General features: G+C 43.9%; 1 protein-coding gene across 2 annotated transcripts; it reads right to left on the minus strand.

Moving 5' to 3' along the window:
* Window positions 1-24197: 24197 nt before the first annotated feature.
* CTXN3 (cortexin 3) lies at window positions 24198-43697 on the minus strand. Of its 2 annotated transcripts, XM_083151558.1 has the most exons (3): window positions 42950-43697; window positions 40774-40925; window positions 24198-24919 (listed from the first exon to the last, which is right to left on the minus strand). In XM_083151558.1, exon 3 carries the CDS (start codon window positions 24870-24872, stop codon window positions 24579-24581), a length of 294 nt encoding a protein of 97 aa, XP_083007684.1. In that variant the 5' UTR covers window positions 24873-24919; window positions 40774-40925; window positions 42950-43697; the 3' UTR covers window positions 24198-24578. The 2 variants fall into 2 exon arrangements, with proteins under 2 accessions (XP_083007684.1, XP_083007683.1); XM_083151557.1 differs by lacking the exon at window positions 40774-40925 and having other exon boundaries at window positions 42950-43695.
* Between the last annotated feature and the right edge of the window lie 28392 nt (window positions 43698-72089).

Raw genomic sequence — 72089 nt, forward strand, 5'->3', positions numbered from 1 at the left:
CTCGCCACTATGAGGATTGGTGGTATTAACCCCAGCACCTCTTACATAGTCTTATTTCATGTTTTTTTTCAAACGTATTTTTTGTCTAATTAAGCAGTGTTAACGAGGGGGGCGGCACCTCAGACCCTATCCCTGTTATAAATACAGCCTCAGTCATTCTGTCCCTTACCCCTGACGAAGTCCTGTTGGACGAAACATGTTGGGATACTTCTGACTCCTGCTCTTCACTACACTGCCAATGAGTTAAGCTAACCTATATTTCTAACTACAAATATTTCGTGGTAGCAGCTTTTAACAGCAGTTCATTATATATATAATTTTTTTTTTTTTGTGTGTATTTTGTTTTACTTGGCTTTGCATACTTACCAGGTGGCACATTGACACTTTTTTTAATACAGTTTTTTAGTACACTTGCTGTGTTCTCGTAGTATAGTCAGTTTATTAAATTGACACCATCGCCATCCCATTCTTTTATTAATACATTTTGTCATTTTAGTATCCATTTTTTATCCTCCCCCCCTTTTTTTATTCGGTCTCTTTGGTTTAAATCTGATACATTTTATATTGCGGTTTTATAACATTGTGTGAATATCTATATGTATTTTTATACTTTTCTCTTCTGTATTTAAATAAATTACTTTTCTTCATACATTGTCCCATGTGAAATACGTGCACAGTAGTCGCTATCCAAAGTCCAAAACAAAAACTTCCTATACAGACTGTAGCCTGTATTCCTGGAATTACCAGAATTCTGGTCAGTATCACGTGTAGTAGTATGTGATACAGTGAATCGTCCGAATGTATTTCATCTCTCTCCTAAAACCCCTTGTCGCTAATCATTTTTGACACCTTGCCACCCTCCTTCAGTTATTCCAGTGAACTGTAAAATTAGGTAAAACAGATTTTGGACTCAGAATGTCTTGAGGTACAGTTTATTCTTGGTGGACTGGAAAGCATATGGTCCAGTTGAGCATTGTTGGGTCAAGGCGTCGGATATACTTGCACCTCCACTCTAGAAATATCACTAGAAGTTCTCTGACAAGATTTTTGAGGGCTGTTTGCTGTCTACCACCCCTTGAGGGGTAATGTCACAGTGTGATCAGACTCAGGTCCCACTTTCCAAGTCCTGCAGCACTGGGTTCCAGCCAGCAAAAGACAATGGGTGGGAAATTGCACATTGGCACTCAAAATCACGCTCCACTTATAAAGGGAAGTTCCTGGGAGCTCTCACCAGATTATAGGCTTAAACCTTGCTCCAGCATACCTGACCTTGTACTATTTTCTACCTGACCCTGACCTATTTCTAGTGACTTCACTCTGTTAGATGTTCTAGTTCTGCCTTTAGTGATCACTGGTATGAGGTTGGCTCCCTTTGCAACCTGATTTTGCCTTTCGAACGGCAGCACCTGTACAATTAAACTTATGCAGATAGCCAAGTTCTGCATGTTAAGTGCAGCTACTGTGAGTCCATACCTCTTTGCAAGTGTCCCTGATGAATACCACCGGTTGGTTAGATTACATGCCTCTATCTCTGTCTTTGCCGATACTGAATACAGGCAAGCATCCATCACCCATCCATGACTTGTGACAATGCATTTATATTGTGTCCAATCTTATACCTCTGCCTTGCATGGAATGTCATGAGCATGTCTAGGAAGAGGTGTCAGGAGGGGCAGTATTATGTACCACTTTAGTTAGTTATACGTAGTTAAGGAGGTCTTAACTTCTTAATAATAACCTTCCTTAGAAAAGCATGATCCCTCTGTACAGCAGAGTAGGTCTTTCTTTCTGCCAACCACAAGTTACAGTTCAGCATGATCTGCAGCTTTCACCACTGATGTACTATGGACTAGTTGAAGTGCTACAGAGTATTTGGTTGACTATGGGCAGTTGTAGAACCATGTAAGAAGAAAATATGAATACAGGATACTGACTGCGCCCAAGGAACTGCAGCCTGTGAGACACCCCGGATATAGCACATCCACAATCACAATATAAATACACAAATGGTGTGATCACTGGCGCTGTTCCTCCATCTATCAACAATATCAGAAATAGTAACAATCCACTATAGTGCAAACCATTTAGGGAAAACAGCTTTTTCTTTTTCTCTTTCTTTTTTCACTCCGGTCGCTAGAAGCACATTTTGACCACTGACCTTAGGTCTGGACCCTATATTCATATAGGGGTTTCTTTAGTACAGAGACTTTCTCCCGTATCACCCTCAGACCACTCTCCTCATTTAGCCTGTTAATTGGATTAAGTGAGTAATAGGATTACGCTGCTAATCCCCTACTGTATTGTTCTATGTATTGTATTGCTGCTGAGAACAATAAGATAGCTGTGGCTAGCCATGGTGAGCCACGACCTAAGGAACAAAGTTGACATGAGCTCCAACTGTATATCAACCTTTTCAGGAGATGACGTGCCAACAAACCACACTGACACCTTGGTAATGCCCTATAGACACATCAGGGTTTCTTTTTATCTTCTGTATATGCAACTTGGACCAATATCCCATTCACCCTTGGATCCCCCACAGTACATTCTTATGGTGTATAACTTACCAAGGGGAACTGCCAGGGGCTGGCTGGCAACGTTCAGCCTGGGGGGCAACACAAGCAAGTGGCCCACCACCATCACCATCGTTTCACCACCCTACCCTCTCCCCTCTATGTAGTATGCAGCAATTATTAAACAATCATTCCCCTACACACACACACACACACACACACACACCCCAGAAACAGGGACAGCGCGTGCCGGAGGCGCGCTGCAAAACTTTACACTGTAATGCCTATTACACCTAATGCCACACACCGTAATGCCCATTCCACATAAAGCCAACACCACAATGCCCATTAAACATAATGCCAATTAAACAATGCCCATTACACATAATGCCAACACCACAATGCCCATTACACATATTGGCGCACACCGTAATGCCAATTAAACAATGCCCATTAAACATAATGCCAATTAAACAATGACCATTACACATAATGCCAACAACGTAATGCCCATTCCACATAATGCCACACACCGTAATGCCCATTCCACATAAAGACAACACCGCAATGCCCATTAAGCATAATGCCAATTAAACAATGTCCATTACACATAATGCCAACACTGATATGCCCATTACACATATTGCCGCACACCGTAATGCCAATAAAACATTGCCCATTACACATAATGCCAACACCGCAATGCCCATTACACATATTGCCACACACCGTAATGCCCATTACACATAATGCCAACAACGTAATGCCCATTACACATAATGATACACAATGTAATGCCCATTCCACATAATGACACACAACGTAATGCCCATTCCACATAAAGACAACACGCAATGCCAATTAAGCATAATGCCAATTAATCAATGCCCATTACACATAATGCCAACACCATAATGCCCATTACACATAATGCCACACACCGTAATGCCCAATAAACATATTTGCCTGCTTAAACCCATTGAGTGGCACTGTTTGTTCATTACCGATAGATAGATAGATAGATAGATAGATAGATAGATAGATAGATAGATAGACACACACACATATATACACACACATATACACATACACACCATGTAAAAGTCTAGGCAGAACAATGTACTTACAGTACAGGCAGTTTTTCCTAGCAGGGTCAGCTTGAGCTCAGCCTCCATGAGCTCCTCCAGGGCCTCCTCACTACATGCAGCATCCATGATCCGCTCCCAGGCAGGAACAGTTCCTGGTACTTCATTCAGTCCTGGTGCAAGGCCACCCGTGCTCCTGCCGGTGGCCTCCGCAGGTAAACTGTACCTGCTCCCCCTCTCAGCAGCCCTGGATGCTCCTCGTCATGGGGTTCCTTTTAAACAGCGCACCAGTGCTACCAGAAGCTGCACTTCCGGGTAGCGCTGGCCGCGCTGTCAGACAGACACTCTCTGACGGACACTAGAGGTATAGCAGTACCTCTAGTGTCTGTCTCCTCCAAGGCGGAGGCCATTTTTGGAGGGGCCGTCGCCATACAGGGAGGACAGTGTGTGGCAGCAGGACCTGGAGACAGCTGCGGCAGCGGTGCTGTGCAACTTCAAGATGCACACAGCCGGCCCAGGCCCAGCCACTACATACCGACCCGGGGGGCATGTGGCACCCTGCCCCCCGGCCCAGCCCGCCCCTGGGAACTGCCCTATATTCCCTGAAAGGTATCTTTTGGGAATCCTCCCCTTAAGCGGTAAATGATGACAGCCAAACGATTCCACTCCTCCACATACACAAAGTATTTATTCAACACAGTCTTCAATTAAATCCATATTAAAATCCATGATACAACACAATAGATGAGGGGGAAACGCACTTGACCCTAGAGACTTTCAGATGGACCCTTTTTCGGACAAAAGATCCTCCAAACAGGCTTCAGATGGATAACAGCAGAGCCTGGCATTGAGCAAGAAACCCCTGGCTCTGAGCATGTAACCCCTGATGAACAAGAAACCTCTGGCACAGAGCATGTAACCCCTGGCATTAGTGTGTGTGTGTGGCATAATGTGTAATGGGAATTACGGTGTGCATAATCGCCTGTCCCACAAAGCCGTGTCCTAAATTTTTTGGCCATTTTGGGGAGAATTGGGTTGTTTTGCACTGTGGGGCATAATTTGCATTAAGGGTGGTATAATGTGGCCCGCATTATTCTTTTCATGGGTATGTGAGTTAGGCCATAAATTTAGAGCTTGTAGGGGGGCGCCGAACACCCTAGCACAAGTAGCACCTACCCTGGCTGTCACATATGGGGGGAGAGGCGTGGGGGAGGAGTAAGCTCCACCACCTCACCAGGACCACTTTAAGCACTACCAAGCACCCCTAGGGGTGAGGCAACCACAGAGTATTTCAGCATACAGCAGAACTCTGGAATGGCTGGAGCAATTTACAACAAACTTGGTACACATATGACTTACTATCTGGGAACAAACACTGTGGGAGTAAAACAATGCTGAGACAGGGCCGCCAAAAGGGGGGCGCTGTGGGTACAGCTGTCCTGGGCCCTGGCCTCTGGAAGGGCCCGGGCAGCTCATATTGCCCACCGCAACCCCCCCTCACCCCCCCCCCCCCGACTGCCTTCACTGTGCTGTGCGCAGTGCGCTGAACAAAGCAGGTCCCGGAGCCCAGGCTTATTCAACCCAGGACACCGGCGGCCAATTAAAATGCTGCACCGGCTTTTGAGCTCGCGTACCGGCAGCCAATCAGAGCAGCTGCCGGTACGCGAGCTCTGATTGGCTCACCAGCTGGTGCTGCATTTTAATTGGCCGCCGGCATCCTCAGTTGAAGAAGCCTGGGCTCCGGGACCTCCGGACTGCAGATCAGTGGAAGAGGAGATGGGGGAGCAGGACCCGGGTTACGGTCAAGTGGGGTGGGGGGGGCGTATTGGTAATGAGGCCCCAAAATTTCTGATGGCAGCCCTGGGCTGAGGCAGCAGCACAGATTATTTCAGCATACAGCATAACTCTGGAATGCCTGGAGATATTTACACCAAAAAGGTATACATATGACTTACAACCTGAGAACAAACACTGTGGGGGTAAGACACCCCTAACCCACCTAGGGGTGAGGCAGCGTCATAGAGTATTTCAGGAGACAGCATCTCTCTGGAATGACTGAAGCACTTTACACCAAAATGGTACACATATCACTTACAGTCTGTGAACAAATACGGTGGGTTTAACACACCCCTAGTACCTCTAGGGGTGGGGCAGTAGCACAGACTATATCAAGACATGCATGATATTTCAGTGATGGCAGGGCTTCATGTGACAGGGACAGTAACATGATGTGAGGAGGGGAATGGAGATAGGACCTTATTCAGGTCCGTTCGCTCGCAGGCGAATTAGAATGTGAGCTCAATGCACATGCAACCAGTCATATGTAACATACGGCCGGCATTTGACCCCAAAATATTGCTGGGAAATACTCTTCATTTTACAGCCGTATTTGGCTGAAGCCTGCACGGATCAGTTAGTGTTCCATGTAGGCTTCTAAGTGTAAAAATAGAAAAAATAATAAATAATTTAACATAAAAACATTGTGGGGTTCCCCCCACATCTATAACCAGCCCCAGGCTCAAAGAGCCAGTTCTGGTTTTAGAAATTCAGGGGATAAAGATGTTGGGGGTCTCCAGGATTTCTAAAACCAGCAGCAGGCTCAAGTGCCGGTCCTGGTTCCCAAAATACAGGGGACAAAATTAATAGGGTTCCACCATATTTTGACAACCAGCACCGGGCCGAAACAGCCAGCAGGGTAATGCCACAGCCGGGGGAAACTTCTTCTACAATTTCCCCCAGACAAAGCATTATCCCCTTGACTGGTCAGCCCGGGCCTCCAGGGAAACGCTGCTCCTGATTGACTGGGGGGTGAACAATCCCCCAGTTCGGGGGAGGACCATGAATGTAAACAAACATTCACAGTTTCTCCCCTAATATGGTTCCATGTACTGTGGTTTGTTTTATTAACGACATCGGAAAATACGAATCAGGTGAATATGGCAGATTAGTAAATTTGTCCTATTCACAAATACGACCGATGCAGGTCGTATTCATTCGTATCCCGGATTGGCTGTATCCGGGGATGATAGTAAATTTCCCCCAATGCATCTTAGATAAAAGCAGATTGTGATAAATATGTCCCCATATAGGATGGAAAAAGTTACCTTTATGAGACTTGTTTTTGGGAATTTATTGTTTGCTTGTGTCTTTGTATTCCTTCTTACGGTAACGATAATAAACTTCAATATCCTTGAAAAGATGCTGGTAGTTGATTTGAGGATTGCTAGACTGGACCATTTACTGGACATTGTATTTGTCCTTAGTGTTGTAGGTCTGAGCTGAATACGTAATATGCACCTTGGGAATGCTAAATGAATACGTTTCCTGTGGAAGGTGGAGTAGACCTCAGGGTCACAATGCTTCTGCTGTTTTACAACATCAGGCCCCAACAATACTTCCATGCACATTATGTTCAGCACATTATGAACATTGACTTTGTACCAGCTGCCAGCTATTCTATGAGACATATTGTTTTATTAGTTGGCTAAGAAAGGATCTCTTTCTCTAATCACATGCTGCACAGTTAAGACAAACACTGCTTAGATATTTTTGTTTCTGCTGTCATTTTTGGAACCACGGTCTTTATGCCTTTAGCAATGTAGACATCTAGTGGCAACTTAACAAATATACAGTATGCGTAAGGCAAATAAAAGACAGTCTACTGTGCCCATTAGTTACTAACAGCCTACAGGACATGTGTTAGAGGAAATATATTGCCCTGCATGATCTCAGCTGATTTTGCAAATGTCCTTGAAATAGTATGAAGCTCATTTAGATATGGATGTGCTTGGTGTTTGGTTGTTTTACTTAATATGTGTAATTTACAGTATATACATACTGCCGCCGTAGTAGTATTCAGACTTTTCTTAAAGGTCTGAAATGTGTCACGTGAATGAACTTTCTATTAATTCCGATAAGCGAAATCTTTTCTCCTCCAAAAGAGGCAAGTTTCCCTCCTAGATGTGTTGGGTTCAAGCTACAGTAGCTAGATAGTAAAGGTCAGTTAAAAAAAAATACAACTTTTTCAAACAACTTTAACTTTATTTCTGCAAAACCAAACAGTGGGCTCTGTGTCAGCAAAGCAAAGCGTCAGACCATGCAATACAGAAACAATGTTATCAATTACATGTTACAACAGTATTAACAAATGACATCTACTTTACAAGCTTTATACTACAGTATAAAAATTATACGGTAGTATACCCAATTACAGTATACCCAACTATTTTATCTTCACTCCACAAAGGCACACCACCTCTCCTGCCAACTGGTTACATCTTCCCAGTCCTACCTCCAAGATTTGGGCTTTTGTCTCTGGAATTCTCTTAATCTCTCTATCAGACTCTCCACATCTAAACAAAACTTTAAATGGGCTCTAAAGACCCAATTCTTTATTAAAAACAGCCATCTCTCTTCGTTACCTTCTGTTTATGCTTAATTCTCATTTTAACCCAGACTCATGTCTGTCTGCTCATCCCTTTTAGAATGCAAGCTCTAACAAGCAGGGCCCTCTCTTCTCATGTGCTATTTCTTCCCTTAGAATAAATATATAAAACAAAATATTTAAAAAGTATATATATATATATATATATATATATATATATAGAGAGAGAGAGAGAGAGAGAATTGTAAGATGGTGCCCAATGTTATAGTATTTATTTAGAACAGCCCTATAGGGTCAACAACAATAAGCAATCCAGAAAGTCCTTGTTTGTATTTATTTTCATAAAAGGTGATAAAATTCCACATGTAGAAGACTTTTTGACATAATATTATTCACACCTGTGGACATGGATGAAATGGAGTCAATGTAGACAATAACCCAAAGCGTTTCGTGACCGTCTACATTAGACTTCATCAGGGGTCATTTAAACACAGGAGCATGGTAATAAATTACAAAGAAAGCGCTTCACCGAAAATTGAAGTGTTTCAATGTTTGGTTTTCAACAATTCTTTATTCAATATTAGCTGCTTTTGATAGGGTCACTGATAACAAGTGCTTCAATGGGCCTTGCATGTGGATGAATGGCTTAAAACAATATTAGTAGTCCTATTTCAGAGTACCATCGGATAACCCAAGAATGGACTTATTTATGGATTAATACAGCATCAGTAAAACATCTAAAGTGGACAAGTCACATAAGTTTCCCCTTCAAAAGCATGAACACCCTGGCTGTTCAGGCCTGGCCAGGTCCATTGGGGAGTGGGTACCCACAATAAAGGGGTCCACAGCCTCCAGGGCACCCCTGGCATGGGAAGAAGCCCAGGGCTGTACCTCGCACCCCTGGGCGGTGGGCACCAGGCTGATGTGAATGAAATGTGTAAAAAAGAAATACAGTATTTGGATTTGTAGTAGAACTACAAGCCCCATCAAGCCTCCCCAACATGCTGGAACTTGGAGAACCACAAGTCGCAGCTTATGGGTCATTAATGGGCTCGCTGGTACCTGTAGTCCTATTACAGAACCAATACCCAAAGACCAATACCCAAAGAAATGACACACACACAAACACTTAGACAGTAATAAAGTAAAACTTTATAATTAATAAAGTATAAGTAATAAAGTAAAACTTTATTACACACTCCATACATACATTCTTACAGTAGAATCAAAAGGGGTACCTGTGAAATAAAATTATAGTCCCAATCCCTCCGGTGTAGATCACGTCCTCTTCAGTCCAAGAAAGAATTCAGGGGTTAAAAAAACACAAGTTGCAAATACCTGACATGGGCTAAGGAGCTGCAAGTGTGTTTACACCTGCAACTCCTCCCCCGAAAAGGAGGGAAACCAAAGTGATATCAGTCACTGGGGCTTTCCTCCGCTTATCTGGAGCGGGCTCCAGGGGAGCTCCACAACTGATAGGCTGTGCGTGGCTCCATAGAAGCGCATGTTATGAATTTAACATGCGTGTCAATGGCCAGTTCCCACCATCGACGCCTATGTTAAAGTTTTAACATTGAGCTTTTTACCGGCCATGTGATGAATTTGTTGTATTGCAGTTGTAATGATTAAAATGTGTCTGACAGACAGAAACTCTTGGTTATTGTTAGTTAGTTTTTATGTTTTGAAGAGTTCGGTTTTCCCTTCACTTAGATGCAGTATACTATCAGAAGCCAATCTTTTTACAGTCTAAGTCCAATTGGATTTGTTTTCTTGCTATTAGTCATGACTAGATTGGAACAATGAAAACCCAGTGTCACATAGGAATAAATTACTGCATGTAAATGACAAGAATTTTGTATGCATAAGCATAGTTATTGATACATTTGTTTCAATCACTTATTAAATATTATGTATGCAGTCTAGGTAGTCTGAGCTGAGCCAACCTTTTTAATCACATTTCCTACTGTCTCTGATCATTACTTTTTCTTGACGTGCAGAGGTCTTCTCTTGGACAGCAACCTTTTCATATGAAAGAAGTGTGAGCAGATTGTTGATACAGCTGGAACAGAATGGTACACACAGCTGGAATGGAAATGGCTCTGCTATTAAAACTTGCTAAATGTTTATATGTTAGCCACTAATTATTATTATTTTTTCTTCATAAAAATAAGTCAATTAATAATGAAAATATTCTTGTACGAAAATGTATTTTATGTAATAACAATTTGGAAATGTTATCACACAAGACAAAGAGATTATGTACAATAAAAAATAAAGAAAACAGATTTAATTGTATAAATATATAATCAAATCCACAAGCAATGCAAAAGATGGCATTCGGGATCGATTTAGCGAGGGTATGGGTAAAATCCGGAATCGGATAAGACACCGGAATGCCGGACTGGACATCAAACTCTGCATTCCGGAGCTTGTAGTATCCGGTCCGGGGGTGTCCTGTCCGGGGGTGCTCCATCTGATGAGGCTGCTCTCGCACCTGTCACCTGGGAGAGGAGAGGGGGGAGAATACAGCCTCACCGCATGGTCCGGGGGTGTAATAAAAACTGGAACGGTCCAGACCACACGGGGAGGCTGTAATCTCCCCTTCTCCATGTCCCTGGTGTGAGCAATCACAGGCATCCCCCCGGACAAGACACCCCCCGCATGGGACACCCCTCGGACCAGACACTATAAGCTCCGGAATGCAGAGTTTGATGTCTGGTCCGGCGTTCCGGTGTCTTATCCGGGTCCGGTTTTTACTTAGTCCCATTTAGCGAATGCTGAAGTTTTATTCCAAAAATCAGATCCACATGATGTTCATGCAGAGGTTCATACATGCCGACAATTTTAAAAGCAATATTTACATACAGGGCCGCTGACAGGAGGGTGCTGTGGGAACAGCTGTCCCGGACCCCGGGCTCTGGAGGGGCCCGGGCAGCTGCTCACAGTGACACCCCCTACCCTGGTACACCGCCTCCCCCAATTGGCAGCCCCCCAGCCAAGCATGCACGATATGTTATGCCCCTGAACATACCTGACTGACTGGTCCAGGGACAAGGAGCGGATGTGATGTGTGCTGGCGAGGAAGGTGTAGAGAGGAAGTAGCAGACACGTGAGGAGAGAGAAGAGCGGCGTCCAGGCAGCCAGCATGGCGGCAGCTGGAGGATGGAGCAGAGATTGACAGCAGCGGCTTCCGCATCCCCCGGCAGAGCAGCAGCTCCCTGGCAGCGGCACCTGGCTTCAGAGTCTGGCGGTGTCCAGGCGGCTGCAATATCACCTGACACCCAGCCGCACAGCTGCGCCAGCCACACAGCGCTGCACTACCAAGCAGGTCCCTGCGCACAATGGCGCAGGACAGCAGCATCCCGGCTCCAGCAGGTACCCGGCCACAGTACCCCAACTACCGCAAGGCAGGACCACCCAAGCCACCCTGGTACCTTTATGGTGGCCAGAGTGAGTGGCGAATGATGGCCGCGGAGAGAGGCAGTAGCTACAAGAAACAGGGACAGGAGAACCAAACCGGCCAAGAGCAGCAGTATCCAGGTTCCGCCTACCTGCACCCAGCCAGGGGCACGTGAGTCGGCCAGTGTGGCCATACACAATTTGGGTACCCTAACCGGCACCAGTGGGGAGAACAGCACTCCCCCTACACCTTCAGCCAACCCCTGGCCATCGGTTCAGTGGCCCACTTCCCCTCCAAAGACCCCCGTTGGCCTCCCCCTCAGTGCTGAGTAACAGCAGGGAAAAAGCTTCCCCACGTTGAGGGACTGAGAACTTTGGCATCCATGTACAGGATACACAGCCCCACAGTGGGAGGAGGGGGGTGCCAATGCGGGGGGGGGGGGGGGAGTGCGAGTGCAGGGGGGGGGGGCAGACTGAAGGTCAGTCCCGGGCCCCAAAATTACTAGTGGCGGCCCTGTTTACATAATGCATAAAACATTTTGGCTGTCTGAAATGAGCAATTACTCTAAAAGTAAAGGGTTATATTTAGTGGCGGATTTTCTCCAAGGAGCTACACAACAGCAGCCCCCCCAGGAAAATCCACTACCGCATTCCAATGCCAGGAAAATCCACCTCTGCAGTTAATTGTCCAGATGCGGTCTGTGACTGCACTGGCTTGTCTGTGACTGGCAGTGACTTCCTATTGGAATTTCTACGTATCATTCAAAGATACAACAGGCAGTTCCATTGGGAGGTGTTTCCTCCCTCTGGGACTGCCAGACCGCTCTGCTCTTGCATTTCCAGCTGTCGGGGGTTGATTTTGTACTACTCTCTGTGTAGGCAAAGGTAGCTGCAGCTCCCCTACGACAGGTACAGTAGGAGCCACCACTGCTTATAACAATATGTCTACATTCCTTTGTTAATTGTGTTTTTCTCATTATTTTTATATAGAGATTAGCAGTTTAGTTTTGATGAAAAACAAACACACAGGACTTTGTGAATTTGAGTACAACCAAGTTGGTCTTCCCTCGAGTTCGAAATTCAGATTTAAAAATGTAATCTTTTTTGGGGGGATTGCTTGTAAGTCCCTCCCTCATGGTTTTAGGCTACATTTCACTCAAGAAGTGTATGGTGAGGTGGGCAAAACTGATTGTAAATGAATGCCATTGGTGTTAATACTGCAAAAACCAAAACAGGCCCAAATTACATGATTTTAGTTGTTTTTATCAATTTCAGTGTTTTAAAAAAAAAACTCTGATCCAAAACATAACTTATAACACTTGTAAAAACCAAAGCTCAATGATAAATAAGAACCAAAGCCAAAAGATGGATACTGCACTTATCTCTATTTTTATAGTCCATATATCGCTCCAGAGGGTGTAATAACAGTCTGCTCCATCACTTCTTGTGACGGGGTGGAACAAATATATATTTATTTTAATTATAACACAGGTATCATAAGGTGAGCTCAGGGAGTACAGAATCCTCCCATGGAGATTGCCAGACCGGACTGGGGGAGGAGGTGTATACCACCTCTCGGACTGCCAGACCGGACTGGGGGAGAAGGTGTATACCACCTCTGGGACTGCCAGACCGGACTGGGGGAAGAGGTGTATACCACCTCTGGCACTGCCAGACCGGACTGAGGGAGGAGGTGTATACCACCTCTGGGACTGCCGGACAGGACAGGACTGGGGGGGAGGGGTATACCACCTCTGGGACTGCCAGACCGGACTGAGGGAGGAGGTGTATACCACCTCTGGGACTGCCAGACCGGACTGGGGAGGAGGTGTATACCACCTCTGGCACTGCCAGACCAGACTGAGGGAGGAGGTGTATACCACCTCTGGGACTGCCGGACCGGACTGGGGGAGGAGGTGTATACCACCTCTGGGACTGCCAGACCGGACTGAGGGAAGAGGTGTATACCACCTCTGGGACTGCCAGACTGCAATGAGCAGAGAGCTGACCTGTGGTGAGACAACATCAAATTACATGCCTACCCGATTCAACCTTAAAGAGTGCTTTAGCCCATCACTTATTTCCAGAAAAATACCTTTTTTCTTACAACTCTAAACTTTTTTTATACCTTCACTCATTGACCCTCTTTAGGTTATTCATTGCATTTGAATCACCTCAAAACATATACATGGGAGTAGTGGTGGATTTCCTGTGAGGCATGTGCCTATGGGTTATACTTGCTACCGGGGTGGCACTTGCATGACAACCCTGCTATGCCGATAGATAGATGACTCCTAGGCCTTCTTTTTTTGTCATTACAATTTTTATTTTGTAACTGTTGAAGGAGGGGGTTTATTGGTCAGTAAATTGTTGGGGTGGGCTTAAGTAAGTGTTGCTTTGACAGTAAAGAGGCCCTAACATGGGGCAGTAACATGATGGGGGCAATATATTGTTGTGCCTAGGGGGCAGCCTGCACCCTAAATTTGCCCTGTATGGTAGCCCCATATTACAATTACACTTGTGTAAATAATAGATGTTTCATGGACATTTGTTGAAATTTCTGTTCCCACTTATTTAAAATTATTTATCATTTGCTTTCATATCTAATACAGAATTTCTAGCAAATTCAGCAATATAAATACTGTTGTAACACCCAGGCTCAGATGAAATCAGAGCTGCAGGCCGAATTTGATTTGGTTTCCCCCAATTGGATACAATAACCACACAATGTATAATATTCAATGCTATTTCATTTAGTGGGCAAGAAAAGCGGAGTATGAAACTGCAATCAGATCAACATCAAACACGGTATAGCAGTTCAATAACATAACAAAGTTAGTAATACAGGTTCTACCTTCACATGGAACAATTCTTACAGTTTCACAGCAGCCTCGCTCAGTAAGCTTCGTCCAGCATTTACCCTAGGACATAAAATTAGTGCACAGCTCAAGGCAGCTCAACTCAATAAAAATAGTCCACTGTAGCAGAGCATAGGAAATTCACATAGTGTCCCAAGCGGCAGAACACATAAAGCATATTCTAACATGTATTACCCCTTTACAGACAGACAGCCAGCAGTAATAGCAAACACAGAACCCCATCTGGGGCAGTCAAAAACCTACCGGCAGCAATAGGTGAACACTGCTCCAGTGACAGACAGCACTGCACAGCCAGGGTCTTGACAGACGGCACTGCACCACCAAAGTCTTGACCGGCATCTATCGCCAGCTAAAATAATCTGGGATTTTCTTCACTGTGGCATCTTCCTATGCTACATCCATTGACACCTCATACCTACCATACAGACTGCCTACTCCTGCTGCTGGGTATACTCTCTGTTGGCACTGTGTTCCTTGAGGATACTACATAATGAACCAGCTGTACATGTACATTCCCATTTGTGTCCCCACTCTCTGAAAATACTTTTATCCACAGACTCCACTGTAGGACTACCTCACTATTTGAACTGTCTCATTCTACTGGCTTATTGGCCCCAGCAACAACCAGCCCCTAGGACCTTCTGCCCTGCAACCCCATTACCCAATTGGTCCCCAGAGATTTTCACAGGCTTAAGCTTCCCACACATGCGATGCGCACCATGCGTTTTGGCATAGATTGCATCGCATCTAGTACAAAATGCATGCAATGTGCTAAAGCAGCAAGTGTTTTGAAGTATAGAGATGATAGTAAGTAAGTTTCTAGCCATCATCCACACCTATACCACTGGAAAACTATATTCATCTGGACTATCTCCCGACATTTGCACCTTAAACCATCCGGAGGCTGTTCCAAGCCGACCACAGAACTGCTGTTCATCCAGGTTCACCATCCTTTTGCCCTTGCCAAGCCATTCCCTTGCCAAGCCATGGGACTTGCAACCCCCTCCAAAGATGGCTATGATGGCTACCTGGTAAATCACTATGTCGTTTTTTTTTGTACTGCAGAAAGACCTAATATACCATCTTATACTTCAAAATAATATATCCATTGGTTATGTGTTACATACAAGTTTATTAATTCATTAATATGATTTTAATTCATCCTATGGAATTCCATATGTTTCAAATATGTATCATTTTATCATTGTTTTTTTCTGTATAAATTAAATTATTTATATTATAGAAGAAACTGTTCACCTTTCCCCTTTATATTATACACAGCCGGCATTGGTACAACACTTCTGTTTTCCTTTGACATCATGCTTGGTTTGTGCTCTGACACGCACTGTCAAGCGTGGAACCCTATAAAGATAAGGGTGCACCTTTCCAAATCATGTCAGTCAGCTGAATTTACCACAGGTGGACTTAACTTGAACTTAATATTGAATGAGTACATGCGATTTCTTTGTTTTTTTTTATTTGTAATAAATTTGCAGAAATCTCCCAAAACTTTTTCACATTATCATTATGGGGTATTGTGTATAGCATTTTGAGGGAACAATGTATTTATTCCATTTTGGAGTGGAGCGCTGTGAGTACTTTCTGGATGCACTGTACCGTACACAGAATCATCCACGTGAACCAAATCCTACCCACAGAGGAACCATTTGTGGCAACCATCTGGGGTGTACTGCATAGGTCACTGCTGGCATGGTGTACAATCAGGGGATGTACACATTACAGGAATAGCACATGGTGGGGTAGAAGTACACTGATGGGGGGGAGTGGTAAACTTACACTCTTGTCCCTAGCCTCTATGCCCTTTTTTGCATTTGCTGCTGCGAGGTGCATTACTCCTTGGTAGTAGTCGTTTTGGGGTACCTGTTTTGGTTGTTGTATTTCCGGCATAGGTTTTGCTGGAGGTATGTCGGTTCTTTTGTTTGAGGTGTCTGCGACTAGGTCGTCTTCCCCGTCCTTGGCCTGGTGCCGTTAGGTAGGATGTTTCTCCCAGGCAGGCCCGGTGGTTAGATTTCCTTTTGACCATACCCTTAGAGAATTGCTGATTCCTTGTCCCTCCCTCACACCTAGATGCACCGGAGCTGGGGCAGGGTTAACTTACCCCATCATACGTGGCGACTAAAGGCGAAGCCTAGCGTTTGCAGGAATCAGCCATCTCCCTTTGGGGGTCAACAGAGTTAGTGTAGGTTTCGCCGTGGCCGTTCTAAACAGAGGTCCCGGCTGTGGGTTCACACCCAAAACCGTAACACAGAGAACTTTCATGTGAAACTCGACAGTCTATTCTTGTTCTTGTTCTTCGAAATTAAGGCTATTCCATGCAAGACATTGCTGTAATTGCTGCAAAAGGAGCATTCTTTGATGATAGCAAAGTTTTATTTCAAATAAAAATCATTATTTCTTGCCTTACCAATACATTAACCATATGTTCTATTCATTTTGCAACTCATTTAATAAACAGCAACCCAAAATGTATGTGTATATATATATATATACATATATGCAAATACAGAAAAAAAAAAACTGCGCACACAGAATAAGTAGCAGCACCTCTGAGGATCCCCTGTTAAACAGGACCCAGAAGAGTTTTAGAGATAGATATAAGGAATTCAGAGTGCACTATGAATAATTACACACAATTAAATAAAAAACTGAATTTAATAAAAATATGCCCCATGGGCAAGATAATAAGCACAATAAAACGTTAAATATGTGATCCTTCAAAGCTTTGGTCTTTTCAATGGAGTAACATTCCCAACGCGTTTCGTCAGATAGTTGACTTCATCAGCGGCTTAGAAAGCATTGAATTTAGTAAGACCATTGTGCACTTCATAAAAGGACAGAATTCATATACACTGCAATGGTGAAATCTGTATTCACAAATGTCGGTAATATTGGAATGGGTATGCCAAAAGTTTGATCAAGAGAATCATTAGGGTAGGGTTGGGCATTGCCCAGAGAACCCTCTACCACTGAGACTGGTTGAATTGGGGCATTATCAGCCCCAAAAATAGTGTATCATCAACATTAGAATGAAAGCCCATATATAACTGGACGACAGAATGTGTGCTAACAGGAATCCAAAAGCTGAAGCCATAAAATGACTGCACTAATATAATTATACTTACTTACAGTTTAGCTGGCATTGCTTACAGATGTGCAATGCAAAACTCTACAGTGCAGTCAAAGCTGAAGGGGCCTGCACAGATTCTGCACATGGGCCCCCTCCTTTTTAAACTGCCCCCTGGTGGGCTAAACGCGCAAGTACTGAGATGACAATTTCTGCATATGTACATGTAGTAATATAAATTAGTGCGTTCTTATAGTCCACAATCTTTCTATAGTGTTAAGTATTAAGACTACATTACATGAACTGTCCAGTGTATGCCCGGGCCCGGGCCAGTTCTGCAACACCCCCAGACTATCGTTTTTGGTTCAATGCACTTTGTATGCGGTATATTACAGCCTGTTACATGCTAATTAATCCCCCTTCATGGGATGGGAAACCTTCCTCTAAAAGTCCTGTATTTTCCCATGATGCTATGCTGTGTCTCATCATGTTATGGCAATCAAGTGTTAATTATTTTCTGGCCTCAATGGAGAGCCCTGAAAGGGTTGTCACTGAAACTTTGGACAAGGAAAGAAAATTTCAAATGCGCAGCAGCATAAGACATCCTAATTCTATTAGTTAAGACAGATGCAGAAGGATTATATTTGCAGCATTATAAATTGCACAGCCAGCATTGTCAGACATTTCTGGTAAATTTCTGCACATGCTTTGGTAGACATCCGTTGTGGGCTTTGTGAGTGCACAATCCAGTTAGCCATTGTCTTTTATAAACTTAGGGCCTGATTCAATGTAGATAAATGAAAGGTCATGCATCTTGGAGAAATAACCAGCGTGCAACCTACAATCTAGATGGGGTAGAGTTAGGAGAATCGCAATCAGAAAAGGACCTAGGAGTACAAATTGATAATACACTTGGCTGCAATGCTCAGTGCCAAAGAGCGGCAACTAAGGCCAATAGGATACTTAGCCTGATGACATCATAATTATGCCACCATAAAGCGCTAGTTAGGCCTCATCTAGAATTAGGTGTGCCGTTCTCGGCTCCACACTACAAAATGGATACCGTGAAAGGTTCAGCGAAGGGCAAACAGGGTAATTAAGAGGAGACATGCTTAACATATGCAAATATATCAGGGGCAATATAAGGAACTATCAGGCACCCTTTTTAACTTGAGGAAATTGAACAGGACATGTGGACATCCCCTTAGACTGGAGGAGAGGAGATTTTGTACCATCCAAAGGAAGGATTTTTTTATGGTCAGGACAGTAAAGGTAAGGGTTGCAACCCTCTACTAGAGTAGGTGGTGTTGACAGACACAATTAATACATTTGACCCTTTAAGTGCCAACGTTGCTGTACAAAATATCATGTAAAAAAGCTAGGGCCGTAGAATATGATTCACTTTAGTTATTGCAGGCAAATGATCTGAAGTCAATTAATTGAAGTTTAGTTAGATATTGCGCCCCTAAAAAAGCCTCGCCTGGAGTGAGGCTGGCATTTTTAGCTGATATTTTGCACATCTCACAACAACGTTGTCACTCAAAGGGTTAAGAAAGGGTTGAACAAATACCTAGTAGATAACAACATTCAGGGTTGCAACCATCTTGTTACGGTTTTGTAGGGAGAGCAGTGTACAACACAATAGTGACACAGGGTGAGATAAACAACCAACCAATCAGCTCCTGCCTGACATTTTTCAAACCCAGCCATGTAGGAGCTGATTGGCTGGTAGTTTATCACTCTCCATTTTATCACTTTTCAAGGCTTAGTACATCCGGCCCCCTATCACTAGTTAGCCTAATTTAGAAATAAAGAAATTAAACTTAGTTTGGGATATTACATCTTGACTTAACTTTTTTAATTAGTTATTAAAACAAATTGAACTTGGTGGATGAATGTCTTTAGTCAACTTTAATTACTATTTTACTTTGTTACCATGATTCCAATTTGTACACTAATGCAGTCACAAATGCAATCATGGACGCAGATATAGTACTGCATTATGCACATTATATTGAAGTAGTCTCTGCGTGTATGAGTATGAGATGGACTGTGTAAAAAGTTAAACACTCACTTTACTTATTTGAGTTTTATGCAAATCTGTCAAATGGACTGTGCAAAGTGTAAAACAGCCTGACCCATCAGTGGCTTATGTAGGTCCTGGGTCATGCAGATAGAACTCTAAACCTTTGAACAAATGTGACCACTATATACGCAGATCTGCATGAGAGAATACCCCAATTACATGCCCACAACAGTCAATTTGCATTTCATTTTGGGCAGAATCCAGTCTCCACCTACAGTATATAAGCAAAGGTCTTGCAATGGTCTTCACAGGTACAGTTCATACGATTTAGTATGCAACTGTGTGCACATTTGCAAACGTAGTTCATGCATATGCAGTAAGGGTTTCTGAGGATATTTGTTATTTGCGCAATAAGAAAACAGCCGTTTGCAAAAAAACATCAACATAGCGTGCAAATCGGATTCAGGCCATAAGGCCACTAGTTTCAGAGCTCCTTAGGGCACTCACATTTCAACACAAACAAAAGATTTGTCACTCTACTGAGATTTACAACTACATACTTCTACCCAAGTTATCTGAATTTAAACCATACCACTGCTATGACAAATGTTACACAACACTTCAGAGAATATTTTTTAATTCACACCCATAAACAGATCAACTGTTATACATAAAACAGTAATGCCGGAGTTTGTATATTCTCCCAATATTTGCATGTGTTTTCTGTGGATGCTATGGTTTCCTCCCACAATCCAAAGCACACTGCTAAATACACAGGGTTATGAAAAAAAAAAAAAAATATATATATTATATATATGTATTGCCTCTCATTGCCTGAGAGTGTCACTTTAAGATTTGCCACCTGTACCTGTAATTAACTACATGCTCCACAATCCGAGGTGATTGCTGGAAAGTTCATCTGCCCACTAACGACCAGTCGCTGTTAGTAATGCTGGCATTTTTAGCGGATATTTTGAGGATCTCTCAAAGCAATGTTGGCATTCAAAGGGTTAAAAGATGAGTCATTATTTTATTTACTAAACTTTGCTTTTACTGTGCCTGGGGTGGTAATCCTTGTCTTTCTGTTGTGGTGTGGAGAAGAGGAGGAGCAAGTGTCCTGCAGAAGATTGATGCCAAGGCAAAGAACAGATATTATTAATCCAGTCCCAACCAGATAATTTTGGACCTGTATTATCTGTCTCCATTTTAACATTTATAAATTTGGGGTACAATAGGTGTATTTGTGTGTAATTTTACTATAAACTCCATTGGGGACATAAACTGACATAAACAGAGCATAACAGAACGTATGTGGTCTATATAAACAACATATAATACATTCCTGTTAATAAATAATGATGTAAATGAAATCTCTGTTTAACAGAAATTGTCACTCGTTAACTAGCATAAATTAATATAATTGCTATATTAAAGTGGGTGAATAAAGAGGCTTTGATCTCATTTATCCATTCACGTGTCCATCTGAATTATGTAATCCCTCAACTTGCTTTTCACAAGATAGTGCATACATTTTGGGGAGACCCCAAGGATTGTCCTGACATGGGCCTCAGAATATATGATAATGCTTATTTTCTGAGAGTTTGAAAATAGCTAATTTATTTAAATAGGGCTTAAACTACATAAAAGCTTATTTATTGGTGTAATAAATTATTTTATTGAGGCTTTTCTTTTCGTCCATGTATCCTAAAATGGTATTAGCAAAATAGGTAGCTATCATGAACAATAAAAATGTTATTACAAGTGATATTATTATATGTATTTGATAAATTGTGCCCATAATATATATATATATATATAAATAAATAAATTGATATCACCATCATAAGTAGACAGAATGTACTGCAGTTTATTTATTAAAAAAAATTAAGATTCAGGTAATATGCATCAAGCAGTCCAAAGAGTGGAGCAGTGAAGACATAGGGGTATAATTAATTAATGTCAGGTCCATTCCGACATTGATTTGTTGGAATGGATCTGACATGCCATATTCATTCAGTGGACATCAGTCTGCTGCTAACCCGGCCCAAGACAAGTGTGGAGGCGGCGGGTATGCAAACGGGAGGTGGCAGGAGGCAGATGGGAAGCGGCATCTCTCTTTGGTGGGTGAGCTGCTGCTGCTCACCCCGGCCTGGCAGCGGGACTGGGTGAGCGACTGGGGGTGTGGCAGGAGATGGATAGAGGACGGTGGACGAGAGGACAGTGTGGGGTAAGCTGCTGCTGATTACCCGGCGCCATACTCCTTGCCTCAATCCAACTTTTTTAAATCGAATTGAGATTGTCGGAAGCAGGGTCAAAACCTGTCAGATTTGACAGTGTTTCCCACAAAAGCACCTGGATCCGCAGCTATTCCACCAACCCACATGGTTTCTAACAGGTTGGAGCATTCTGACCTATTAAAAAAAAAAACAGACCTTATTGAATAGGTCGGAACCCCTTCCGGCCTATTCAAGTTGGAAACTGATGTCTTTCCAACAAGATGGCAATTTCGACTACATTTGAATCTATCCCATAGTCTATAGTAACTAACATTTATCAAGTAGCAACGTCTCCACTCTTTGCATTGTTTTAATTTGCACATTTTGTTAATATTACCCAGTACCTTTATGCATGTTACTATATTTCCCTTTCACCAAAAAGTAGAAAAGTATCAACTGAATCTTAAGGCAATGACCTTTTTGCACTTTTGGTGAAGAATAGAAACATTGGGAAGCACCTGTAAGGATCACCCAGATGTCCCATTCTCTGGTCAAACCTAGGGTGGGAGGCTCTAACATCCACCACCCCACCCCCCACACCCCCAGCTACAGCATTCTTAATAATCACATATGCATTAACATATGTGATTATTAATGCAAAGGACAGCTCCTGTGATAAGAGCTGTCATTTGCAATGTGGCTTCAGCGCTGGGTATGGCGATGGTTGCGGGGCTGCTGGGAGGGATCCACGATGGATCCCTCACATTGCGCTTATATAATACTGTATACTGGAAATAAAGGTTTTCTCAAAATAATTTTAGTTTAATGAACCATTATTTTCATATAGTCTGAACCTAAAGTTTCTCAACAATGTAGGATATTTCTCCAAAGTTGCGTACAAACTAAGCGATATTACAAACAATATCACTCATTTTGCCGGATATCGTTTGCAATATTGTCTAGTTTGTATGCTCAATATCGTTAAGGATGGTGCTCCCACAGGTCGTTAACGATGTCCTCTGTATAGCAGCTCAATTTTCATTATATTGCCAATGACTGCATGTACGGAGCAGGGACAGGATGATGTCACTGAATAAGATTGTTAACATTGACCCTGTTGTCTGTACATGCAGCTCAATTTTGATTATACCGACCATGACTACATGTAGGGAGCGGGGACAGGATGATGTCACTGAAAAATATCATTAGCGATATCGCACTATAACTTAGTCCTTTTTGCAATTGATTTTGCACTGTTTTTAAAGCTAAGACCTATTTAATGCCATTAGTTTGCATCCCAGCTCCACCTAGTGGCTATGCCTATAAAGTGTAGCTGTAATTGCAGACATCCTCTCTGCCTTCTGCATTGTGTATCCCTCTGCTATTTTCTTGATTTTTTTTTATATTGCTTTGCAGACCTGTTTCAAAACACTAAAGACTTGTACACATGGTGTTATTTTTAATAGTGGACAATTTTGACTAAGTGATTTTGACTGGATGCACTCTCATGTTCACTATGATCTACTCAGCATTGCCTTGCCTATACAGTCTATTTTGCTATGTGATTCCAACTTAGCAGGGCTGCGCACTGGGATCGGCTGCATGTTTAAAACCATGCAATTTTGGCTAACCATTCCAGGCAATTTAAACTATCTAGTCAAAATCTCCTGCCAAAATCACACCCCCTTTAAGGTGTGATTCAGAGTTGCACACAACACTCATGCCTTAAGCGTAGTAGAACATTTAATTGGATGCCATCATAGCAGAACAGGTCAGGATCCCTGAAACCAGGATCACGACAGTCAGAATACTAACAGTACAAAGTTAAGTACATAGGCTAGGTCTAGGGAGAAGCTAAAGTGGGAGGTTAGGGATAGGTATGGTGGGGGAAGGTAAGGTTATACTGGAAGATTAGGCTGTGGTTGGGACAGTTAGGGTTAATATACTTACCACGATCCATTGCAATACTGACTGCAGAGATTCCGTACTCATCTCTTCTGTAGTACAGCTTAGTTTTAGTGATTTCTAGCCTCTTGTCTGAATATTCTTATTTCTCTCCTCATTGCCCAAAATGGTGATGTTTTGTGTATTTGACCATCTGACTATCTGCGTTATTAATTGGTTGAGTGAATTATATGTTTTGTGTCAATCTGTTTCCTCTTTTCCTGCTACCCTGTAGCATACTTTCTTTTTCTCCCAAAGTGGACATGAGGCTCCCAAAAACTAGGTGGCACTTCCGGAAAAGTACAAACGGCTCCCGCACCCCCCTTCAGGCATTCACAAGCACTCGGATGTAAGAAGTAGTGGGCGGGACGATGATGCCATTCACACTAAATTGCGACTGCATAGTGGTGATGTGGGCAATGAAAATCGGTGGGTGGAAATATGACGAAACGATTGTGTCTCCCCACTCTAGACAGCCTCCTCCAAAGCCCACTCCTGTGGAACATGGCTGCTCCCAGCCTTAAGTAGATAAGTTTGCACTATGGCATAATGCAAGTTATCTATTAAGCAAATTATATAATTTGTCCACATTTTATTAGTACAACAGCAAAGGAGACCCAACCATGTGTGGGGAATAGCTTAAAAATAAACAAAAACAAAAGAAAGCTCATTACAAAAATTATTTTTATTTTTCTATGTGTTTGTGTATTAACTATAGTGTGTGTCAGGCTCATTTTAATTCACATGTGTCTTAAAATCCTTTAACACATTACCATTGGGAAACAGCTGAAGTTACTATTAAACTTTGCTTTAAGATACAGTAAATTGTACTGAAATTAGTGTTTGTGTGTGTGTGTATTCTAACCAGTAGTCTAAACTGATTTAAACAAAATCCCTGCATCAGTGTGGGTTTGTATTTCCACTAGAACAAAAACTGCTTTGCCCTAAATCATTTGGATTATAGCCCTATACTCTATTTTTCTAGTTTATCATTCTTTATTAAGGATTATTTACCAGATCTAGAAAAGCAGTGTTTGGGTTTGGTCATTATGCCAGAGCATAGTCAAACTGCCCTTTTTCAAGTCCATCAACTCCATCTGCCCAGGTAGAAGTTGGCATACTCCGGTAAGGGTCAAGGAGAATCCTAAAACATCTAACAATGAGAACACCCAGAATAATGAACAATAAAATGACAAAGGCAAATGTTGTCTTCTGCTCCATTGTCATTGATGAGCCATAAGATGCATTAAGTGTGGGTAACATTGTAGAAGGTATAGTCTCTCCATCCATTGTCCAGGAAAATGGAAACAGACAATTCCACAAAGCCTTTTTTCTCCTCATCACTTCAATAAATTCATGATGTAAATATTTTGACTTGAACTGGGAGCCTAAAATATAAAAGATAATATTAAATCAAAATGGAGTCTTTAGAACACAGTATCAACATTTGCATTCTAGAGTCACGCTCTATTGAGCTCTTAACCTTTATCTGAGACATCATACCTGTTATGGGAAAGCATTTTGAAAAGGGCAGAAAAAATAATCAGATGTTCTCTTTCAACGAGCTGATTAGGCTTCAGCACTGTATGTCCACTCAAAATCATTTATACCTAGCAGAATTATTAGGGATATTAATACGGATATAAATCTGTGCCAGTTTGAGGGAGACTTCCTAAGAAAATAATATTTATGTTTATCATGTCTATTTGTAGATATAAAATATATATTATTACTTTTATTTTATACACTGAGCGATTTTGCCCAGCGTGTATGGACAGCGATGATCCTTTTCATCGCTGGGGGGAAAACCGCTTAGTGCATAAACACTGAGCTGCTTTCCCACAGCCTGGCGCCGACAGCAAGGGGCGGACGGCTTTGCAGCGCTATGCAAAGCCGTCCTCAATGCCGCTCATCTGCTGGTAATACCAGCAGATGAGCGGCTTTCCCGGCGATGTTGCGGGAGCGCGCAGCAGCACTCACTGCTCATCACTGGGCATGCACACTGGGCGGCTTTGCGCTTAAAGCCACTCAAACCTGCTGTTTTGAGCGACTCTCAGCTCAAAGTCGCCCAGTGTGTATCGGCCTTAAGTAATTATACTCTCATTACTATCCTCATTGAAGCAAATTTGTCTTTGAGATTTCACTAAAAGGATAACATAAAGGGACCGGTTCGGGTTTTGGGCCGTTGTCCAATGGTGGGGGGTTTGCGCATGAGCGTTTATGCGCATTTGAAAACCCAGGGTCCGCTCCAGAGGCAGCGGGCGGGGGCGGACATGATTGGACATGGCTCCCCCATGATTTATTTTTACACTGCAATCTAGATCTCACTTTTAAGTAAAACCCCACCCAAATCTAACTCTCTCTGCAGTGCGGGTGGTGGGAGGATAGAGGTGGTAGTTCAGCAGTGCGGCGATGACCTGTTCGCTAGGAAGCAAGTGTACTCAGCCTTGCGAACCGGTCTGAATCAGAATATAGACTTTTATGGGACTTCATCTGGCCAAAAATTTGCCAATCTATTCCAGTGATTACGTTTTTCCTTTGTATTAGCCAACTAGATACATGAGGTAATCCAATTATCCACAAACAGCCCCCAGTATTAGTAATTGAGGCTTTATACTGCACTTACGTTACTTCCAGACTAGTGGATGATTAAAGATGGAACCAAAAACTAGTTCACACAAACAGTGATGAAAAAGGAAACATATTACCTTCTTCAGCACTGATTTAAGATCTGCCTTGAGATAATTCACTGGACAAAAGAAACGTAATGTAGCTCAGGATACATTTTCCATTAAAAACAATAAAATACTAAAATACATGATCTGCCAGACTCTGGACTAAGCATGACCTCTTCCAGCCAGCAGACAATGTTCTCCTCCAAAACCTTCTACTTCATTTACTATAACAGTTTCCTGAGCTGAATCACTGATGACAAGAATGTTTATTTCTTTCGATTGGATAATTAATTTAGCACAGGCAACTGCAGCAGCAAATTGAATAAGAGCTTTGGAAGCAAAGCATTAGCAATGAACTGGAAAGAGACATGTTGGAGGATCTGCTGTATTGTATGTTTACCATGCTTTAGTACAGTACAGCAGAATGTATCGTGCTTCTCGAAAGCACATTTCTCCTTAGAAGGGCCCTTATTCTGGTTCATTTGCAAAGGCAAATTCCTTTCTCAAATGGCCAAAACCATGTGCACTGCAGGTGGGGCAGATGCAACTTGTGCAGAGAGAATTAGATTTGGGTGAGTTGTTTTATTTCTGTGCAGGGAAAATACTGACTGCTTTATTTTTACACTGCAATATAGATCTCACTATGAAGTAAAACCCCACCCAAATCTAACTCGGTACTGCTTTCCTAGCATGGCGTCCATCGCATTAATCGTGTATATTTTTATATGGCATACAATCTGTGCAATACGTGCGGTTTTTAAATCGCATGTATCATATGAAAAACAGTAGTATAGTAAGCTACGATGCGTGCGATGCGATGACTGCGATGTATGCATTTAAATCGCGATGCGTGCGATGATTGTATGTCGAGTCAATTGTATGGATTGTATGTAGTTTTATATGTACAATGAATGCGATGGGTGCGATGCAAAATACTAAAGTGCATATACTATGGTGTATGTATGCCCCCTATACGATTAAAAATGGTATAATCACCCTAAAGGGTGCTTTTAAGCATGGGTGCTTATGATGTTAAATGCAGCCCCACGCCAACCCCCCGGGTGCTTTTAAGCACTCAAATGGGTGCTTACGATGTTAAATGCAGCGCCATGCCAACCCCCCACTATAAACGTGAACCCGAAGCGTGGTGAGCGCAGCGAGCCCGCGAGGGGTGGCAGTACGCGTCCTACGACCTTTTCATACCCCCACTATCCACTTCGGCGTGGAGTTGAGAATAGAAAGTGTGGCGAGCACAGCGAGCCACCGAGCCCGAAGCGTGGCTAACCCCGCGAGGGGACGCGGATACCTTCACAGGTATCTGCTTCCCCTAGCGGGATTCACAGGTATCCGCCTGCGCTCGCCACGCTTCGGGCTCGGTGGCTCGCTGCGCTTGCCACACTTCCTAACTCCACGCCGACGTGGATAGTGGGGGTATGAAAAGGTCGTAGGACGCGTACTGCCGCCCATCGCCGGCTCGCTGCGCTCGCCACGCTTCGGGTTCACATTTATAGTGGGGGGTTGGCGTGGGGCTGCATTTAACATCGTAAGCACCCATTATGAATTTGCGTAAATCGCGTCCATCGCATACATTGTATGTATGTTTAAGAGTATACAATGCATGTGATTTACAATGCCCAAGATAAAAAAATACTTTCATCGCATCAATTGCAATCATCGCATGCATCTTAAGACATTAAAACAGTACGACCGATGCGATGCATGTGATAAAAATGGTTACGATGAAAAAATCACTGTAGTCGCATTAATCGCAAGCATCGCATGCATCTTATGGTGCAGAAACATATAAGATGCATGCGATGCTTGTGATTAATGCGATGCTAATCGTGGGCGCTGTGCTAGGAAAGCAGTACCTCTAACTCTCTCTGCACATGTTACATCTGCAGTGCACATGGTTTTGTCCATTTGAGAAGGAATTTGCCTTTGAGAGTCAACCAGAATAAGGGCCCTAGTATATATGCTACAAAACAACATCTACATTTTACTTATCTATTTGTTTCTCTTCCCATATTCCCCAGGAAAATGGCTGCATGCTCCAGGGAGGGGAATGAATAGCTTACTAAGACTTAAGCCCCAATACGCTAGTGCTATTTGGTCGCTTTGCAGCTGATTCTGTGCTCCTAGAACGCGGTATCGGAAGAAGAGTGGCCATATCACATGCATATTCCTCTGACTCCCGTGCAACTCCAATCAGAGTTGTAGACCTTACGGGCTGCCATGAATATTTATCGCAGTCCGTAGCCATGAATGGGATCATATATTATTTATTATTTATTTATTAACAGTTTCTTATATAGCGCACACATATTCCGCAGCGCTTTACAGAGATTATTTCAACATTCACATCAGTCCCTGCCCCAGTGGAGCTTACAATCTATATTCCCTACCACATGTACACACACACACAGACACAGACATTCTAGGGTTACCGGGTGGCTTTGTGGGAGGGTTGCCCCTCTTTCTGGCGGGGGGCCGGGAGGGGGACCCAATTTCCAGGACCCTCCCAGCCATTCCGGGAGGGTATGCAACCCTGCTCTGTACCCCATGCCCTTATTAATAGCAATGAAAAGAGTGGAAAAGTGAGTCAGTGGCAAAGTTTCCTATGGCAACCAAACAGCTATTAAGTATGATAGGGAATGCACTTTATAAATGTTACTTCACAGCTGACTGGTTGCCATGGGAAACTTCTCCACTTGCCACTCAACCCTTTTTACTTCTTCATGAATAGATCCCATAGCAAAGAGATCAAAATTGAAAGAGATAAAGTTAAAAAGCTGAACAGAGCAACTAATCAACAAACAATCAGCCTCTAACTTCCATCGCTTGGGTATGCCAGAGAAGTGATAACTATAAGTTGACTGGTTGCTATGGGCAACCTCTCCACATTTTTTGTCTTGAAGGTTTGATACATCTACTCTAATATGATGATGATGATGATAATCTGCAAGACGAGATAACCAACTCTAATTGGCTGATACTGGATTGCCATCTCCAGCTGATTGCACTTAAATCATTAGTGCAGCTGCTATATTATATGAAACTGCAGCCATCTATTTGCATTACTTAATAGAGATTTTCATTTGGACTGCAGCCAGGAGGATTCCCACGTGATAGAGACCATATCAGACTGATGCAGGAACATTGCGGTGTCAGGCATACATCATTTGCACATACCTTGTTTTAATTTTTTTATATATATTTTTGTACACAGCCATTGTGTCACATGCAGCCATGTGCTCTGACGTGAGCAGCGCCCTGCCGTAAGCTGAGCTATTGCCTGCTCATTAGCTAATTAAAGTGTAACCATAGGGATATGGATCATTGGATAGACAGCAACTAGGTCGACAAGCATTAGGTAGACACCACTAGGTCGACAGGGTCATTAGGTCAACATGGGGAAGGTCGACGGTCAAAAGGTTGACAGGTTTTTCACTTTTTTTGCACCGAACGTCGACACGGACACTAAAAAAGTACACCGCTTGGCACACTGTTTTATTCTCTCACCATGCCCTAGTGGATGGAAGGGCATGAAATACCACCTTCCCCATGTCGACCTAATGACCCTGTCGATCTAACCCGACCTTCAGTCATGTCAACCTTCATGTATGTCGATCTAATTGTTGTAGGCCTAGTGATCGTATACCAGCCATAGTGTTGACATCATGATAATGTCACTTATTGTATATGTGGTAGGAAAAAAACAACACTTTTTCATGTACGGGAGGAAACAATAACGCTAAAAGGACCGGACACATTTCTTCATAGAAGGCTATTTACAAAATTTGCTCAAAGTTGCAAATCTGAACTTAAATCACAATATCCGATCACCAATTTATATACTGTACAGTACATCTTCTTGATGCAGACAATGCAAGCAAATTGCTGTTGTTCGTTGGTATGATTTTATTTCAGATATGGGGCCTACAAATGGGGAGATGTGCTGAGCTTCCTGAGCGATGATCAGCATACAGGGATGTGTCAGCGCTGTGTGCTGAACGATCTGTCAGGGCCAGTGTTCTCTAGTGAGAACATTGGCCCGCCATTTATCTAGCATGCTGGATATTAATCGCCGAGGGATAGCGACACCGCACATTGCTATCGCTATGGCCCCAACACAAGGGATGTAATAAAGTCCATGTTCAGTGTCCGTGCGGGATGAGGAACTTGGATGTTTTTCGGCTTGTAGATGATCGCGACTTTAAAAAAATGTCTGAGTTTGGCTGCTTGCCGCACCGCCACTGAACTTGGACGCAATTACATTGTCGTGCATATGGCGTTAACCTATTGACTGTCAATCTATCATCTGCCACCCATTGTCAGGTGCAGTGGAAACCTTATGGTGACATTTACAAAAAGCATAATAATATTATCATCATCATCATCTTTACAGAAATACTAATCTAATACAGTACATTTGCCATACATTGTGTATTGAACTGTGTGAAAGTAAATAACATAGGCCCTTATTCTGATTGACGCGTACTTTTCCGCATACTTTCGGATCGCGTCTTTACGGCGTCTGCGCATGCGTGGAGAACGCAACGCGCATGTGCCACGCCTTGACTCCGTACCTGTTCGGGCAAATCCCGTACAAAACTGTTCACCGCAATCAGTCGGGAAATATGGGCGTATTATGGGCGTCATGCGGAATGACACATGGGCGTAGTTTCAAAGTGGGAAAAACTGGGAGGAAACATGGGCGGACACGGGGGAGTACACTTATGTTGGGGGGCGTACATTCGGATAGCACTCCGAATGCACGCGACCAAAACCGATAGAAATGTGCGGTGTCCAAAAGGCTACTATTGCTTTGCGGACACCACTCGTTCCTGCGGTAGGCGAACGGACCGCCTAATGACTACAAGCATTAACACCTGAACCCAATAGAATCGACTCCTTTACTCATTACTCACTAATAGGACGCTTGTCAGTGCTTTAATTGAAACCATTGCTGCTTCAAGGAAACCTTACTAATCACCCCCATATGCTGTACTTGTCACACACTTTAAACCTGCTAACAATGGACATGACTGAATATTAATAGTATCAATACACATGTGTATTCGACATGTACTAATGAAACCACACAATTTTAGTAAAGAAAAGAAATTTATTTATATACATTTCACAGTCAATGCCACTGTGATGCAATGACAAAAAAATAAAAAAAACAAAAAAAAAAAACCATGTTAGGAATGTACCAAAATAAATTATAATACAAAACAAATATAATTGCACACAGATGGACTCCAGCACCTCCTATGTGCCACTGCACATGCAGGCAGTGGGAAATGAGGAGGCTGCTGGCCCTTCTACAGCAGGGCTACCTGCACCTGACCATTCTACAGCAGGGCAACCTGCACCTGGCCCTTCTGCATCAGGGCAACCTGCAGCTGCCTCATATGCACCATCAGCAGAATCATTTGGAACACAACTGGGGACTTAGCAACATCACTTCAAGTACAGATGACAGTAATGGCAGGCAAAAGAGGGCAACAGGGGAACCAAAAAGGACATTTGAAGCAAGGGCTCATCTGGTTACCCTCAGCACGTGATTGGACACAAGAAGCTGACACACACAGCACAATGGAAGAGTTGGGATGACATAACGGTGGAGATTAATGCAGCCACAAGTTCATTTGCGACCACGTTTGGCCTTGGTAGGCTCCTTGGCCTGTGCAGCAGCTCTTCGGCCACGGCCAGATGCTGGGGCAGGTGGAGCAGATGCTGGTGAGGGGTTGGCTGGTCTACCCCTCCTGCCAGCAGGGAGTGTTGCTGGTGGTAATGCACCAGAAACGGATGACATTAGGACCCTGTTGCTGTTAACCAGCTCCACCATAAGCTCATTATGGTGGAGGAGGAGATCATTTTGGCGGGTGGCTTGCTCGGCCAGCACCTGAGCACTTGCAGCCATGGCCTGATGCGCCTCAGCCATGGCCTGCATGCTCCCAGCGATGGCCTGCTGGGTGCTGACCAAGCTCGCTATGATCTCCTCGGTCCTACGCATCCGTTCTGATGCCAACTCTCCCTGCTGGTTTATGTCCCCAAGCATCTGGGCCAAGGTGGCAAAATCGGCTTGGGCCGATGGCTGCTGCTGCACAGGCCTACCACTGGGGCCAGGTGGCACGGACTCCTCCACCTCCTGAGCAGAGTCGTCACCAAGCAGTGGGGTGTCTGTGGAAAATGATAAACACAATTAGGACACATTCTAAGATAATTACTTGCACAAGCTTATGGCATGACAAATATTTACCTTCAATAAAAGACGCAAACACTTCAGCTGGGGCCTCGCTATCCATCGTGCTCACCCCCCTGATCTCCTCAACTGATACACAGCTCTCGGCCATCAACTCCAGGGGGGTGAGCTCTAGCCCTGATGGCATGGGCCCGGCCCCAGATCTCTGGCTGTGTTCCCACCGCTTGGTCATCTTCCTCTTCAGGTTGGTTTTGAAGTCCTGCCACCTGCAATGTAAGTTGACATATTAATACATGTCACTCCAGATGTTTGATGTTGCAGCCATTGCTCTGTGCTACATATTACGACATGTGCTTAATGTCAAAAAGATAACATTACATGCAACTATGATATCAACCGTTACAAGACACATTCACAATCACCCTACTCTAACTCTCAACTAAATAACATGTAAATAATGTCTGTGTATCGTAACAACCTCACCGGCCATTTGCTAAATCCATCTAAGCATGAATTCAATCATTACTTGTCTATTACTGGGCACATGTATCACAAAACAACTTGCCTCTTTTTGACGTGCTCCGTCTCACGAACTTGTGGCGCAACTTCATTAATCTCTGCCGTTATGTCTTCCCAAATCTTCCATCTGCGTGTGTGTGTCAGCCTCTCCGATGGACACTCAATCCAATCACGTGCTCGGGGAACCAGGATGGCAAGCTCCTGTGCTTCATATGCCTTATTTCGGGAAGTTGGTTCCTCTGTTGCCCTATTTTTCCCCTTGCCACGGCCATGGCCACGCCCACTGGCACGTGGCGCTGTACTTGAAGTGCTGGCCATGGTACTATCTTGTGAAGTCCCCGGTTGTGTTCCAAATGATTCTGCTGATGGTGCATATGAGGCAGCTGCAGGTTGCCCTGCTGCAGAAGGGCCAGGTACAGGTTGCCCTGCTGTAGAATGGTCAGGTGCAGGTTGCCCTGCTGTAGAAGGGCCAGCAGCCTCCTCATTTCCCACTGCCTGCATGTGCAGTGGCACATAGGAGGTGCTGGAGTCCATCTGGTCAAATAGTTGCTGCAGCTCCTGGTCCACCTCTGGTTGTGATCCAGACATGTTAGCAACAACATTGTCACATTCTAATACACCTTTATATACTGTTTGTGTATCCTGTTTGGCGGACATCAGCGGCAGCTGCGTTCCGTGCGCGAGCGTACGTCGCTGTTTTTTCGCGCCGCATACGGTGGTGGAAATTCCATTGTGTAAAACCTGGTGAAACTTCGACATGAAATACTGGCCACCAATTCTAACATTGCATAGAATCTTCTGATACACCTGTGACTATCGCACAATACACATGCTATTTGCTAGCATGACATGACATTTGGTTCATGACTACTGTGGTATTGTGGAGTTTGATTGCAAGCTAAAAGTAGCCCAATCCCTTAGAAAATCCAGGCCACAAGTCATGCAATACTCATCACTACTGTTATAGACCACACATGTGAGAGGCCTATAAATAGTGAGTTGCTGCTATAATCATTTTTCTCCAGATCTGGACTTGTCAGGGTCTAAGGTAAGCTCTTCCATGGTCCTTGTAGATATGATATCCATTAAGCTAAGTGCATACACACTGTGTTTTATATATATCAGATTTGTTCATTCCCATACATCAGCACTACTGTTTTTAAGGCATGCGAATTTGTCACCATTTGTGTTGGCGCAGAGACGCTGTTCATGTAAAGATGAACAATAAAGTTATTAACACAAATAACTGTGATAAACCAATGCCACCACCTGATTGGTTGATTGATGCCATTGTTAACATGGCGGAGACACGCAGGGCAGAGCCTTTTTCGCCTGCGGAACTGAGGGCTCTGGTCTCCGTCATGGAGACAAGGCTGGGCCGTGCGGGGCCCTTTATCACTAATGGGCAGAAGCGGCGGGCCTATGCTGCGGCAGGGCGCAGGATTTTCGCACGCACTCGGGTGCGGAGGACCATCGGGCAGCTAGAGAGGCGGTGGTCGGACCTCCGCAGGCGCCAGCCCCAGCTTTTACAGCAGATTAGGGGCGAAATAGCTGATTGTGAGTATTTTAGCTAGGAAATTTCGCACTGACATCATAGCATATATAAACAATAAAATGTGTCTCATGATAAGTGGGTGTCCATGGGTTTAAAAGTCCATAAACTGTTATGTGTGCTTCTTCCTGGTTAACATGCAGTCATGTGGCTTTTATATGTAATGACATACCATTCATGATTCTGATGCATACAATGTGCCAGATCTAATATGTGTTCAACATTGATAAATGGCAGGGTTGTAATGATTGAACAAATTACTAACAATCACTTAATAACTTAAATGTCACATTTTGGAGTCCATTACCAGTAAGGAGCTACTTTCAAGCATCGTTTGCCAACATTATCACCCTTCCATGTATGGCTTGTTATGGATTAATACATGTGCCCCAATGACCCGACATTGACCATGATTTTTTTTTCTACCACACAGCACGAGCCCGAGCACGACAGGCACAGGAACAGGCCGAGGCAGCCCTGGCCGAGGAAGAGCTCCAAGAGCGTGATGAGGAGGTGGCGGCGAGGGTGGAGGAGGAGCAAGTGGAGGAGGAGGAGGAAATGGTGGAGGAGCAAGTGGAGGAGGTGGAGGAGATGGTGGAGGAGATGGTGGAGGAGGTGGAGGAGATGGTGGAGGAGGTGGTTGAGGAGGAGGAGGTGCCTGAGGAGGTGGTGGTGGAGGAGGTGGCAGAGGAGGAGGTGGAGGAGGTGTTGGTGGCGGAGGAGGAGGAGGTGGAGGAGGTGGTGGTGGTGGAGGAGGTGATTGTGGCGGAGGAGGAGGTGGAGGAGGTGATGGTGGCGGAGGAGCTGGCGGAGGAGGTGGCTGAGGAGGCCACGGTTGCCCCGGAGTTGGACGAATCCGAGGGGGAGGAGGCGTGTGAGGCACCGGAGTCCCATCAGATTGGTATGTTTACATAATGCATCATTCATGAAGTAGTTGTACTGGTATTTGTTATGTAGCAGTGGTGAAGAAAAAATTTGGTACAATACTATTAATACAGAACTCAAAGTGGGTAGCTACAGATACAGGTACGGGTTAGATGGGGTGTCCAAGGCATCCCTTTCATCCAGGACACCTCTGAATTACACAGGTTTGTGGGATGGCTTGGAGCTCCATTTTGACTGCCACATAACCGTTGTAGTTAAACAGGATCCTGGAGTAAAGGGATGAGTGGATCATTTGTGGATTAAATTCACCTGCTGCAAGGCTCGATTCTGACCCATCATATAGTGGAATCTATATTGTTGTTGAATGTTATTTATAAACTATAGGATGTATGCTATAAATGGAGTATGGGCCGGCCTACCTTGGAATGGAGTCACAAGTTGCCAGTGTCCCTGGAGCCTCCTCTACCTAAACACCCCCTGTAGTTCAGATTTTTTTTTGGCCCTCACAGAATTGTAGGTTGGTTTAGACTGAATTATGATTTTGAGGATGTGTACTGTGCATTCCTGACATTTGCATAACTCCCATGCCACGAACCATCACTGAACTTAGACTGAGGAGATTGTGACAAGTTCTTATTGACGGAGGCCATGACATGCTTGTCATTGGTTAGTCATGGGTGGGTTGTGAATGAGAAGAAACACTATAACTGTTATGTCTTCTGCAGAGTAAAGGGTAGAGGGGAAAAAACACAGTATGTAGTAAATAAGTTTGCATGTATGTATATACGTGTGTGTCATATCTATTTATCTATGTGTGTCTCTATCTCTCTACATATATATATATATATATATATATATATATATATACACATGTCACCTAGCATTTGTGCAATTTATGTCGCAGTATATGAAATGTATGCATGAATATCATGACTAATTTTTGCCCCTTTGACATGCCCACAGATGACACCACACCGGCAGATGAGGGGGTTCGTGGGGCCCTCCTGCGGGCGGAGCACCATTTGCGGCTATTACTAGCCGATCTCCAGGACCTGCGAGATCTACTTATCTAATTTATTATTTTATATTTTTTTATTTAAATGTTAATTTTGCATTCAAATAAATGGTTTATGCAAGTTCACAGTTGTTGGTTTTATTTGCACATTAAACAGTATATGTGTAGATTGTTTATAATCTTTTACACAGGGTCTAATACAAACCATTGCACTTCAATTGCTGTAAGGGTTAATGTGTGCAATGCATGTGTTAGGCATGCTTGTAAGGATATATTGGCATCTAATTGATTCCAATTCCAAATAAGCATTTTTGTATGAGGATAGGTAATTGAATAAGTGGGTCATGTGATGTATTGCAGAATAGACATAATAGTGGGTTTTTTGGCGTAAATACACCGCTTACGTGCGGTAGCACCGCTTGGCTCCCGTTCGGATGCGGTATTCCCGTGCATACTCTGTAATACTCTGTAATACCGTGCAGAATCGGAGTGTTTCTCCCGCACACGCATGGTTTGTATGTCGTCCGTAAACACGCCCTGTTCTTAAAGAGTGAGTCCGTCCGAATGCGGAGGACACGTGGGCGTTTCTACGGACGATGGCCGCACGCAGCAGAACACCGTGGCGTGCGGGCCGCACCGTAAGAATTCGGGAATATCCGCACCGATCAGAATAAGGGCCATAGAAAGGGACAATGACTATAACAGTAGACAGTAAGTGCCGGACGCTAAACTGGACATACAGATGGAGCCTTCTTCAGCTAGCCTTCTCTGGGTAGCCATGGAAAACCATGGCTGACCACGGCCTATTGTTCTCAGCTGCAATACAATACATAGAACAATACAGTAGGGGATAAGCAGAGGAATAATTCTGACAGCTCTGCCTCACTTAATCCTATTAAAGGACTGGATGAGGATGGCTCTATCTGTACACCTTTTTGCATAGCATAAAATCCTCAAATCTGTAGCCTCACACATATGCGGATTTAAGGCCTGATTCAGAACTGATCACTGATCTGCAAAGTTGCAGGTGACTGTGAGTGGTTAGCTGCCGGCCAGAAAGAGTGAAATCCTAAATCTGCAAGTGAAGTCTAAAAAATGTGCAATCCGGTATTCTCTGCAAATCCATATACAATTCTCTTACCATCTAATGATTTTCCCATCTGAGCAAATGTGATATGACTACTCTGCGACAGAGGCAGGCTGATCGAGAACGGTGCTGATGTCACAGACCCTCCCTAAAAACTACTGGGCACACCTGCGATTTTTTCATATACTCCCATAAAATGGCAGATTACCGCCTCCAAACGCCAACTTCCTGTTAGATTGCGAGGGGATTGTGATTAGATGTTTTCTCTATTTTTGTTGCTATTTGTCCTCAATCATGAGCACTGCGATCTGTACGCATGTGCATTCATTTGATAATTGATACAATAGGGATGAACGCAGCATAACCCCCATACTCCTACAGTATATGACTCTTGCTTGTGCCCGGAGAGGCGTACAGAGATGCTGCTATGCCTGTCACTAGCCATATTATTTGTGGACATCTGAGGGCTGTGGTAAATAGTCATTGCTCATGAGGACGATGGCTGTCAGCACTACCAAGCCACTAACCTTCTATTATGTAATGTGTGAACATCACTTTATATATAACTATAAAGTAATCATGAACATAACTGAGGGCATACAGGTATTGATTTGGCAGAGAAAATATGTTTATTTTTAATATATTAAAGCAGAGCAGAAAGAAAGGCATGGTGGCAGCATTAGTACAATCCAAGAAAGCAATAACCAAATGAAAATCTGATTCAACATCAGCCTTGGCCTGAAAATCAAATGACCAAGCGGTATAGCATCATTAACAGATTGCCCTGATCATTGCCGGTGGTAAGGTATTTAACGCCCCACTGCAAACTATAAATTTGTGCCCTCCTAGGTGGCTCTCCGGGATCTGGATGGCCATACACTGCTGCAAGAAATTGCAGTAGTGTAAGACAACCTTTATACTTCTGGCACAACTACCTGTCATACAGTTTTACAGGTGCACCGGCTGCCGGCTCTCCAGCCCAGCACCTCCCTTCTTTGCATACAATGCTGAGCAGGTAGCACCTGCTCTGCCTTGTATAGTCAATGAGCCTTTTGCCAGGATAATTTTTGGGAACAACACCCAGGAGAAAGCACTAATCCCTCCAAAGACGGTTCCATAAAAAGGATCAGCCATATGCCCCACATTCACCTCCGTTGCACTCTTTCACACATAATAACCAGGAGCTCTACTTCAAACCAAAGGTTCTGAGTAGAACCAATATGAACTAACAATGTTGAGCAAACTAACTAAACTGAAAACCAGAAAATAGAAATAGATCCTCTGTATCTGATAAATGCTATCCATTGCATAATGATCCAGCCAGATTGCAAAGGTTCTTGGTGGGCTGCATGATAGTCACACGGCAATGTTGGGCTGTGGTCAGGAGTATGTGAATGTAAGGTAAGAAAAACATGTGAGGATGTCGGTGGACTGTACAGAGGGGATGTCATTGTATATGAAAGCTTATGAAGCTTGGGCAGTACGGATGGTGTAATGGTTAGCATTACTGCCTCACAGCGCTGAGGTAATGGGTTCTATTCCCACCATGGTCCTAACTGTGCAGAGTTTGTATATTCTCCCCGTACTTGCGCGGGTTTCCTCCGGGTACTCCGGCTTCCTCCCACAATCCAAAAATATACTGGTAGGCTAATTGGCTCCCAACAAAATTAATTGACTCCCAAAAATATACTGGTAGGTTAATTGGCTCCCAACAAAATGTGAATGTTCAATTATTCTCTGTAAAAGCGCTGCAGAATATGTGTGCGCTATATAAGAAACTGTGAAAAAGTAAATACATTATGAAGGTTATACTGTATGTGCAGTTTTCATGGAATGCTTGAAGGTTTGGGGAGTTCTTATGGCGCATGGCAGAGCATTCCACAGAGTGCTTGCAGCCATAAGAAAGTCCTGGATTCGTGAATGGCATAGAGTAATGAGTGTGGATGAGAGATAGTGAAGGGATACTAGCACCCTCGGCAGCAGCCTAAAACTGCCTAATGGTTGAGTCCTGGTTGGGAGATATTTTGAGTTAAGTGAAGAGAATGTTTTTTTGTGTTCTTTGGTCAATAGCCTTGTATGTAGGCAAGTGTATTTTATATTGAATACAGTAGACGACAGTAGAATACAGGTAACCAGTAAAGGCACTGACAGAAGATATGGTAATTTTTGGGAAATGTTTTAAAGATGTATCTTGCATGATTTTGAGACAGATTGAATGTTGGGGACATAGGACAGTTCGAGGATGACACCTAGGCAGTGTACCTGTGAGATAGGCTTGATTGTTATAAACACGGATTTAGATATCAGGTTGGTAACTACAATTGGTTGGTGGAAATATGTTTTGGAAATATAAAGTTTGTCGTAGTGAGATGATATCCAAGACAAAATGTTAGAAAGGTATTCAGTGACACGGTCCAATACAGATGGTCACAGACCTGGGGAAGATACTTAGATTTAAGTACCATCCATGTACAGATGATACGAAAATCCAAAAGAGCTGATTTGTTTGCCCAGAGATGTAAAGATTAAGACATGCAGAGGTCCTTGTGGTACTCCAACTGAAAGGTATAAGTGAACACTGTGGTGTAGATTATTTACTAGTGTGGTCAGTGATGTGCAAGGTTAGGAATGAAAGCCAGACTGAAGTGGGACTAATAACTTATGTGTAAAAGCTGTGTGCGTGTGTGTGTGTGTGTGTGTGTGTGTGTGTGTGTGTGTGTGTGTGATGAATGTAGGCAAGTGTATCAAATAGCTTGGAGGGGCATACTGTAGGAGCTGAGAGATGGGACAGCAGTTTGAGCAGGGGTGGATTGGATTGTAAAGAAGCCCGAGAGATGCATGGAAGCAGCCCTAATGGGGAAGGGTCTTTTTTAGGGGCGAGGTCAGTAAAAGACGTCGATTTCACTCCTTGTATTGCCTGATTCTGAGTTGGACGTAGTTACGCCCTTTCTCGTGTCTTTTGCTACAGTTGCATACTGGACTTTATGTCAATGTCATTGCAATGCCAGCACTAATATCACTTGCACTACAACATTTGTATCCCTAAAATGCAAAAAGTCGAAATTGATTAACAACCTGCAAATATGTCCACCACACACACCATTTCTCTGCATGTATTTTTCATGTCTTTGTTTCACCTGCTAAATGGTTGTGCTGGCTTCCTTCTGTTTTTTTTTTTTTACATAAACCCTCATATGGCGCCTGGCACCCAACCCTCGCCACTGAGCTGTGAGTTGACTCACTTATTTTGAATATCTTATTTGTTGAGTTATATATTAATACAAGAAGTTCATACCTATCAATTTTTGGTGAATGGTAAGTGGCACAAATAATTAGGGTGTGTGGCCTTGTGGCTAGGGGGCATGGCCCACACTTGCGATACTTCACATGAGGACACGCCCCATTGTTGCCACTGTGGGGTAGGCAGTGTATTGATGTTGTGCGCATCTAGGGAGAGAAAAGAAAAGAGTGGATGTCAATGGAGAGGGAGAAAGAAAGGAAGAGAGAGTGTCACGGCCAGGAGAGAGAACGTGTGTGTCTGGGGGGGGAGAGAGAGAGACAGTGTCAGGGGGCCAGATGTATCAAGCTTCAAAAGTGATAAAATGGAGAGTGATAAACTGCCAACCATACAGTTCCTACCTGCCATGTCACAGGCTGGGTTTGAAAAATAACAGTCAGGAGCTGATTGGCTGGCTGTTTATCACTCTCCATTTTATCACTTTTGAAGATTGATACATCTGGCCCCACTGTACATAAGTTATTTAGTTATAGTAAGTTTACTTACTTTTCTATAAAACGAAGGGTACTGGGAGACTGACCTGCTGCAGCTGAGGGGGCGCCACCAGCAAGTGCATGCAGTTTACAGGTGCACGCTGCAGTCTCCACTCTCCTCAGGAGTCCTAAGTTTTTGGGACTCCTCATCAACCACTGTCCACAGCACACTGTCAGTGAAACCGCTCCAGCACTCGTACATACTGTAAGGGAAACTGCACCCCCCCCTCCTCCAAACACTTTAGGGCTGTGCAGGCCGCTGTGTCGCATTGACTTCATTTACACAACTTTTATTTCCCAACTAGATCACTTTGCCCACTGGTTGAATGTTAAGAATAGCAATAACACGTATTGCATTGATGGAAATCCAGATGTGAGATTTTAAAACTTGCCAAAAAAGCATGAGAGCTGTAAGCGCACTACAGAGCCCCAATGCTGCAATTGTAACTAAATGAACTTGCAGAAAGGTCACCATTGCCCAACCAAACTTAATTATATATCAATGCCATGGTTATTATATGTTAGAGAGGATCCCATCCTTGCATCATGAACAAGGGATCATATACAACAAAATGATAGTTCAACTAGAAATGATTTCCAGTCATTAAAACCTGGCAGTGTTTTTCCAATATACTCTAAGTACAGCATATCAATATATTCCTATAATGTTTCTGGCTACAATTAGGAAATAGCTCTGATGCTGATGCTGTGTGATTATAGCTAAGACATGGGGAAAACAGGAACTGCCTTTCTGGTCTCTTTAACCGCATCAGTAACAAAATGTTTTTAAGGACATAAAAGTCTTTCAAAGCTCTGACAAATCCAATTATTGCATGTTTTGGAAGTAATTACATTGTGGTGCAACTAATGCCAATCAGCATTAAGCCAATGCTTCTTGCTATTGATTCTTCCTATATTCCCCCAAAATGTGTATTTCCCTTCATACAAATTCTAATTCCTTATATTTTTTTACACAAATCATCCTTTCCAAGTGTTTTCACATTCCTGTCTGTCAAATATTGCGCTCATTCTCTGCGTATTAAATATGAGACTCGCTTTTGTGACACACCTGTCAAACAGACTTGTATAACAGAACATTCTGTAATCTGGGCTATGTCACAGGAGATAAACTTTCATCAGATGTGATAAATGGTCATTGTATTTTCTCCATGTGATCCATGTCGGTATTATATTTTGCTACAAAAATCTTGATATAGTATTGAATTTCTCCTTATATACTGGATTAATGTAATCAGTTTCAAACCCAGGGATAATGTTCAGCAATTAACTGGTAAAGTTTTCATGTAGAAAGAGGGCATCTTGTTTACCCCAAGGAATAAAATGATTGTTCACTGCAAAACTACATTTCAGGACACAACATGGATGAAAATGAGATTTAAATGATGTTAGTCTTAGTATGTTGATAAGATTGATTTTAATACAATGATACAAATTAATAATCCGCTTCTCTACATTTTTAATATTTTGGTTGTGTTATTCTTGCCATGACATATAAATGCCATGACGTATAAATACCATGGCGTATAAATGAATATATATCCCCAGTCGCATAGCTAAGTCAATAAGAGGTATAACAAGGAATAGAAGTTGTCTAATTGAAAGATAAACTGACATGCAAAGCAGCCAAACATAAAATATACAACACAAAAGAATAAAATACAATATAAGCTCTCAAGTACCTTGTTCTAGTCGATAGAAAACTTGATCCATTACCGGCAATGTCAGTTATTTACGTATCTCTTCAAGTTTCGTTCTTTCAAATTCATTGTCCACAAAGCCAAGAGAGGTCAGATTAATGCCCGACATTTTAGCCAGCGTATTGGAAAAGCAATAAAATGGAAGTAACTTTTAGGCAGGCTAGCTCCTTAATGTTAGATGTCAGGAGCTGATGTCGCTGCATGTTCTGAAAGGCAGAGCCTGATTTCAATTCTATCTTAGCAGCCCTGGTTCAATGTATTCCACAGATGAGAAGCAGTCGTGCAGCCTGTCTGAAATCCTCTTCAGAAGGACATTGAAATTCACAGGCAGTACAGACTTCGCAGGGTATTCCCACACCATACACAGCCATGCGTTTATAAAACGTACCTCTCCCACTTTATTGATTACTGTCAGCAATCAGCTTTTTTTCATTCCAATTAGCACACTTATGCCAGCCAGACTGCATGTTGTTCCCTATTTGTGTCCTTCAGACTTGTCCGCGAACATATCATTGAAAAAAACATATACGGCACATCACTTTCATTTGACTGTTTGACCCGCTATCAAATTAGATGGAAAGAACTTAAGGATTGATTGTACCAGTCAACTGATACCACTCACAAGCCTGCCGCCTCTGTGTGGATTGAATGGTAAGACACGCTGAAATTGCACTGACTCAGTGGGAAGTTCTGATATGCAGGGGTGTGACTGATAGAGATACAGCACGTGAATGTTACTGGGCCCTAGTGCATATAAACAAAGCATACTGTATGCAGTTTCCTCACATATTATAATACGTAGGATGTGTATTCCTTTAAAAACTGTTCTTGTTCAAGGTACCAAATGTCCTTTATGTTGTACTCAGCTTTACTGCTCTGTGTTATCATGCATTGCATACAAAATTATGGAAAGTCTGTAGCAAGTTTTGTGCTGTGTCAAATGAATAAGAGGTCATTTACAAAGCACGGCACAGAAGCTACTGTTGGAATATGTGTGATCTGTTAAAGGTAGTACGGCAAAGTAAACAAACTCACCAGCAGATGCCCTGAAGTCACTGAACAGTCCAGTACTTAACCCATACTTGCCTACCGTAAGTGTCTCATCTTCAGGAGAAGCCCAGAGAGGAGACTCTTTGCAGCTTTTCTGGGGGCGGGGCTTGCCCTCATTAAGCTTAGCCTCCATTCCTGTAAATGCCGTGATTCACGGCTCTTCCCCTTCCCTGCCCCCTCCCCAAAGAGCCATGAATGCTGGCATTTGACCAGCAGAGGGAGGGGGTTATATGGGGGCCCCGTAAAAAATGCGGGAGGCTTGCCCAACCTTCGGGGGGCCAGGATGGGGACTCAATTTTCTGGACCCTCCCGGCCATTCCAGGTGGGTACAGATGTAGCGGGATTCATCTTTGCAGGTGATGGCGATGGCGTCGCCATCGCCATCCACTGCCCCGCCGCCATCTGTATGCCGGAAGGGGACGCGCGCGCACGAGGTGCGCGCGCGTCCCCTTCCGACGGTGCTGCCCTCGGTCGCCCGGTGCCCACGAGCGGGAGGCGGACAGTATTGCATCCGCCTCGCCGCCCCGTCGGCCGGATACTGAGACGCGCGTGCGTGGGGGACGCACGCGCGTCTCAGTCAGATAGAGGCGCCGTGTTGCTGGCGATCCGCCAGCAGCATGCTGCTGGCAGATCGCCAGCAACAACAAGGCCCGATAAATCTGTATGTAACCGGTGGAGTGCTTTATTTACCAGTAACTTGAATACTTACAGTTATCCATGTAACCGACTCTCAGCATGAAGCAGAGCTTGAGTAGAGCATACAGACCACCAGATGGTGACAGTATGTTGGTAGCGGTGCTGGATGAAAATTCAGAAATTATTATTGTTAATTTATATGGTGCCACAAGGGTTCCATTGAGCAAAATAAAAACAAGAAAATAAGGATTTACAGAACAAATGAAAATTAGGACAAGCAAATGGTAAACATAAGAAGCTTAAAGCAGATACTGAGGCAATGCTTGTTGCCAGGGGGGAGATACATGCTCATTGCTAGAGGGGGGCGTTACTTTCTCGTTGCCAGGGGGGGGGTATATGTTCTTTGCCCTGGAGGATTTCTATGGGGAGGGGCTGTATGCTCATTGCCAAGGGGACTTACATGCTTATTGCCATGGGGACTTACATGCTTGTTGCTAGGGTGGGGATACATGCTTGTTGCCCAGGGAGTTTCTAGCATGCTGCGCTCCTCTGACCACCGTGTCATGCCTCCAACTGTCCGTGGGCCGCACACTCATTCTCTCGGCAACAGGCCCTCCTAAAGTGGCAGCCACCCCCGAAGGTGACAGACACTGGACGTCCGGCCGGACTGGTTGGAGGGGGCCATTTGTAGAGGGGCCGCCATCAACATAATGTGCGTGCGGCTGATGTGGTTTGGAGGCCGGATGCGGCAGCAGTGAGGGGCCGTGGGTGTGTTGGGCATTAGGTGGTGCCTGGGCACATCCGGCGCCCCCCCCCCTTCTGCACACGCCTATGATTGTCTCACTTAGCTTAGTGGAGTATGTGCATGTCACACTGTGGTGCTCGAACACAATGACAAGATGGTACTGAATCATACTTGCTTTGACACTGATAGCCACATGGGTGGAGAGGCAGACTGACATGTCATTAGGGCCTGCCACCACCACATTAAGAATGTTGCAATATGTAGGGAGTGGGGCTAATGAAACAATTCCCTATAGTGCCAAAATTACACTGCTTTCCTGCCCTCTTCACTAGGATGTGGGGTGAACTTTTGGTAGAATCGGTAGGTACAGTATGCACATGGGCTGGAGTACAGGAGCCAACATGGAGACAGTAGCCCTCCTTGGTTATGCATTGATCCTCTTTATGAGCTTGTGTGCCAATATTTAACACCAAAGAAAGGGATTTGCACAGCAAGGTTACAGCACATAGGGGGTAATTCAGACCTGATTGCACAGCTGCAAATTCGCAGTGCCTAGCATTCAGTTAAGACACCGCCTCGCTAATGTGTGAAGTCCCACCTTGCAAATGAATGTGCTCGCTGTGCGAATGAATGTATACGGCTACAAATCACCAATCACCATCAACTGATTATTACACTGGGCACAAGTCATTGCTGGCTCAGAATAGCCAGAGACTTACAATGGAAAAAGGCGTATCCGGCCTGAAGCTGACGTCACACAGCCTCCCATAAAATGCTCAGGCATGGCCAGAAAGTCCAGGTCCCGGTCTGTAACAGAGCCTATCCCCGTCATTGCTGCTGCTTCATTGAAGTTGAGAAAGGTGTGTTTTGAGAGTTGCTCCTACCTCCAATCACTGGGGGTTATTCGAGTTCATTCGGTCCCCTGTGCGAATGTCTTGCATGTCTTGTGCAGATGCAGGGTGCGAGCGGGCATGGCAGCAGGGGGCACAGCCCATTGGAACGCCCAGCATTTCATGGGTGTTCCCATAAAAAACTATGGGCGTTCCCATGGTAATCGCCCGGTAACGCAGGCGCGGGGGGAGGGTAGCTGGCGTCAGCAGAGGCTGACTTCCCACAGAGGACGCTCGCAGATCAGAGACACCACAGAGGTATCTCTGATCTGCGAGCGCTGGAGAAATTATTCGATGGTCGCCGACCATCGAATGATTTCTCCCCGGCTGTGAATAGATGATTATGCAAATCATCCATTCACAGCCATCCGGGGGATCGCGAAGAGGATCTCGGCGTGTGAGGGGGGGGGCGGGTCGGCTGTGCGACCATTGAATGACTTCTCCCCGGCTGTGAATGGATGATTATGCAAATCATCCATTCGCAGCCATGTGGAGAATTGCGGAGGATCTCGGCGTATGGGGGGGGGGGGGGGCGGGTGGCCTTCAGTGGACTCGCAAATCTGTGAAATTTGCATGCCTTGTGAGTCAACCAGAATAAGGTCCTCTGTCTTCACAGCGCCCTCTCTTCAAATTCAGCAAGGTTTCAACAGATAATTTTGCATTTACTTTCTGTGAAGGAATAATTTGGTCCATCGAGTGGCCTCTAGTGGTCACTGGCAGTACTTCACCTCAGAGGTGAGGATTATTTAGCTTACTATATACTGTATTTAGATATTAGACTGCATGCCTATAAGCTAGTTCATTGTTATACTAAAGGTCCTCTAGGCACTGTGTCCATTACAACCATTATGCATTGATTGATTTTCTTTTAACATTTTTGTTTATGCCTAAAGTAGTTGTATTCTATGTTCTGTGGACCTTTAAGTTTGTCTGATAGTTGCCCATGGCAACTGGAAGCATTAAAATGACAGAATGTTATGCCAGTTTTTAGTTACTTGGCAAGTGAATTATACAGTATTGTCCAAAATCCAAAGTCAATTGCTAAAATATATTTATCGCCAAATTACCTTTTGTCTGCTCTAGTTCTTATGATGTCTAGAAAAGCAGTTCTATGCTGCAGAACATGTCAGTGCTTGTTCAATGTGAGCTAAAAACACAGAATGCAGCCAAATGACTGGAAAGCCAGACACTATCAGATTCATCAATATTTAAAAAATCTTGATTTGTATTAGGATAATTGCTGAGACTGACGTGAAATTAGTGGAAATCTTATAAAAAAAATAACATCTTACACGTGAATCAAGTTTCAATTTAAATTTTAAATCACTACTGGTGCTAGATTACTATATTCAATCAATAGGTTTCCAAATAAAATAGGAATTTAAAAAAATCTCAATCTTATAGCTATATTGTTATTATAATTATTAATAATACAGGTTGAGTATCCCTTATCCAAAATGCTCGGCAGCAGGAGAATTTTGGATAAGGGATTATTCTGTTCTTCGGAATATTTTAATATTTCAATGATGTATTTTGAAGTATCTTGCATTTATGCTGTATAAACACATCAACCAGATGAATACACACAAATATATTTTATTTGTTCAAAAAACATGAAACAAAATTTCTGTACAATCTCAGACACTAAGGGGGAAATTTACTAATATGAAAAACCTAGTTTATCGTATTAGTATTTTCCCTACGACTGCATACGACTGTTTCAGTCGTATGCAAAGTCGTGTTCAGGAGGGGAATATATATATGACTGCTTTGTAACCCTCCGATGTCGTAGTAATTCGTATTAGCTGGCTGTATATACGGCCGCTAATACGAATTAGTAGAGGCAGTCTGCACGGATCAGTCAGATCCGTGCAGGCTGCAGAGTGTAAAAAAAATTGAAAAATAAATAAATAATAAAAAAAAAACAGCGTGGGGTCCCCCCCCCCCACAGCCATAACCAGCACCAGGCTGAAAGAGCCGGGCTGGTAATTAAAAATCAGGGAACCTGACAAATAGGGGTTCCCCGATTTTTAACAACCAGCCCCAGGCTCCAGGTCCGGGGCTGGTTCCCAAAATACGGGTGACAAAATGACCAGGGGTCCCCCTTATTTTAAGAACCAGCCCCAGGCCAAACCAGCCAGCAGGGTAATGGCACAGCCGGGGAGAGACTTTTTATACAAGTCCCCCCGGCCAAAGCATTAACCCCCTGACCGGTCAGCCTGGCCAGGGGCCCTGGGGAAGTGGTGACCCCCCCAATAAAGGGGTCGTCCCCCTCCAGGACTTACCTGACCAGGCTGAAGCCTGGTGCCGTCCTCGATGCCCCTGGGCGGTGGGCATCAAACTGATTAAGTGTAAAAAATAGATGAATAAACTATTGTCTTAAACTGTGGAACTATGAGTCCCAGCAAGCCTCCCCCGCAAGCTGGGACTTGGAGAACCACAAGTCCCAGCCTTTAAAGGGCCCGTTGGCACTTGTAGTTCCACAGTAAAAAAAAAAATAGTAAAAAAAATTCACACTGACACATGAAAAATAAAACTTTAATACATACTTTACACACATACTGATACTTACCTATCTTGATCCCGTAGGTAGGTCCCAGGGTCTTGATCCGGTGCCTTGTCCTGGTTCCGGATCCATGTCGCCATTCTTCAGCATGTCGATCTTGATGTCGGTGTCGTGTCCGGTCCGGGGTCTGAAGAAATCCATGGGGGACCTGTGGAAGGAAATCCAACTCACCCAGGTCCTCCATGGAAGCTCTTCACAGTGGCGTAACTAGCGTGAGGCAACCCCCGCGGCCGCTTGGGGGAGCGGGGGCAGCGGGGGCGCCTGCACCCTCATACCCCACGGTGCAGTGCAGGGACTGGGTCGGGACGCGCTGTCAGTCAGCGGCGCCGGCAGCAGGAACTCTCTCTCTCTCCCCTCTGACGGCAGCTAAGCTCCGAGTGTCATAGAGACAGGCTGCCGCTGGCTGCAGATAGAGGGAGCTAGTGTGCAGATCCTCTAAGCTCCAGCCTCCGGCGTGTCCTGTCCTGTAGGAGAGAAGGCCTGCCCTGGGGAATCTTGTGGCCAGCAGCTGAGTAGGTACTAGGTAGTGGTACACTTTGCTGAAGTTTGAGGGAGTGGGGGAGGACTCGGAGGTGGTATGTTTGTGTGTATATGCTGTGTGTGTGCTTGTATGCATGTGTGTATGTATTCTATGTGTGTATGTGACTGTGTACATGCTGTGCTTATGTATTCTGTGTGTATGTTTGCTATGTGTGTTTTCTGTACATGCTGTGTATCTTTTTTGTGTGTATGCTATGTGTTTGAAGTTATGCTGTGCTTGTGTGTGTGTGTGTGTGTATCTGATGTGTGTGTGTGTGTATCTATGTTATGTTGGTGTCTGTACATGGTGTGAGTATGCTATGTGTGTGTGTGTGTGTGTGTGTGTGTGTGTGTGTGTGAATGTATGCTATGTGTGTGAATGTATGCTATGTGTGTGAATGTATGCTATGTGTGTGAATGTATGCTATGTGTGTGTGTGTGAATGTGTGCTATGTGTGTGTGTGTGAATGTATTCTATGTGTGTGAATGTATGCTATGTGTGTGTGTGAATGTGTGCTGTGTGTGTGTGTGAATGTGTGCTATGTGTGTGAATGTATGCTATGTGTGTGAATGTATGCTATGTGTGTGTGTGAATGTGTGCTGTGTGTGTGTGTGAATGTATGTATGCTATGTGTGTGAATGTATGCTATGTGTGTGAATGTATGCTATGTGTGTGTGTGTGTGAATGTGTGCTATGTGTGTGAATGTATGCTATGTGTGTGTGTGTGTGTGTGTGTGTGTGAATGTGTGCTATGTGTGTGAATGTATGCTATGTGTGTGAATGTATGCTATGTGTGTGTGTGTGTGAATGTATGCTATGTGTGTGAATGTATGCTATGTGTGTGTGTGAATGTGTGCTGTGTGTGTGTGTGAATGTATGCTATGTGTGTGAATGTATGCTATGTGTGTGAATGTATGCTATGTGTGTGTGTGTGTGAATGTGTGCTATGTGTGTGAATGTATGCTATGTGTGTGTGTGTGAATGTGTGCTATGTGTGTGAATGTATGCTATGTGTGTGAATGTATGCTATGTGTGTGTGTGTGTGTGTGTGTGTGTGTGTGTGTGAATGTATGCTATGTGTGTGAATGTATGCTATGTGTGTGTGTGAATGTGTGCTGTGTGTGTGTGTGAATGTATGCTATGTGTGTGAATGTATGCTATGTGTGTGAATGTATGCTATGTGTGTGTGTGTGTGAATGTGTGCTATGTGTGTGAATGCCCCTGCTCTCCCCTCAGACCATTTGCACTACTAGCAGTAATGGAAGCTGAAGCTGCAGTCATACATATATTTACACAGCAGCTACAGTTAGTAAAGAGTAGACACATCAGAAACTGAGGTATGTAGTGGGAATAAAGGGGGGTGGGACTTGTGTGCAGGGTGTGCATCATGTAAGGAGTGAATAGGATATTGTAGGTATAATGGCTAAGAGGGGTGGGAAATGGAATGTCATAAAATTCTGATGACAAGTGATTGGCAAGGAGGAAATGTGCTAACATTATGATGAAAAATGTGAATGGTGGGAGGTGGGGGCATGTTATTAAAAATATGGACAGGTAACACAAATATCATGAGAAGGGGGCATGTGAAGAAAAATTTGAATGGTGGGGGCAATTGAGGATAATTGTGATGGGCAGGGGAGACATGTGAAGAAAAATGTGGGAATAGGGAAATTAAATGAAAAATGTAGTAGTGGGCCATGAAGGAAAATTGAATAGGCAGGGTGTGTGCATGGATGAGAAGTTGATGAGCATGCAAGACTTTCAATATATTTTGTAAGGTCTTTGGTACTTTCTACAGATGGGCAACGGAGCCTGCCTCCGGTCCCCGCCCCCGTCGCCCTCAAACCCCCCACCCCGAGCGTCCCCCTAACCCTGCCCATCTCCCTGAAGCGGAGAGGGGCAGGGACATGCAGCGTCCCCGCCGAGAGACTGGGACGTGCGCGCGTATGAAACGCACGCGCGTCCCAGTTCAGTGTAGCCCATCTGTATATCCATGCCTCTTTCCTTTCTTTACCTCTGCCACAATCTACATTTGTCGCTCTAGGCACCCCTCTCCCCACTCGTCCTTCCTCATCTGTACATCTGCTACCTCCTCATCCTCATGTGTGCCTGCACCTCCCCCATCCATGGCTGGTGGCTGCCATTAAAAGTGACCAACAGAAACAAGAATTATGGCAGGTAAGCACAATTTACATAACACACATGTTGTGTGTGTGTGTGTGTATATATATATATATATATACTAGGTGATTCATCGCGCCCTACGGGCGCTCTTCACACCGTCGTAAGGGGCTGCGCCCCCTTAATTTGTGAACGTTTGTATATGAGAAATATGGTTAGAATTGTATGAAAGATGCCCTGTATTGCAACTTAGGTGTCTGCGAATCGCGGGAGGGGGGTCGCGGAGGGTGCCGCGAATTGCAGGAGGGGGGGTCGCGGGGGGTGCCGCGAATTGCAGGAGGGGGGGTTGTGGGGGGGTGGATGCTGCGAATCGCGGGAGGGGAGGGATTGCAGAGAATCGCGGGAGGGAGGTCGCGGGGTGGGTTGCCGCAAATCGCGGGAGGGGGGTTACGGGGGCGGGGGTTGCGGCGAATCATGGTAGGGGGGGTCGCGGGGGGTGTGCCGTGAATCACGGGTGGGTGTGTGTGTGCCGTGAATCGCGGGAGTGGGGGTTGCGGGGGCGGTGGGGGGGTGTGACGCGAATCGCCACAAGAAAAAATCAACACAGAAAGGTCAACACATGTAAATGTTGACATAAGTGTGGCACTTCATTGGTGTCCATGTCGACACATGAGAATGAATATGAAAACATTCAAAAAATGAAAAAAAAAAACTTCAAAAACTCATGTCAACCTTTTTCATTGTCGACCATAGCCATGTCAGTGTTTTCCATGTGCAATTTAATTCTGGAGCTGCCGCGAACCGCGGGGGGTGCCGCGAATTGCGGGAGGGGGGGTCGCGGGGGTGGGTGCCGCAAATCGCGGGAGGGGGGGTTACGGGGCGGGGGTTGCGGCGAATCATGGGAGGGGGGGTCGCGGGGGTGTGCCGTGAATCACGGGAGGGGGGGTCACGGGGTGGGGTGCCGAGAATCGCGGGGGAGGTGTGTGTGTGTGTGCCGTGAATCGCGGGAGTGGGGGTTGTGGGGGGGGGGGGGGTGGGGGGGGGGGGTGACGCAAATCGCCACAAGAAAAAATCAACACAGAAAGGTCAACACATGTAAATGTTGACATAAGTGTGGCACTTCATTGGTGTCCATGTCGACACATGAGAATGAATATGAAAATATTCAAAAGATGAAAAAAAAAACTTCAAAAACTCATGTCAACCTTTTTCATTGTCGACCATAGCCATGTCAGTGTTTTCCATGTGCAATTTAATTCTGGAGCTGCCGCGAATCACGGGGGGTGCCGCGAATTGCGGGAGGGGGGGGTCGCGGGGTTGGGTGCCGCGAATCGCGGGAGGGCGGGGTTCACAGGGGTTCCGGTGGGGGGTTGCCGCGAATTGCGGGAGGTGGGGGGTCACGGGGGTGCCGCGAATCGCGGGGGGGGGTTGCGGGGGGGTGTGATGCGAATCGCCACAAGAAAAAATCAACACAGAAAGGTCAACACATGTAAATGTTGACATAAGTGTGCCACTTCATTGGTGTCCATGTTGACACATGACAATGAATATGAAAACATTCAAAAAATGAAATAAATCTTCAAAAACTCATGTCAACCTTTTTCATTGTCGACCATAGCCGTGCCAGTGTTTTGCATGTGCCATTTAATCCTGGGGCTGCCGCGAATCGCCCGGGGTGCCGCGATTTGCGGGAGGGGGGGGTTGCGGGGGGTGGGTGCCGCGAATCGCGGGAGAGCGGGGTTCATGGGGGTTCCGGTGGGGGGTTGCCGCGAATTGCGGGGGGGGGTCGCAGGGGGGTGCCGCGAATCGCCGGAGGGGGGGTTGCGGGGGGTGTGACGCGAATCGCCACAAGAAAAAAATCAACACAGAAAGGTCAACACATGTAAATGTTGACATAAGTGTGGCACTTCATTGGTGTCCATGTCGACACATGAGAATGAATATGAAAATATTCAAAAAATGACAAAAAAACTTCAAAAACTCATGTCAACCTTTTTCATTGTCGACCATAGCCATGTCAGTGTTTTCCATGTGCAATTTAATTCTGGAGCTGCCGCGAATCACGGGGGGGTGCCGCGAATTGCGGGAGGGGGGGTCGCGGGGGTAGGTGCCGCGAATCGCGGGAGGGCGGGGTTCACAGGGGTTCCGGTGGGGGGTTGCCGCGAATTGCGGGAGGTGGGGGGTCACGGGGGGTGGCGCGAATCGCGGGAGGGGGGGTTGCGGGGGGGTGTGACGCGAATCGCCACAAGAAAAAATCAACACAGAAAGGTCAACACATGTAAATGTTGACATCAGTGTGCCACTTGTGCTATGTTTCTAGACTTCCCCTTAATGTATGATTGCCATCACCTGTTTTAAACAGGTTAATTTCTCAGAAAGGTGTTCAGCACAGATGAAGGCAATCACACATTAAGAGGAAAGTCCAGGAACAGAGCGTTATAGACACAGACACCCACTTTGAGTGACAGATGTAGCCAAATATATAGGAGATATATATATATAATCACACACATACGTGAGATGTGCCGTTACACATTGCGTCATATTGTAAGTCGCATATAGTGTAGGTGCACTATTTGGGGGGGGGGGCGCCAGAAAGTTTTTTGGCAGGGGGGAGCAAAATTTATAGTTACGCCACTGGCTCTTCAGTCTTCATCCGATGTAGTCCAGGTTTTCTTTCAGGTTCTTCAAGCTGCCGGCGACTCCGGCAAGCTCCCCGCTGCGGACTGTCAGAGGTGCAGAGATCCTTCCTCCTCTGCGCCTCTACTCAGAACCTGTCCCCCGTATTTTGGGAACCAGCCCCGGACCTGGAGCTGTTTTTTTTTTTTAATTTATTTATTTTCTATTTTTTTACACTAAAGCCTGCACGGATCTGACTGATCCGTGCAGGCTAAAGCCAAATACGACAGGACAATCAAGGTGTATTTTCCTGTCGTATTTTCGTGCCTGTTTTACACCAATTAGCAGCCGTATTATCAATACTTAGTAAATCAGGAACCACCATTCTTTTGAATGGTGATTCCTGTCATATCCTTTCGATGGTGTAGACATTCGTATTTGTAAATACAAATACGAATGTCCCATCATTAGGAATACGAATTGCTGTATTTTGGGGATAGTAAATCCCGAAAATACAAATGTGTAAAAAATACAGTAGGTGTATTTCTGCCTATGAATACACCTATTTTTTACGAATTCATATTAGTAAATTTCCCCCTAAATTTGAATGCCAAGCAATCATGTCCTTGCCCATATATAGTGCGAGTTACATATTATGTCCCCAGTAGTGCTGTTACAGATGTCCCCAGTAGTGCCAGTTACATATCATGTCCTCAGTAGTGCTGTTACAGATGTCCCCAGTAGTGCCAATTACATATCATGTCCTCGGTAGTGCTGTTACAGATGTCCCCAGTAGTGCCAGTTACATATCATGTCCTCAGTAGTGCTGTTACAGATGTCCCCAGTAGTGCCAGTTACATATCATATCCTCAGTAGTGCTGTTACAGATGTCCCCAGTAGTGCCAGTTACATATCATGTCCCCAGTAGTGCTGTTACAGATGTCCCCAGTAAGTTTAAAAAAAAAAATACTTTCTGGAATGTATGGTTTTCAGAATAATTTGAATAATGGATATTCAGATAAGGGATACTCAACCTGTAGTAATAATAATAATACTAGTTAAAAGCACATCAAAAAGACAGCAGGACCAGATTATATGGGTGAAGGGGGGGGGGGGCATTACACACACTGAGCAGGAGTGTATGGAATATGTTTACTAAGATGGGAGATCTATTAAAAATGGGATGTGCCCATAGAGCCAATCAGATTTTACCTTTCTATCAATTTAGCACCTTTTAGAAGATAATAGCTTAAATCTGATTGGTTGCTATGGGCACCATCTCATCTTTAACAGAACTCCTATCTTAGTAAATTTACTGGTAAAACCACAGAGGAGAGGAGCAGAAGTAGGCTTTTATTATATAGGATCATCATAATAATAATAATTATTATTATTATAATTAATTAGTAATAGTAGTACTTGTATTATTAGAGTCAATATACATTTTATACTTTTTGCCTATTAAGCATTAATTTACAAGTATATGCATAGGCAACATTGACTGTTCCCAAGAATAGCTGAAGTCAGTGGTTCTTAAAGTGGGTACCCTGGGGTAACACAAGTGGTGCCACAGGTTGGTAGACCAGGACCAAATACAATTATTTCTGGTGATTGTGATAGGGAAGACAAGTGCTGGTGGCTGCCAATCATAAAACAGCTGGATACACAGCTGCCTACCACCACATAAGTGAACCTCAGGATGCACTGTTAATTTAAAAATTATTACTGAATTTCTCAAGACACATTTGGCCTAGGGCAGCCGAGCAACAATGGTGATACTATGGGATGATTCATAAGAGTTTGGAAACCACTAGCTTAAGTGTAAGATGTTAATGACAAAAACTTTAGGTTCAAGGTACTGACAGACCACCCAATGATTGGTGTTGTATACATGTAACATGGATCTCTGGCATGGATTATTCTCTAACACAAGATCACGGCTGACTTGGCCGACATCTGCAGCTTTGTGTTTGACAAATGTAAATAAAGCACCTGCAGCACTGTGTTTACATTAGTTATAAAAAGTAGAAGAAAACCCTGTGGAGTTTCATCACCTTTCTTTGTCCTCCATGTAAGGAGGTTTATAGTCTACTCCTGTTGTGCACAGGAAATTATTATTATGCCTCTGTCCAGGTTTCTGTCTGAAATAATCAACCTCCCTCCTTCCCCCAGATTTGGTATTGATTGGTCGTATACTGGAACAGGCATAATAGCTGATCTTCATTCTTATCAGTTTCATTTTGAGCTTCATTACATTATTTCTAGCTCTATGTGGTCTGTTTTCCTTGTACATTTTTTGTAGAATCCATTCTAACTCTACTGCTTTGCATTGATGTCGACAAGATTCAGCTGCGTCCAAGTATTTGGCAGATATATCCAGATGTGGACACATTTGTTGGTACCCTTACAGCTCATTGAAACAATGCTTCATTCCTTCTCAAACATGATTACATTAAAAAAGTAAAATATATTGGGGAAAATTTACTAAGATGTGTATTCTACTTCACATGTGATGTTGCTATGGGCAACCAGTCAGATCCTGTCTACTATCTTCTAGAGGTGCTAAATAAATAAGAAGTAGATTCCGATTGGTTGCCCACATCACATGTGAAGTAGTATACGCATCTTAGTAAATTTCGCCCATTGTCTCATGTATACATGGGTATCCGGATTGCAGACAAACAATGTCTAGGTCGACTATAGATGGTGAATATACATATGGTCGACACAGTCAAAAGATTGAGGCAGGCATTAGGTCAACATGGTAATAGTTTTTCACTTTTTTTTCCACTTTTTCATACGTTAAGTGGACTCCAGCGATAACAAGTGTGGCTCCTGATCTGACCCCATTTTTGTATGCACTAAAACCCACACGCCGGGTTATCGCTGCAGAGGCGATCTCCAGCAAAAGCTGGCGATACCCCATAGAAGCCTATGGGCTTCTCTTCATGACCGCTGATTCCCCACACTGCCTCCCCCCCCTGCTGCCTCCCTGTTAAGGGTTAAAGTTTCCGCTGTCTGTGGAATGCTAGCAACGCCACCAAAAATTAACGAGTGTGCAGTACCTGTACTCTGGGACAGGCTGGGGCTGCTTTCCTGGCATTCCGCATGTTACGGGGGGGGGGGGGGCAAAGAAACTGCTCAAAGGAGAGTGTCATAAGTCAGCGGAGCCATGACTCGCAGCACACACCCATCCTTCTTGGAGCCAGGCATGTGAGGCCAAGGGGCTGGCAAATTGAGAGCAGTAAGGCAGTGGTACGCACGCCCATCATGGCTTTCTTTGTGGCCGTGCCAGATGGCCAGTTGTGCCCTTCTCACACTCAAGATGTCTTTGCTGGATTGACCTCTAAACTTGGTGGTGGGATTATATGCTTCCCTAGAATACCGAACTGGTTAGGGTGGGTTCTGCAAGATCCTAAATTGTGTATGATGTAAGTTAAGCCGCATGTTACAACGCACAAAATTACAGATTGCCCCACAGGAAAAAAAAAAACAACAACACACACTTGACCCCCAAGGAAAAAATAAAACACACTCGACCCATCCTCAGTGGCATTTTAATCGAGTCAGTCTGTATTCAGTGAGCAGTCTGCACTGCACTGAGTGGAGAGCGGCTGCAGCTAGACATCCATGACTTGCCCGGGCCTCGTCCAGGCCCAGCGCTACTGGATGCCCAGACCAAAACAAGTTACTTTATTTGGCACTACGAATGCAGTGCTACTGGTGGCTGGTGGTTGCCATCGGTCATTGATCCCGAGGGCAACTGCCACTCTTCACTGACCCCTGCCATCCTGTTTCCCACCATCTGCTCTTGCGAGTTTATTCAATAAATTGTCTGTTTTATTTTAAAAACATTATTTGCACCATGTTTGGCTCTTTTCAGTTTCCTTAGGAATCTACTCAGAAGAAAAAAAGGATTAAGAAGATTTTATTGTGATATGCGCTTTTATTCCAATCCCATGTAAGTGCAATATCTAAAATAAAATCATGCCAAATATATGATACAGGATTGCACTCTGTCTTCTTTCTCTTGAGTTTTTTCAGACTCCTGGATTTTATTTACAAAAAAGACTGTTGTATGGACATTATCATATTTGGTGTAAGTGAATTATAGGTTTCGCCAGTGGGTGTTATAACATTTTTTCTGTTAAATGTTCTAAGACTTTTTAGTGAAGGTCTTCCATATATCACCTTGGGCAGAAATCTCTTGCACTGTGGGTATCAGTTATAATTGCCTCTTCTGTTTCCCCAAATTGCCACTGCCCACTGTCCCTAGGCTTGGAATTCCCCTAGACATTTGCCTAGGTTGTCTATGCGCAGGGCTTGTCCTGAGATCTTGTCCTAGATTTCAGATTCGGTTCTAGGGACTAGGAGCTTGTCCAGCTAGCAATTTGCTAAGTTAGTGATAAATCATAGTGATTGCAGTCTTTGAATTTACACAATAATAAAGTGTATTTCTAATTTGTTCAGAAGACTCTTTTTTATTATAGTATTAGATTCTAACTGGTTTCAACAGCATTTTAATTGCTACATCACTCCTTTATATCTCAGTTAAGGTTCAGATTTAATGGTCTAGGACAGTCATGTACATCTCTGGCCCTCAGCCCTCATTATGGACCTGATTAATAGTTATACGATATAACATTTGCAGCTGTGATCCTGTACACAGATACTGTGCAATAACATGCACATGTCTCAGCCAGCAGGATTGGTGTTGGGACTCCCACCACTAGCCTCAGCAATTACTTACAAAGCAGCAGCATAATTGCATATCCTTCAAATATCAGCCTTCTAATTAACTTTTTGGTCAAGCACAATGGCTGAATGTACCGAGACACTGGAGCCGTGTTTAATACAAACAGAACACAGAAGCATACAGCGATATGCCTAAAAAAGGCCAAGACACGCCTGTTTTTTTGCCATCACTCCCCGTTACTTTTGCAAAATGGCCCCTTCCTGTCAGTCACTTTGCAAATGTATTTATTATTTATTTATTACCAGTTATTTATATAACACACACACATTCCACGGGGCATTACAGTGAATATTTGAACAATCATATCTGCCCCAATGGAGCTTACAATCTATATTCTCTACCACATGTTGATGGTCTACCCCACTGGGGCAGGTATTGATGTGTCCTCAATGGATCCTCATTGCAATGACTATGGTAATAGCTTTGATGTGTGTACAGTGCAGCCATCCTGTAATCACTCAACTGTGAAGACATCAGCAAAACTGTGAATCAGGCCGTATATGCTGTCCCCAAGTGCAAGCACCAGACAAGTTTTGGTCTATTCCATTTGTTTTTCTACACCCAATATCAATAAGTACAAAATAGTCTTCTGTATACTATCCTTGTATGAATCCAGTCTGTTATCATAATTAGAGATGAGCGCCGGGGGCCGAAGATTTGGATTTGGATTCCTCGCCAGGATTTGGATTTGGCTTTGTCAAACAGCGGTGAAAGGCATTGGATTTGGATTTTTTTAAAAGTTGGTCAAAAAATGCCCAAATCGTGTCATTTTTACATTTGTTTTTAATGCGCAGCTTGCATAATGCTGCGTGGACGTAGAACAATCACACACGGAACTTCTGACAGTATACTATGGGTGCAGTACACACAAACAATGAATAAAGAAGAGAAAAATTGATTTTGAATTTTACTGTTTTTTTTTTTTTTGTAATGTGCAGCTTGTATAACGCTGTGTGGAGGCAGAATAATCACACACGGAACTTATGGTGTATACTATTGGGGTGCAGTACACACTAAAAAAATAAAGAACAGCAAAATTTATTTTTATATTGTATTTTTTTTTATGGACTGGGCTTGTATAACACTGCATGAACTGAGAAGGCAGAACAATCACATACAGAACTTGTTCTGATGTATATGGTGTATTGGATTGCAGTACAGCACACCTCACACCGCAATGAAAAAAAAATCAAAAATGAAAAGCTGACTGACAGCCTGCCTGTGTACTGTACCCCACTACACTGACTGATAGCCTGCCTAACACACGATTCGACCAGTACAATTTATAAGTACTGTATATTAGGGATGTGCACCGGCCACTTTTCGGGTTTTGGGTTCTGATTACCTTGAGGTTTTGGGTTCTAATGGGTTTTGGCAAAACACCTCCTAAGTGTTTTGTGTTTGGATTTTTTGGGTTTTGGGTTCTGATTTTTTGTTAACCCCTTCCCGACATTTGACGTACATTTACGTCATGGCCGGGATGTACTTCCCGACACATGGCATAAATGTACGTCATCACTTTAAACTGCCGCCCCCCCCGTCGGCGATCGCTGTGATTGGCTGTTCAGTGTGAACAGCCATTCACAGCGTTTTCCTGTGTTACCAGCGAATCAGACGCTCGGTAACACAGGTGTCAATCACCGCCGGGCATCAGGGGGCATGAGGGGGTCATCGGTGACGATGACACCTCACCCCACCCTCACCCCACCTGCCCCCAAGGCTGTGATTGGTCCGTCGGACCGACAGCCAATCACAGCCAAGGCGCGACATTTAAACTAACGGTGACTGCGCTGCAGACGCCATTCCGGTCTGGAATAGCGTGCAGAGCGGTCACCGTGCCTATCTGCCGTGATACTGACCTGATCCTTGCTAATACTTACCTGATCCTTGCAAATACCTTACCTGATCACCTGATCACTGCTTGTAGCGTGCTGGACGCTTCCTGGATCTGACTTCTTGGGACTTCCTGCTGCTGCTGCAGTGTGATAGAGAGATAGAGAGATAGAGAGAGATAGTGACAGAGAGAGCTATATTTTGTGTCTGCTACCCCCCCTTTTTGGGGGTGCAGGGTTTTTTTATATATAAATAACTGTCAGTGCTGCTGCTGCAGTGTCATAGAGTGATAGATAGTGATAGATAGTGATAGATAGTGAGAGATAGAGAGATAGAGAGATTTGTGTCTGCTACCCCCCCTTTTTGGGGGTGCAGGTTTTTGTTTTATATATATAACTGTCAGTGCTGCTGCTGCAGTGTCATAGAGTGATAGATAGTGAGAGATAGAGAGATAGAGAGAGATAGTGATAGAGAGTGTATATTTTGTGTCTGCTACCCCCCCTTTTTGGGGGTGCAGGTTTTTTTTTATACATATAACTGTCAGTGCTGCTGCTGCTGCAGTGTCCTAGAGTGATAGATAGTGATAGATAGTGATAGATAGTGAGAGATAGAGAGAGATAGTGACAGAGAGTGATAGAGAGTGTATATTTTGTGTCTGCTACCCCCCTTTTGTGCTGATCAGTATATCTGTGCTGATCAGCAACTTTTTGGGGGCGCAGGGTTTTTTTTTTTTTATATATACCTGTCAGTTGCTGCCAGTTGCACTGTCAGTTGCACCAAAGGTTGTGCACCTGCTGCCCCTCACTGGTAATCAGTGTCGCATCACTGATCACCTTTTTTTTTTTTTAGAGTGCTGTGGGGTCTTTTTTTAATTTTTTTTTTACACACACTGTGATTTTGTGGGTGTCCTGTGGCCACTGTGCGCTGATCAGTGACGAACAACACTGATCAGCTTTTTCGGCACAGGGTTGATCTATTTTTTTTTTTTTTGATCAAATTCCTGTTGCCTTTGAGCGCTGTTCAGTGACGGACGTTACTGACCAACATCTGTGCTCAATTTTTGGCGCAGGACCTTTTTTTTTTTTTTTTTAACCCCTTCAATTTTTTTTTTTTTTATTGGGATCAAATTCCTGTATAAAGTATTTTTTTTTTTTCTGCACTACATACACACTACACACTACATACCCCCCGGGTTGAAATAAAGTTTGTACCCCCCCCTACACTATACACGTGTTAAAACATTTCACTACCAGTAACACAAAAATAAAAATGGCATCCCAAATGTCATCCCAAATGTCATCCCAAATGTCATCCCAGTCATCCAGAAGAATGTATTCAGCGGGGGAGGCATATGCCATGCTTGCCTCTGACTCTGACACAGCCAGTGATGCAAGCGGGGAATTTGAAGGATTTGTCTTAAGCTCCTCTTCCTCCTCTGGTGATGAGGGACCCCCTCAAAGACGCCCCCGTAGAGCAGCTGAGACCCCCCCCCCAATAATTGATCTCGTATGGACCCCACCACCAGACAATTTTGAGCCCCAGGTTCCTGAGTTTTTGGCCATGCCAGGAATCCAATTTGATTCCACAGGTCTCAGAGAAATTGACTTTTTCAAATTATTTTTCTCTGATGATTTTATAAATTTAATGGTGGACCAAAGTAATTTATATGCCCAGCAGTTTATTGCTCAAAACCCCACGTCATCATTTGCTAGGTGGACCCCTGTAGATGCAGTAGAGATGATGACGTTTTGGGGTCTGGTGTTTCATATGGGCATAGTAAAAAAGCCAGAAATTAGGCAATATTGGAGTACAGATGTTCTGTACAGCACCCCATTTTACCGTATGGCCATGCCCCGGGCTCGATTTGAGACGATCCTTAAATTTTTGCATTACAACGATAATGCACAGTGCCCTCCCAGAGATGATCCCACCTTTGACCGGCTATTCAAAGTCAGGCCGGTCATTGATCATTTCAGTGCCAAATTTGCAGAGATGTACATCCCTGAAAAATTTATTTGTATTGACGAGTCCCTTATAAATTTTAAAGGAAGGGTTAAATTCCGCCAGTACCTTCCCAGTAAGAGGGCAAGGTATGGCATAAAAATGTATAAGCTGTGTGAAAGCACCTCAGGGTACACCCACAGGTTTAGGGTATATGAAGGGAAGGATTCAAGAATTGAACCGCCAGAATGCCCCCCCTCCCTCGTAGGTGTTAGTGGAAAAATTGTCTGGGATTTAGTGCACCCCTTCCTGGATAAAGGTTATCACCTCTATGTGGATAACTTTTACACTAGCATCCCCCTGTTTAAGGCCCTTGGTTCAAGAGGTACAGCAGCTTGCGGTACTGTGCGCAAGAACCAAAGAGGCCTCCCAAAAACGCACATTGCCCAAGTAATGAGAAGGGGTGAAAGCAGGGGAATATGCACCGAAAATATGTTGTTGGTCAAATATAAGGACAAGAGGGATGTCCTTATACTGACAACAATTCACGGAGACAGTACCACCTCCGTCCCTGTATGAGGTACCAGTACCCACACCTCCAAACCTAATTGTATCCTGGATTACAATAAGTACATGGGCGGAGTGGATCTTTCAGATCAGGTACTGAAGCCGTACAGTGCCCTGCGGAAAACAAAAATCTGGTACAAGAAGCTGGCCGTGTATATCATCCAGATGGCACTGTATAACGCTTACGTGCTATTCCGTTCTACCGGCCAGAGGGGGACATTTATGCACTTTCCAGAGGAAGTCATAAAGGGCCTAATATTTGGGAACCAGCAGGCAGAGGGCCCCAGTACTTCTAGTACTGGCCCCCGTATTGTACCAGGGCAGCATTTTCCTGATGAAATCCCCTCCACTGGAAAAAAGGGCAGGACACAAAAAAGGTGCAAAGTTTGCTATAAAAAGGGAATAAGAAAGCAAACTATTTTCCAGTGTGACACTTGCCCCGACAAACCCGGCCTATGTATAAAGGAGTGTTTTAAAATATACCACACATCTATGGATTATTAGGTTCATAATTTCACCGTGCTTCGGGGGTCTTGCTAATGCCACATAGCACCCACCATTCATTCCACCAGAATCTGAGCCACAAAATCCAAAAATCACTCCTTCCCTTCTGAGTCCTGCCATGCACCCAACTGGTATTTTTCGGTCACATGTGAGGCATTGCCGTACTCGGGAGAAATTAGGGCACAGATTTTGGGGTGCTTTTTCTTCTTCATACCTTCTGAAAATGAAAAATTTTGAGCCAGAACTGCATTTTTGTGTAAAAAAATGTAATTTTTCATTTTCACTGCCCAGTTGTATCAAAATTGGTGAAACCCCTGGGGGTTTGAAATGTACACTATACCTCTAGATGAATTCCCTGAGGGGTGTAGTTTGCAAAATGGGGTCACTTGTGGGGGGGTTCCACTGTATTGGTGCTTTGGGGGTCTTGCTAATGCGACATAGCACCCACCAACATTCCACCAGAATTTGTGCTGCAAAATCCAAATATCACTCCTTCCCTTCTGAGTCCTGCCACTTTTTGGTCACACATGAGGCATTGCCGTACTCGGGAGAAATTGGGGCACAGATTTTGGGGTGCTTTTTCTCCTTCATACCTTCTGAAAATGAAAAATTTTGAGCCAGAACTGCATTTTTGTGTAAAAAAATGTAATTTTTCATTTTCACTGCCCAGTTGTATCAAAATTGGTGAAACCCCTGGGGGTTTGAAATGTACACTATACCCCTAGATGAATTCCCTGAGGGGTGTAGTTTGCAAAATGGGGTCACTTGTGGGGGGGTTCCACTGTATTGGTGCTTTGGGGGTCTTGCTAATGCGACATAGCACCCACCAACATTCCACCACCAAAAATCACTCCTTCCCTTCTGAGTCCTGCCATGCACCCAACTGGTATTTTTTGGTCACATATGAGGCATTGCCATACTCGGGAGAAATTGGGGCACAGATTTTAAGGGTCCTTTTTCTCCTTCATACCTTCTGAAAATGAAAAATTTTGAGCCAGAACTGCATTTTTGTGTAAAAAAATGTAATTTTTCATTTTTACTGCCCAGTTGTATCAAAATTGGTGAAACCCCTGGGGGTTTGAAATGTACACTATACCCCTAGATGAATTCCCTGAGGGGTGTAGTTTGCAAAATGGGGTTACTTGTGGGGGGGTTCCACTGTATTGGTGCTTGGGGGGTCTTGCTAATGCAACATAGCACCCACCAACATTCCACCAGAATCTGAGCTGCAAAATCCAAAAATCACTCCTTCCTTTCTGAATCCTGCCATGCACCCAAATGGTATTTTTTGGTCACATGTGAGGCATTGCCGTACTCGGGAGAAATTGGGGCACAGATTTTGGGGTGCTTTGTCTCCTTCATTCCTTGTGAAAATGAAAAATTTTGAGCCAGAACTGCATTTTTGTGTAAAAAATGTAATTTTGCATTTGCACAGCCCAGTTGTATCAAAATTGGTGAAACCCCTGGGGGTTTGAAATGTACACTATACCCCTAGATGAATTCCCTGAGGGGTGTAGTTTGCAAAATGGGGTCACTTGTGGGGGGGTTCCACTGTATTGGTGCTTGGGGGGTCTTGCTAATGCGACATAGCACCCACCAAAATTCCACCAGAATCTGAGCTGCAAAATCCAAAAATCACTCCTTCCCTTCTGAGTCCTGCCATGCACCCAAATGGTATTTTTTGGTCACATGTGAGGCATTGACGTACTCGGGAGAAATTGGGGCACAGATTTTGGGGTGCTTTTTCTCCTTCATACCTTCTGAAAATGAAAAAATTTGAGCCAGAACTGCATTTTTGTGTAAAAAAATGTAATTTTTCATTTTCACTGCCCAGTTGTATCAAAATTGGTGAAACCCCTGGGGGTTTGAAATGTACACTATACCCCTAGATGAATTCCCTGAGGGGTGTAGTTTGCAAAATGGGGTCACTTGTGGGGGGGTTTCACTGTATTGGTGCTTTGGGGGTCTTGCTAATGCGACATAGCACCCACCAACATTCCACCACCAAAAATCACTCCTTCCCTTCTGAGTCCTGCCATGCACCCAACTGGTATTTTTTGGTCACATATGAGGCATTGCCATACTCGGGAGAAATTGGGGCATAGATTTTGGGGTGCTTTTTCTCCTTCATACCTTATGAAAATGAAAAATTTTGAGCCAGAACTGCATTTTTGTGTAAAAAAATGTAAATTTTTCATTTTCACTGCCCAGTTGTATCAAAATTGGTGAAACCCCTGGGGGTTTGAAATGTACACTATACCCCTAGATGAATTCCCTGAGGGGTGTAGTTTGCAAAATGGGGTCACTTGTGGGGGGGTTCCACTGTATTGGTGCTTGGGGGGTCTTGCTAATGCAACATAGCACCCACCAACATTCCACCAGAATCTGAGCTGCAAAATCCAAAAATCACTCCTTCCTTTCTGAGTCCTGCCATGCACCCAAATGGTATTTTTTGGTCACATGTGAGGCATTGCCGTACTCGGGAGAAATTGGGGCACAGATTTTGGGGTGCTTTTTCTCCTTCATACCTTCTGAAAATGAAAAATTTTGAGCCAGAACTGCATTTTTGTGTAAAAAATTTAATTTTTCATTTTCACTGCCCAGTTGTACCACAATTAGTGAAACCCCTGGGGGTTTGAAATGTACACTATACCCCTAGATGAATTCCCTGAGGGGTGTAGTTTGCAAAATGGGGTCACTTGTGGGGGGGTTCCTAAATTTTAGCATCTTATGGTGCCTAGAAACCTACATGGTGCCTAAAAAATAATCTCATAAAAAGGAGGCTCCAAAATCAAGTAGGTGCTCCTTCTTTTATGAAGCCTGTGGTTTGGTCAACGTGCACACTAGGGCCACATATAGGATATTTATGAAAACAAAAGAATTGGGGGAATCAATTTTTAGTCACATTTCTCTAGTAAAATGTACTGTGTTCCTTAGAAAAATGTATTAAAATTGCAAATCTGCAAAAAAAATGAAATTTTGAAATTTCACCTACACTTTGTTTTAATTCCTGTGAAACACCTAAAGGGTTAACAAACTTCCAAAATGCTGTTTTGAATACTGTGAGGGGTGCAGTTTTTGAAATGGTATCATTTATGGGGGTGTCTCACATACAAGTCCCTCAAAGTCACATCAGAACTGAACTGGTCCCTAAAAAAATCAGTGTTTGAAATTTTCTTGAAAATTTGAGAATTTGCTATTCATATTGTAAGCCTCCTAGTGTCCAAAAAAATTAAAAGGAAGTTGAAATAATGATGGAAACATAAAGTAGACATATGGTCTATGTTAGTTATTAACTATTTTGAGTGGTATGATTATTTGTCTCACAAGCAGAAAATTTAACATTTTGCAAATTGCTAAATTTTCCATTTTTTTACGACATTTTGGTATTTTTCACAAAAAAACACAGACTGTATCGACCCAAATTTACCACTAATTTGAAGTACAATGTGTCACGAAAAAACAATCTCAAAATCACTGGGATAAGTAAAAGCAAAAAAAAGTTATCCCCACTTAAGTGATACATGTCAGATTTGAAAAAAAGGGCTCTGTCAGGAACGCAAAAACTGGCTCTGTCAGGAAGGGGTTAAAAAAGCATAAAAACTGCTAAAATCGCAGAATTTTGGTTTTTATTTTTTTGCTCCTACGCTATATTAACCTCAATAACATTAATTTCCACTCATTTCCAGTCTATTCTGAACAGCTCACACCTTACAATATTGTTTTTAGGGCAAAAGGTTGCATCGAGGTAGCTGGATAACTATGATAAGCCACACAAGTGTGCGGCACAAACACTAGACTGATATGGCACACTTAGCATCCCCTCTAGGCTGATACTGCACACCTAGATATACCCCCGGACTGATATGGCACAGGTAGCATCACCCCTGGACTGATACGGCACATTTAGCATCACCCCTGGACTGATATGGCACACTTAGCATCCCCCCTAGTCTGATACGGCACACCTAGCATCACCCCTGGACTGATATGGCACGCTTAGCATCACCCCATGACTAATACAGCACACTTGGCAGCACCCCATGAATTATACATCAGACTTGGCTCACCCCAGGAATTATTTGGCAGACTTGGCTCACCCCTGGACTGATATGGCACACTTAGCATCACCCCTAGACTGATACGGCACACTAAGCATCACCCCTGGACTAATACAGCACACTTGACAGCACCCCATGAATTGGCAGACTTGGCTTACCCCAGGAATTATACGGCACAGATGGTGGCACAGATGGTGGCACCCCTGACCTGAAACAGCACACATGGAATTATACGGCACAGATGGCAGCACCCCTGGACTGATACGGCACACATGGCGGCAGGCATGGAATTATACGGCAGACAAATTCCTGCAGTAAAAATAAAAATTTGTATTCTTTTAATTATAAAAAAGAGCAGCACACCTTACTTAGCAACACCCCATGAATTATACAGCACTCTTGGCTCACCCCTGGACTACAGCGCATTTAACAGCCCTTGCAGTAAAAAAAAAAACACCTTATTTTTATTTTCATTAAAAAAAGGGCAGCTCCCCTGGTCTGATATGGGACACATGGGGCACCCCTGGAATTATACGGCACACATGCGGGCACCCCAGGACTGATACAGGACACATGGGGGCACCCATGGAATTATATGGCACACATGCGGGCACCCCTGGACTGATACAGGACACAAGGGGGCACCCATAGAATTATACGGCACACTTGTGAATTTTGAACTGCCATTTTATTCTAAGTGCCATTTTTAAATAAGTGCAGAGTTATATCCAAGAAGGAGTGGTGTGTTTAGTAGATTTTTGCTGAAGGTGGGAGTGGTTATCTGCTCAGGTGGGTAGCTGATTAGTAGCACCAGTATAAGAACAGCAGGGGGCAAGTGAATGTAATGAACTTGTGAATTTTGAACTGCCATTTTATTCTAAGTGCCATTTTTAAATAAGTGCAGAGTTATATCCAAGAAGGAGTGGTGTGTTTAGTAGGTGATTTGTGGGATTAACCTGAGGGGATTGTATATTTTGTGTGTTTAAACTGTGTTTTTTTTTTATTTTATTTTTTGCTCAGATTTTTGCTGAAGGTGGGAGTGGTTATCTGCTCAGGTGGGTAGCTGATTAGTAGCACCAGTATAAGAACAGCAGGGGGCAAGTGAATGTAATGAACTTGTGAATTTTGAACTGCCATTTTATTCTAAGTGCCATTTTTAAATAAGTGCAGAGTTATATCCAAGAAGGAGTGGCATCCAGGAAGGGGTTAAACCAGGTTGCAAGAGGCTTCTGTCCCTTTTTTTTTTTTTTTTTTCTTGCTTGAAGCCCAGGTGCCTGACCTGTTAAAGGGTCCACAAAGTGCAGATAGTGTGCTGCATGATCTGAGAGTGGGCCACTGAGGAAAACGTGCAACTGGAAGAAATTACAGAGGAAGCGGATAGATACAGGTGTGAGGACACCAGGAGTGGGACACAGCTGCAGGAACAGATAAGTATCAACTTTCTTATATTTTGATAAAAATTAACTTGTAGTGTGTAATTGCATTGTAATTTAACTCTCTACTGTATACTAGGGGGTTAGTCGCAGGGAGGTAGATAAAATGGGTGGGGCCCTGATTGAGAATCTCACTCAGTGCATGTTGTGCAAGATGTATGCGCACCTGGAGCAAGAGTCCCAGTGCGAATACATCTGCACGAGATGTGAGCGAACGTCCGCCCTGGAAGCCCAGGTCACTGATCTAGAGCGGACCGTTCAGCGACTGAGGGATATTTCCAATCTTGAGCAAAGCCTAAATAGAACGGTGGAGGAGTTGCAGATGGGGTCACTGGTAGAGGAGGAGGATCAGGTAGCCAGCTGGGTCACGGTTAGAAGGGGAAACAAGAGGGACAAGAGGGACAGGAACGACATCTCGGATCTATCACACCCGAACAAATTTGCCCGGTTGGACGAAGTTTCGGGGGAGGATAGAGCCGAAATGACGGAGCTGGAGGAGACGGCTCCCTCTAGCAACCAGAGGAGCGGTCCCTCTAGCTCAAACGGGATGACAGTTAGTGAGGTACCAAGGCAGATAGTGGTGGTAGGGGATTCCATCATTAGGAGAACAGACAGGGCAATCTGCTATCGGGACCACGATCACCGCACGGTCTGTTGCCTCCCGGGTGCTCGGGTACGGCACATCGCGGACCGAGTCGACAGATTGTTGGGAGGGGCTGGGAGCAACCCGGCGGTCTTGGTGCACATCGGCACCAACGACAAAGTCAATGGTAGGTGGGATGTCCTCAAGAAAGAGTATAGGGAATTAGGTAAGAAATTAAAGGCGAGGACATCTAGGGTAATTTTCTCGGAAATATTACCAGTGCCACGCGCTAGCTCAGGGAGGCAGAGGGAGATCAGGGAGGTAAATGTGTGGCTTAAGGATTGGTGTAGGAAAGAGGGATTCGTGTTCATGGAACACTGGGCGGACTTCTCGGTCAGGCGCCATCTTTTTTGCCGTGATGGATTGCACCTGAACGAGGAGGGGGCTGCGGTGCTGGGGGGAAGGATGGTTAGAGGGTTGGAGGAGATTTTAAACTAGGCGACGGGGGGGTGGGGGCAGCAAGACATTATGGGACCATCAGGGAGAGAAGCCGGACTGGGATCAGGAATCATATGGGGGAAGGAGATGGGGGGGGGGGACGGAGACATAGACAAAGTCCTGGGACATAACAAGGGTATAATCGGGGGTAACTCTCAGGGTGCATCAGGAATGTCATGTAATAAAATGTTATGTTGTAACAGTCACGTTACCCCATTACAGTTCTTAGGTACAGATGATCTTAGTATACGGGAAGGAGGGAATGACAGAGGAAGAATTCCCGGAACTATGGAGAGGGCAGGCAGTGTGCATGGTGGGGAGGCCTGTAGTGAGTCTATTGAAGGGGAGAGGGGAAAGAGGAAGCTAGTAAAGAATTCAAATGGGTCCTGGGGTGAAACTAATCACAATATTAGAGCCATATCTAAAAATAAACATAAATTAAAATGCTTACTGGCTAATGCAAGAAGCTTAGTGAGTAAAATCGGGGAGCTTGAAACGGTGATCAGTAGGGATGACTACGACATCATTGGTATTACAGAAACATGGTGTAATGAGTCGCATGACTGGGCATTAAACATGGAGGGATATACACTCTACAGGAAAGACAGGGAAAATAGAAGGGGCGGGGGTGTGTGCCTATATGTAAATAATAACTTAACATCATGTGAGAAAAATATGAGCACAGACCTGGAAGACGACAACTCGGAGACAGTGTGGGCAGAGATAACCGACAATAATAAGAAACCAAAAAACAAATTTATAATAGGGGTATGCTATAGACCACCAAATATAAATGAAAGGGAAGAGTCTTTTCTTTTAAACCAAATCAAACAAGCATCAAATCAGGGTCAGGTATTAATTATGGGGATTTTAATTTACCCGACATTGATTGGGAAAACGAAACAGGTAAATCAGCAAGAAGCAATGGGTTCTTAAGCTTACTTAAAGACCAGTTTATTACACAAACGGTAGAAACTCCAACTCGTGATGAGGCGCTCTTGGACTTAGTATTAACAAATAACACAGACTTAGTTTCAAACACAAAAGTAATTGAACAATTAGGGAATAGTGATCACAATATGGTTTCACTGGAAATCAACTTCAGTAAATTACATCAAAAAGGATCTGCAAAAATACTAAACTTCAGAAAAGCGAACTTTGAATTATTCAGGGAAGCCCTAACAGGAATTGGGTGGGAAACGGTTATGGAAGGAAAAAATGCAGAGGAAATGTGGGATACTCTAAAAAGGTGCTTGATTCACTAACTATTGAATACATTCCTAAAGTAACTAAAGGTAAATTCAACAAAAAAAAGCCACCATGGTTGGACAAAGAAGTAAGGTCAGCTATCAACAATAAAACCAGAGCCTTTAAATTCTATAAAAATAACTTGAATGAGGAGGCGTTCGCAAAATACAAAGAATCAAACAAAACTTGTAAAGGGGTAATCAAAGCAGCTAAAATATTATATGAAGAGTGCATAGCCACTGAAAGCAAAACCAACCCAAAGAAGTTTTTTAAATACATAAATAGTAAACGTTTAATTAAGGAAAACATAGGCCCACTAACTGATACTAGTGGAAAAAGTGTTACTGAGGACAAGGGAAAAGCAAAACTGTTAAATGAGTTCTTCTCATCAGTATTTACTAAGGGAGAGCAGACTGTGGAACGAACATTTACCACAAACGGGACAAATAAGCCAGATCTCATTGTGGATTTCACGCCGAAAGAAATAATACTGAGGCTAAGCAAACTCAAAACAAATAAGTCACCAGGGCCAGATGGGATTCATCCGAGGG

The sequence above is a fragment of the Crinia signifera genome, chromosome 1 (assembly GCF_055691185.1).
Source record: "Crinia signifera chromosome 1, ASM5569118v1, whole genome shotgun sequence".
NCBI classification, from domain to species: Eukaryota; Metazoa; Chordata; class Amphibia; order Anura; family Myobatrachidae; genus Crinia; species Crinia signifera.

Bases quoted from the DNA above. Each gene is read 5' to 3' on its own strand.
- CTXN3 (XM_083151557.1), bottom strand. From the start codon at position 42,980: ATGGATCAAGTTTTCTATCGACTAGAACAAG. The intron at 24,920-42,949 runs GTACTTGAGAGC...TTTATATTTTAG, and splicing joins TTTCTATCGACTAGAACAAG to GCTCCCAGTTCAAGTCAAAA.